This window comes from Haematobia irritans, chromosome 5 (assembly GCF_050003625.1).
Source record: "Haematobia irritans isolate KBUSLIRL chromosome 5, ASM5000362v1, whole genome shotgun sequence".
Taxonomy (NCBI): Eukaryota; Metazoa; Arthropoda; class Insecta; order Diptera; family Muscidae; genus Haematobia; species Haematobia irritans.
This window is the reverse complement of record NC_134401.1, coordinates 51504018-51576106: the sequence shown is the minus strand read 5'-3', so window position 1 is coordinate 51576106 and position 72089 is coordinate 51504018.

Genomic DNA, 72089 nt, shown 5'->3' with positions numbered 1-72089 from the left:
TTTGAGGGTGGTCACGAATTATCGTCCTTTTCGCTCTAGTTCATATAAACGCATATTTAAGGAGATATGGCCAAAAGAAGTTTTTTATATAAAAATTTAAATTTTTTTTTGTTTTGGGTGGATTGTTCAATTTTTTGAGGGTGGTCACGAATTATCGTCCTTTTCGCTCTAGGACGCATATTTAAGGAGATATGGTCAAAAGAAGTTTTTCATATAAAAATTTCAATTTTTTCAGGTTTTGGGTGGATTTTTCAATTTTTTGAGGGTGGTCACGAATTATCGTCCTTTTCGCTCTAGGACGCATATTTAAGGAGATATGGCCAAAAGATGTTTTTCATATAAAAATTTCAATTTTTTTAGGATTTGGGTGGATTTTTCAATTTTTTGAGGGTGGCCACGAATTATCGTCCTTTTCGCTCTAGGACGCATATTTAAGGAGATATGGCCAAAAGAAGTTTTTTATATAAAAATTTAAATTTTTTTTGGTTTTGGGTGGATTTTTCAATTTTTTGAGGGTGGTCACGAATTATCGTCCTTTTCGCTCTAGGACGCATATTTAAGGAGATATGGTCAAAAGAAGTTTTTCATATAAAAATTTCAATTTTTTCAGGTTTTGGGTGGATTTTTCAATTTTTTGAGGGTGGTCACGAATTATCGTCCTTTCGCTCTAGGACGCATATTTAAGGAGATATGGCCAAAAGATGTTTTTCATATAAAAATTTCAATTTTTTTAGGATTTGGGTGGATTTTTTAATTTTTTGAGGGTGGCCACGAATTATCGTCCTTTTCGCTCTAGGACGCATATTTAAGGAGATATGGCCAAAAGAAGTGTTTTATATAAAAATTTAAATTTTTTTTGGTTTTGGGTGGATTTTTCAATTTTTTGAATTATCGTCCTTTTCGCTCTAGGACGCTTAGTTTAGGAGATATGGCCAAAAGAAGTTTTTCATATAAAAATTTCAATTTTTTTTAGGTTTTGGGTGGATTTTTCAATTTTTTGAGGGTGGTCACGAATTATCGTCCTTTTCGCTCTAGGACGCTTAGTTTAGGAGATATGGCCAAAAGAAGTTTTTCATATAAAAATTTCAATTTTTTCAGGTTTTGGGTGGATTTTTCAATTTTTTGAGGGTGGTCACGAATTATCGTCCTTTTCGCTCTAGGACGCATATTTAAGGAGATATGGCCAAAAGAAGTTGTTCATATAAAAATTTAATTTTTTTTAGGTTTTGGGTGGATTTTTCAATTTTTTGAGGGTGGTCACGAATTATCGTCCTTTTCGCTCTAGGACGCATATTTAAGGAGATATGACCAAAAGAAGTTTTTTATATAAAAATTTAAATTTTTTTTGGTTTTGGGTGGATTGTTCAATTTTTTGAGGGTGGTCACGAATTATCGTCCTTTTCGCTCTAGGACGCATATTTAAGGAGATATGGTCAAAAGAAGTTTTTCATATAAAAATTTCAATTTTTTCAGGTTTTGGGTGGATTTTTCAATTTTTTGAGGGTGGTCACGAATTATCGTCCTTTTCGCTCTAGGACGCATATTTAAGGAGATATGGCCAAAAGAAGTTTTTCATATAAAAATTTAATTTTTTTTTAGGTTTTGGGTGGATTTTTCAATTTTTTGAGGGTGGTCACGAATTATCGTCCTTTTCGTTCTAGGACGCATATTTAAGGAGATATGGCCAAAAGAAGTTTTTCATATAAAAATTTAATTTTTTTTTAGGTTTTGGGTGGATTTTTCAATTTTTTGAGGGTGGTCACGAATTATCGTCCTTTTCGCTCTAGGACGCATATTTAAGGAGATATGGCCAAAATAAGTTTTTCATATGAAAATTTCAATTTTTTTAGGATTTGGGTGGATTTTTCAATTTTTTGAGGGTGGTCACGAATTATCGTCCTTTTCGCTCTAGGACGCTTAGTTTAGGAGATATGGCCAAAAGAAGTTTTTCATATAAAAATTTCAATTTTTTTAGGTTTTGGGTGGATTTTTCAATTTTTTGAGGGTGGTCACGAATTATCGTCCTTTTCGCTCTAGGGCGCTTAGTTTAGGAGATATGGCCAAAAGAAATTTTTCATATAAAAATTTCAAGTTGTTCAGGTTTTGGATGGATTTTTCAATTTTTTGAGGGTGGTCACGAATTATCGTCCTTTTCGCTCTAGGACGCATATTTAAGGAGATATGGCCAAAAGAAGTTTTTCATATAAAAATTTAATTTTTTTTTAGGTTTTGGGTGGATTTTTCAATTTTTTGAGGGTGGTCAGGAATTATCGTCCTTTTCGCTCTAGGACGCATATTTAAGGAGATATGGCCAAAATAAGTTTTTCATATGAAAATTTCAATTTTTTTAGGTTTTGGGTGGATTTTTCAATTTTTTGAGGGTGGTCACGAATTATCGTCCTTTTCGCTCTAGGACGCTTAGTTTAGGAGATATGGCCAAAAGAAGTTTTTCATATAAAAATTTCAATTTTTTCAGGTTTTGGGTGGATTTTTCAATTTTTTGAGGGTGGTCACGAATTATCGTCCTTTTCGCTCTATGACGCATATTTAAGGAGATATGGCCAAAAGAAGTTTTTCATATAAAAATTTAATTTTTTTTAGGTTTTGGGTGGATTTTTCATTTTTTTGATGGTGGTCACGAATTATCGTCCTTTTCGCTCTAGGACGCTTAGTTTAGGAGATATGGCCAAAAGAAGTTTTTCATATAAAAATTTCAATTTTTTTTAGGTTTTGGGTGGATTTTTCAATTTTTTGAGGGTGGTCACGAATTATCGTCCTTTTCGCTCTAGGACGCTTAGTTTAGGAGATATGGCCAAAAGAAGTTTTTCATATAAAAATTTAATTTTTTTTAGGTTTTGGGTGGATTTTTCAATTTTTTGAGGGTGGTCACGAATTATCGTCCTTTTCGCTCTAGGACGCATATTTAAGGAGATATGGCCAAAATAAGTTTTTCATATAAAAATTTCAATTTTTTTAGGATTTGGGTGGATTTTGCAATTTTTTGATGGTGGTCACGAATTATCGTCCTTTTCGCTCTAGGACGCTTAGTTTAGGAGATATGGCCAAAAGAAGTTTTTCATATAAAAATTTCAATTTTTTTAGGTTTTGGGTGGATTTTTCAATTTTTTGAGGGTGGTCACGAATTATCGTCCTTTTCGCTCTAGGACGCTTAGTTTAGGAGATATGGCCAAAAGAAGTTTTTCATATAAAAATTTCAATTTTTTCAGGTTTTGGGTGGATTTTTCAATTTTTTGAGGGTGGTCACGAATTATCGTCCTTTTCGCTCTAGGACGCATATTTAAGGAGATATGGCCAAAAGAAGTTTTTCATATAAAAATTTAATTTTTTTAGGTTTTGGGTGGATTTTTCAATTTTTTGAGGGTGGTCACGAATTATCGTCCTTTTCGCTCTAGGACGCTTAGTTTAGGAGATATGGCCAAAAGAAGTTTTTCATATAAAAATTTAATTTTTTTTAGGTTTTGGGTGGATTTTTCAATTTTTTGAGGGTGGTCACGAATTATCGTCCTTTTCGCTCTAGGACGCATATTTAAGGAGATATGGCCAAAAGAAGTTTTTCATATAAAAATTTAATTTTTATAATTTTTATTCACGAATTATCGTCCTTTTCGCTCTAGGACGCATATTTAAGGAGATATGGCCAAAAGAAGTTTTTCATATAAAAATTTCAATTTTTTTAGGTTTTGGGTGGATTTTTCAATTTTTTGAGGGTGGTCACGAATTATCGTCCTTTTCGCTCTAGGACGCTTAGTTTAGGAGATATGGCCAAAAGAAGTTTTTCATATAAAAATTTAATTTTTTTTAGGTTTTGGGTGGATTTTTCAATTTTTTGAGGGTGGTCACGAATTATCGTCCTTTTCGCTCTAGGACGCATATTTAAGGAGATATGGCCAAAAGAAGTTTTTCATATAAAAATTTAATTTTTTTAGGTTTTGGGTGGATTTTTCAATTTTTTGAGGGTGGTCACGAATTATCGTCCTTTTCGATCTAGGACGCATATTTAAGGAGATATGGCCAAAAGAAGTTTTTCATATAAAAATTTCAACTTTTTTAGGATTTGGGTGGATTTTTCAATTTTTTGAGGGTGGTCACGAATTATCGTCCTTTTCGCTCTAGGACGCATATTTAAGGAGATATGGTCAAAAGAAGTTTTTCATATAAAAATTTAATTTTTTTAGGTTTTGGGTGGATTTTTAAATTTTTTGAGGGTGGTCACGAATTATCGTCCTTTTCGCTCTAGGACGCTTAGTTTAGGAGATATGTCCAAAATAAGTTTTTCATATAAAAATTTCAACTTTTTTAGGATTTGGGTGGATTTTTCAATTTTTTGAGGGTGGTCACGAATTATCGTCCTTTTCGCTCTAGGACGCATATTTAAGGAGATATGGCCAAAAGAAGTTTTTCATATAAAAATTTAATTTTTTTTAGGTTTTGGGTGGATTTTTCAATTTTTTTAGGGTGGTCACGAATTATCGTCCTTTTCGCTCTAGGACGCATATTTAAGGAGATATGGCCAAAAGAAGTTTTTCATATAAAAATTTCAATTTTTTTAGGTTTTGGGTGGATTTTTCAATTTTTTGAGGGTGGTCACGAATTATCGTCCTTTTCGCTCTAGGACGCATATTTAAGGAGATATGGCCAAAAGAAGTTTTTCAATTTTTTTAGGATTTGGGTGGATTTTTCAATTTTTTGATGGTGGTCACGAATTATCGTCCTTTTCGCTCTAGGACGCTTAGTTTAGGAGATATGGCCAAAAGAAGTTTTTCATATAAAAATTTCAATTTTTTTAGGTTTTGGGTGGATTTTTCAATTTTTTGAGGGTGGTCACGAATTATCGTCCTTTTCGCTCTAGGACGCTTAGTTTAGGAGATATGGCCAAAAGAAGTTTTTCATATAAAAATTTCAATTTTTTTAGGTTTTGGGTGGATTTTTCAATTTTTTGAGGGTGGTCACGAATTATCGTCCTTTTCGCTCTAGGACGCATATTTAAGGAGATATGGCCAAAAGAAGTTTTTCAATTTTTTTAGGATTTGGGTGGATTTTTCAATTTTTTGATGGTGGTCACGAATTATCGTCCTTTTCGCTCTAGGACGCTTAGTTTAGGAGATTTGGCCAAAAGAAGTTGTTCATATAAAAATTTAATTTTTTTAGGTTTTGGGTGGATTTTTCAATTTTTTGAGGGTGGTCACGAATTATCGTCCTTTTCGCTCTAGGACGCTTAGTTTAGGAGATATGGCCAAAAGAAGGTTTTCATATAAAAATTTCAATTTTTTCAGGTTTTGGGTGGATTTTTCAATTTTTTGAGGGTGGTCACGAATTATCGTCCTTTTCGCTCTAGGACGCATATTTAAGGAGATATGGCCAAAAGAAGTTGTTCATATAAAAATTTCAATTTTTTTTAGGTTTTGGGTGGATTTTTCAATTTTTTGAGGGTGGTCATGAATTATCGTCCTTTTCGCTCTAGTTCATATAAACGCATATTTAAGTAGATATGGCCAAAAGAAGTTTTTTATATAAAAATTTAAATTTTTTTTGGTTTTGGGTGGATTGTTCAATTTTTTGAGGGTGGTCACGAATTATCGTCCTTTTCGCTCTAGGACGCATATTTAAGGAGATATGGTCAAAAGAAGTTTTTCATATAAAAATTTCAATTTTTTCAGGTTTTGGGTGGATTTTTCAATTTTTTGAGGGTGGTCACGAATTATCGTCCTTTTCGCTCTAGGACGCATATTTAAGGAGATATGGCCAAAAGATGTTTTTCATATAAAAATTTCAATTTTTTTAGGATTTGGGTGGATTTTTCAATTTTTTGAGGGTGGCCACGAATTATCGTCCTTTTCGCTCTAGGACGCATATTTAAGGAGATATGGCCAAAAGAAGTTTTTTATATAAAAATTTAAATTTTTTTTGGTTTTGGGTGGATTTTTCAATTTTTTGAGGGTGGTCACGAATTATCGTCCTTTTCGCTCTAGGACGCATATTTAAGGAGATATGGCCAAAAGATGTTTTTCATATAAAAATTTCAATTTTTTTAGGTTTTGGGTGGATTTTTAATTTTTTGAGGGTGGTCACGAATTATCGTCCTTTTCGCTCTAGGACGCTTAGTTTAGGAGATATGGCCAAAAGAAGTTTTTCATATAAAAATTTCAATTTTTTCAGGTTTTGGGTGGATTTTTCAATTTTTTGAATTATCGTCCTTTTCGCTCTAGGACGCTTAGTTTAGGAGATATGGCCAAAATAAGTTTTTCATATAAAAATTTCAATTTTTTTTAGGTTTTGGGTGGTTTTTCAATTTTTTGAGGGTGGTCACGAATTATCGTCCTTTTCGCTCTAGGACGCTTAGTTTAGGAGATATGGCCAAAAGAAGTTTTTCATATAAAAATTTCAATTTTTTCAGGTTTTGGGTGGATTTTTCAATTTTTTGAGGGTGGTCACGAATTATCGTCCTTTTCGCTCTAGGACGCATATTTAAGGAGATATGGCCAAAAGAAGTTTTTCATATAAAAATTTATTTTTTTTTAGGTTTTGGGTGGATTTTTCAATTTTTTGAGGGTGGTCACGAATTATCGTCCTTTTCGCTCTAGGACGCTTAGTTTAGGAGATATGGCCAAAATAAGTTTTTCATATAAAAATTTCAATTTTTTCAGGTTTTGGGTGGATTTTTCAATTTTTTGAGGGTGGTCACGAATTATCGTCCTTTTCGCTCTAGGACGCATATTTAAGGAGATATGGCCAAAAGAAGTTGTTCATATAAAAATTTAATTTTTTTAGGTTTTGGGGGGATTTTTCAATTTTTTGAGGGTGGTCACGAATTATCGTCCTTTTCGCTCTAGGACGCATATTTAAGGAGATATGGCCAAAAGAAGTTTTTTATATAAAAATTTAAATTTTTTTTGGTTTTGGGTGGATTGTTCAATTTTTTGGTCACGAATTATCGTCCTTTTCGCTCTAGGACGCATATTTAAGGAGATATGGTCAAAAGAAGTTTTTCATATAAAAATTTCAATTTTTTCAGGTTTTGGGTGGATTTTTCAATTTTTTGAGGGTGGTCACGAATTATCGTCCTTTTCGCTCTAGGACGCATATTTAAGGAGATATGGCCAAAAGAAGTTTTTCATATAAAAATTTAATTTTTTTTAGGTTTTGGGTGGATTTTTCAATTTTTTGAGGGTGGTCACGAATTATCGTCCTTTTCGCTCTAGGACGCATATTTAAGGAGATATGGCCAAAATAAGTTTTTCATATGAAAATTTCAATTTTTTTAGGATTTGGGTGGATTTTTCAATTTTTTGAGGGTGGTCACGAATTATCGTCCTTTTCGCTCTAGTTCATATAAACGCATATTTAAGGAGATATGGCCAAAAGAAGTTTTTTATATAAAAATTTAATTTTTTTTTGGTTTTGGGTGGATTGTTCAATTTTTTGAGGGTGGTCACGAATTATCGTCCTTTTCGCTCTAGGACGCATATTTAAGGAGATATGGTCAAAAGAAGTTTTTCATATAAAAATTTCAATTTTTTCAGGTTTTGGGTGGATTTTTCAATTTTTTGAGGGTGGTCACGAATTATCGTCGTTTTCGCTCTAGGACGCATATTTAAGGAGATATGGCCAAAAGAAGTTTTTCATATAAAAATTTAATTTTTTTTAGGTTTTGGGTGGATTTTTCAATTTTTTGAGGGTGGTCACGAATTATCGTCCTTTTCGCTCTAGGACGCATATTTAAGGAGATATGGCCAAAAGAAGTTTTTCATATAAAAATTTAATTTTTTTTTAGGTTTTGGGTGGATTTTTCAATTTTTTGAGGGTGGTCACGAATTATCGTCCTTTTCGCTCTAGGACGCATATTTAAGGAGATATGGCCAAAATAAGTTTTTCATATGAAAATTTCAATTTTTTTAGGATTTGGGTGGATTTTTCAATTTTTTGAGGGTGGTCACGAATTATCGTCCTTTTCGCTCTAGTTCATATAAACGCATATTTAAGGAGATATGGCCAAAAGAAGTTTTTTATATAAAAATTTAAATTTTTTTTTGTTTTGGGTGGATTGTTCAATTTTTTGAGGGTGGTCACGAATTATCGTCCTTTTCGCTCTAGGACGCATATTTAAGGAGATATGGTCAAAAGAAGTTTTTCATATAAAAATTTCAATTTTTTCAGGTTTTGGGTGGATTTTTCAATTTTTTGAGGGTGGTCACGAATTATCGTCCTTTTCGCTCTAGGACGCATATTTAAGGAGATATGGCCAAAAGATGTTTTTCATATAAAAATTTCAATTTTTTTAGGATTTGGGTGGATTTTTCAATTTTTTGAGGGTGGCCACGAATTATCGTCCTTTTCGCTCTAGGACGCATATTTAAGGAGATATGGCCAAAAGAAGTTTTTTATATAAAAATTTAAATTTTTTTTGGTTTTGGGTGGATTTTTCAATTTTTTGAGGGTGGTCACGAATTATCGTCCTTTTCGCTCTAGGACGCATATTTAAGGAGATATGGTCAAAAGAAGTTTTTCATATAAAAATTTCAATTTTTTCAGGTTTTGGGTGGATTTTTCAATTTTTTGAGGGTGGTCACGAATTATCGTCCTTTTCGCTCTAGGACGCATATTTAAGGAGATATGGCCAAAAGATGTTTTTCATATAAAAATTTCAATTTTTTTAGGATTTGGGTGGATTTTTTAATTTTTTGAGGGTGGCCACGAATTATCGTCCTTTTCGCTCTAGGACGCATATTTAAGGAGATATGGCCAAAAGAAGTTTTTTATATAAAAATTTAAATTTTTTTTGGTTTTGGGTGGATTTTTCAATTTTTTGAATTATCGTCCTTTTCGCTCTAGGACGCTTAGTTTAGGAGATATGGCCAAAAGAAGTTTTTCATATAAAAATTTCAATTTTTTTTAGGTTTTGGGTGGATTTTTCAATTTTTTGAGGGTGGTCACGAATTATCGTCCTTTTCGCTCTAGGACGCTTAGTTTAGGAGATATGGCCAAAAGAAGTTTTTCATATAAAAATTTCAATTTTTTCAGGTTTTGGGTGGATTTTTCAATTTTTTGAGGGTGGTCACGAATTATCGTCCTTTTCGCTCTAGGACGCATATTTAAGGAGATATGGCCAAAAGAAGTTGTTCATATAAAAATTTAATTTTTTTTAGGTTTTGGGTGGATTTTTCAATTTTTTGAGGGTGGTCACGAATTATCGTCCTTTTCGCTCTAGGACGCATATTTAAGGAGATATGGCCAAAAGAAGTTTTTTATATAAAAATTTAAATTTTTTTTGGTTTTGGGTGGATTGTTCAATTTTTTGAGGGTGGTCACGAATTATCGTCCTTTTCGCTCTAGGACGCATATTTAAGGAGATATGGTCAAAAGAAGTTTTTCATATAAAAATTTCAATTTTTTCAGGTTTTGGGTGGATTTTTCAATTTTTTGAGGGTGGTCACGAATTATCGTCCTTTTCGCTCTAGGACGCATATTTAAGGAGATATGGCCAAAAGAAGTTTTTCATATAAAAATTTAATTTTTTTTTAGGTTTTGGGTGGATTTTTCAATTTTTTGAGGGTGGTCACGAATTATCGTCCTTTTCGTTCTAGGACGCATATTTAAGGAGATATGGCCAAAAGAAGTTTTTCATATAAAAATTTAATTTTTTTTTAGGTTTTGGGTGGATTTTTCAATTTTTTGAGGGTGGTCACGAATTATCGTCCTTTTCGCTCTAGGACGCATATTTAAGGAGATATGGCCAAAATAAGTTTTTCATATGAAAATTTCAATTTTTTTAGGATTTGGGTGGATTTTTCAATTTTTTGAGGGTGGTCACGAATTATCGTCCTTTTCGCTCTAGGACGCTTAGTTTAGGAGATATGGCCAAAAGAAGTTTTTCATATAAAAATTTCAATTTTTTTAGGTTTTGGGTGGATTTTTCAATTTTTTGAGGGTGGTCACGAATTATCGTCCTTTTCGCTCTAGGACGCATATTTAAGGAGATATGGCCAAAAGAAGTTTTTCATATAAAAATTTCAATTTTTTCAGGTTTTGGGTGGATTTTTAAATTTTTTGAGGGTGGTCACGAATTATCGTCCTTTTCGCTCTAGGACGCATATTTAAGGAGATATGGCCAAAAGAAGTTTTTCATATAAAAATTTAATTTTTTTTAGGTTTTGGGTGGATTTTTCAATTTTTTGAGGGTGGTCACGAATTATCGTCCTTTTCGCTCTAGGACGCATATTTAAGGAGATATGGCCAAAAGAAGTTTTTCATATAAAAATTTAATTTTTTTTCAGGTTTTGGGTGGATTTTTCAATTTTTTGAGGGTGGTCACGAATTATCGTCCTTTTCGCTCTAGGACGCATATTTAAGGAGATATGGCCAAAATAAGTTTTTCATATGAAAATTTCAATTTTTTTAGGATTTGGGTGGATTTTTCAATTTTTTGAGGGTGGTCACGAATTATCGTCCTTTTCGCTCTAGTTCATATAAACGCATATTTAAGGAGATATGGCCAAAAGAAGTTTTTTATATAAAAATTTAAATTTTTTTTTGTTTTGGGTGGATTGTTCAATTTTTTGAGGGTGGTCACGAATTATCGTCCTTTTCGCTCTAGGACGCATATTTAAGGAGATATGGTCAAAAGAAGTTTTTCATATAAAAATTTCAATTTTTTCAGGTTTTGGGTGGATTTTTCAATTTTTTGAGGGTGGTCACGAATTATCGTCCTTTTCGCTCTAGGACGCATATTTAAGGAGATATGGCCAAAAGATGTTTTTCATATAAAAATTTCAATTTTTTTAGGATTTGGGTGGATTTTTCAATTTTTTGAGGGTGGCCACGAATTATCGTCCTTTTCGCTCTAGGACGCATATTTAAGGAGATATGGCCAAAAGAAGTTTTTTATATAAAAATTTAAATTTTTTTTGGTTTTGGGTGGATTTTTCAATTTTTTGAGGGTGGTCACGAATTATCGTCCTTTTCGCTCTAGGACGCATATTTAAGGAGATATGGTCAAAAGAAGTTTTTCATATAAAAATTTCAATTTTTTCAGGTTTTGGGTGGATTTTTCAATTTTTTGAGGGTGGTCACGAATTATCGTCCTTTTCGCTCTAGGACGCATATTTAAGGAGATATGGCCAAAAGATGTTTTTCATATAAAAATTTCAATTTTTTTAGGATTTGGGTGGATTTTTTAATTTTTTGAGGGTGGCCACGAATTATCGTCCTTTTCGCTCTAGGACGCATATTTAAGGAGATATGGCCAAAAGAAGTTTTTTATATAAAAATTTAAATTTTTTTTGGTTTTGGGTGGATTTTTCAATTTTTTGAATTATCGTCCTTTTCGCTCTAGGACGCTTAGTTTAGGAGATATGGCCAAAAGAAGTTTTTCATATAAAAATTTCAATTTTTTTTAGGTTTTGGGTGGATTTTTCAATTTTTTGAGGGTGGTCACGAATTATCGTCCTTTTCGCTCTAGGACGCTTAGTTTAGGAGATATGGCCAAAAGAAGTTTTTCATATAAAAATTTCAATTTTTTCAGGTTTTGGGTGGATTTTTCAATTTTTTGAGGGTGGTCACGAATTATCGTCCTTTTCGCTCTAGGACGCATATTTAAGGAGATATGGCCAAAAGAAGTTGTTCATATAAAAATTTAATTTTTTTTAGGTTTTGGGTGGATTTTTCAATTTTTTGAGGGTGGTCACGAATTATCGTCCTTTTCGCTCTAGGACGCATATTTAAGGAGATATGACCAAAAGAAGTTTTTTATATAAAAATTTAAATTTTTTTTGGTTTTGGGTGGATTGTTCAATTTTTTGAGGGTGGTCACGAATTATCGTCCTTTTCGCTCTAGGACGCATATTTAAGGAGATATGGTCAAAAGAAGTTTTTCATATAAAAATTTCAATTTTTTCAGGTTTTGGGTGGATTTTTCAATTTTTTGAGGGTGGTCACGAATTATCGTCCTTTTCGCTCTAGGACGCATATTTAAGGAGATATGGCCAAAAGAAGTTTTTCATATAAAAATTTAATTTTTTTTTAGGTTTTGGGTGGATTTTTCAATTTTTTGAGGGTGGTCACGAATTATCGTCCTTTTCGTTCTAGGACGCATATTTAAGGAGATATGGCCAAAAGAAGTTTTTCATATAAAAATTTAATTTTTTTTTAGGTTTTGGGTGGATTTTTCAATTTTTTGAGGGTGGTCACGAATTATCGTCCTTTTCGCTCTAGGACGCATATTTAAGGAGATATGGCCAAAATAAGTTTTTCATATGAAAATTTCAATTTTTTTAGGATTTGGGTGGATTTTTCAATTTTTTGAGGGTGGTCACGAATTATCGTCCTTTTCGCTCTAGGACGCTTAGTTTAGGAGATATGGCCAAAAGAAGTTTTTCATATAAAAATTTCAATTTTTTTAGGTTTTGGGTGGATTTTTCAATTTTTTGAGGGTGGTCACGAATTATCGTCCTTTTCGCTCTAGGGCGCTTAGTTTAGGAGATATGGCCAAAAGAAATTTTTCATATAAAAATTTCAAGTTGTTCAGGTTTTGGATGGATTTTTCAATTTTTTGAGGGTGGTCACGAATTATCGTCCTTTTCGCTCTAGGACGCATATTTAAGGAGATATGGCCAAAAGAAGTTTTTCATATAAAAATTTAATTTTTTTTTAGGTTTTGGGTGGATTTTTCAATTTTTTGAGGGTGGTCACGAATTATCGTCCTTTTCGCTCTAGGACGCATATTTAAGGAGATATGGCCAAAATAAGTTTTTCATATGAAAATTTCAATTTTTTTAGGTTTTGGGTGGATTTTTCAATTTTTTGAGGGTGGTCACGAATTATCGTCCTTTTCGCTCTAGGACGCTTAGTTTAGGAGATATGGCCAAAAGAAGTTTTTCATATAAAAATTTCAATTTTTTCAGGTTTTGGGTGGATTTTTCAATTTTTTGAGGGTGGTCACGAATTATCGTCCTTTTCGCTCTATGACGCATATTTAAGGAGATATGGCCAAAAGAAGTTTTTCATATAAAAATTTAATTTTTTTTAGGTTTTGGGTGGATTTTTCATTTTTTTGATGGTGGTCACGAATTATCGTCCTTTTCGCTCTAGGACGCTTAGTTTAGGAGATATGGCCAAAAGAAGTTTTTCATATAAAAATTTCAATTTTTTTTAGGTTTTGGGTGGATTTTTCAAGTTTTTGAGGGTGGTCACGAATTATCGTCCTTTTCGCTCTAGGACGCTTAGTTTAGGAGATATGGCCAAAAGAAGTTTTTCATATAAAAATTTAATTTTTTTTAGGTTTTGGGTGGATTTTTCAATTTTTTGAGGGTGGTCACGAATTATCGTCCTTTTCGCTCTAGGACGCATATTTAAGGAGATATGGCCAAAATAAGTTTTTCATATAAAAATTTCAATTTTTTTAGGATTTGGGTGGATTTTGCAATTTTTTGATGGTGGTCACGAATTATCGTCCTTTTCGCTCTAGGACGCTTAGTTTAGGAGATATGGCCAAAAGAAGTTTTTCATATAAAAATTTCAATTTTTTTAGGTTTTGGGTGGATTTTTCAATTTTTTGAGGGTGGTCACGAATTATCGTCCTTTTCGCTCTAGGACGCTTAGTTTAGGAGATATGGCCAAAAGAAGTTTTTCATATAAAAATTTCAATTTTTTCAGGTTTTGGGTGGATTTTTCAATTTTTTGAGGGTGGTCACGAATTATCGTCCTTTTCGCTCTAGGACGCATATTTAAGGAGATATGGCCAAAAGAAGTTTTTCATATAAAAATTTAATTTTTTTAGGTTTTGGGTGGATTTTTCAATTTTTTGAGGGTGGTCACGAATTATCGTCCTTTTCGCTCTAGGACGCTTAGTTTAGGAGATATGGCCAAAAGAAGTTTTTCATATAAAAATTTAATTTTTTTTAGGTTTTGGGTGGATTTTTCAATTTTTTGAGGGTGGTCACGAATTATCGTCCTTTTCGCTCTAGGACGCATATTTAAGGAGATATGGCCAAAAGAAGTTTTTCATATAAAAATTTAATTTTTATAATTTTTATTCACGAATTATCGTCCTTTTCGCTCTAGGACGCATATTTAAGGAGATATGGCCAAAAGAAGTTTTTCATATAAAAATTTCAATTTTTTTAGGTTTTGGGTGGATTTTTCAATTTTTTGAGGGTGGTCACGAATTATCGTCCTTTTCGCTCTAGGACGCTTAGTTTAGGAGATATGGCCAAAAGAAGTTTTTCATATAAAAATTTAATTTTTTTTAGGTTTTGGGTGGATTTTTCAATTTTTTGAGGGTGGTCACGAATTATCGTCCTTTTCGCTCTAGGACGCATATTTAAGGAGATATGGCCAAAAGAAGTTTTTCATATAAAAATTTAATTTTTTTAGGTTTTGGGTGGATTTTTCAATTTTTTGAGGGTGGTCACGAATTATCGTCCTTTTCGATCTAGGACGCATATTTAAGGAGATATGGCCAAAAGAAGTTTTTCATATAAAAATTTCAACTTTTTTAGGATTTGGGTGGATTTTTCAATTTTTTGAGGGTGGTCACGAATTATCGTCCTTTTCGCTCTAGGACGCATATTTAAGGAGATATGGTCAAAAGAAGTTTTTCATATAAAAATTTAATTTTTTTAAGTTTTGGGTGGATTTTTAAATTTTTTGAGGGTGGTCACGAATTATCGTCCTTTTCGCTCTAGGACGCTTAGTTTAGGAGATATGTCCAAAATAAGTTTTTCATATAAAAATTTCAACTTTTTTAGGATTTGGGTGGATTTTTCAATTTTTTGAGGGTGGTCACGAATTATCGTCCTTTTCGCTCTAGGACGCATATTTAAGGAGATATGGCCAAAAGAAGTTTTTCATATAAAAATTTAATTTTTTTTAGGTTTTGGGTGGATTTTTCAATTTTTTTAGGGTGGTCACGAATTATCGTCCTTTTCGCTCTAGGACGCATATTTAAGGAGATATGGCCAAAAGAAGTTTTTCATATAAAAATTTCAATTTTTTTAGGTTTTGGGTGGATTTTTCAATTTTTTGAGGGTGGTCACGAATTATCGTCCTTTTCGCTCTAGGACGCATATTTAAGGAGATATGGCCAAAAGAAGTTTTTCAATTTTTTTAGGATTTGGGTGGATTTTTCAATTTTTTGATGGTGGTCACGAATTATCGTCCTTTTCGCTCTAGGACGCTTAGTTTAGGAGATATGGCCAAAAGAAGTTTTTCATATAAAAATTTCAATTTTTTTAGGTTTTGGGTGGATTTTTCAATTTTTTGAGGGTGGTCACGAATTATCGTCCTTTTCGCTCTAGGACGCTTAGTTTAGGAGATATGGCCAAAAGAAGTTTTTCATATAAAAATTTCAATTTTTTCAGGTTTTGGGTGGATTTTTCAATTTTTTGAGGGTGGTCACGAATTATCGTCCTTTTCGCTCTAGGACGCATATTTAAGGAGATATGGCCAAAATAAGTTTTTCATATAAAAATTTCAATTTTTTTAGGATTTGGGTGGATTTTTCAATTTTTTGATGGTGGTCACGAATTATCGTCCTTTTCGCTCTAGGACGCTTAGTTTAGGAGATATGGCCAAGAGAAGTTTTTCATATAAAAATTTCAAATTATTTAGGTTTTGGGTGGATTTTTCAATTTTTTGAGGGTGGTCACGAATTATCGTCCTTTTCGCTCTAGGACGCTTAGTTTAGGAGATATGGCCAAAAGAAGTTTTTCATATAAAAATTTCAATTTTTTCAGGTTTTGGGTGGATTTTTCAATTTTTTGTGGGTGGTCACGAATTATCGTCCTTTTCGCTCTAGGACGCATATTTAAGGAGATATGGCCAAAAGAAGTTTTTCATATAAAAATTTAATTTTTTTTAGGTTTTGGGTGGATTTTTCAATTTTTTGAGGGTGGTCACGAATTATCGTCCTTTTCGCTCTAGGACGCATATTTAAGGATATATGGCCAAAAGACGTTTTTCATATAAAAATTTAATTTTTTTTAGGTTTTGGGTGGATTTTTCAATTTTTTGAGGGTGGTCACGAATTATCGTCCTTTTCGCTCTAGGACGCTTAGTTTAGGAGATATGGCCAAAAGAAGTTTTTCATATAAAAATTTCAATTTTTTTAGGTTTTGGGTGGATTTTTCAATTTTTTGAGGGTGGTCACGAATTATCGTCCTTTTCGCTCTAGGACGCTTAGTTTAGGAGATATGGCCAAAAGAAGTTTTTCATATAAAAATTTCAATTTTTTCAGGTTTTGGGTGGATTTTTCAATTTTTTGAGGGTGGTCACGAATTATCGTCCTTTTCGCTCTAGGACGCATATTTAAGGAGATATGGGCAAAAGAAGTTTTTCATATAAAAATTTAATTTTTTTTAGGTTTTGGGTGGATTTTTCAATTTTTTGAGGGTGGTCACGAATTATCGTCCTTTTCGCTCTAGGACGCATATTTAAGGAGATATGGCCAAAAGAAGTTTTTCATATAAAAATTTCAATTTTTTCAGGTTTTGGGTGGATTTTTCAATTTTTTGAGGGTGGTCACGAATTATCGTCCTTTTCGCTCTAGGACGCATATTTAAGGAGATATGGCCAAAAGAAGTTTTTCATATAAAAATTTAATTTTTTTTAGGTTTTGGGTGGATTTTTCAATTTTTTGAGGGTGGTCACGAATTATCGTCCTTTTCGCTCTAGGACGCATATTTAAGGAGATATGGCCAAAATAAGTTTTTCATATGAAAATTTCAATTTTTTTAGGATTTGGGTGGATTTTTCAATTTTTTGAGGGTGGTCACGAATTATCGTCCTTTTCGCTCTAGGACGCATATTTAAGGAGATATGGCCAAAATAAGTTTTTCATATGAAAATTTCAATTTTTTTAGGATTTGGGTGGATTTTCAATTTTTTGATGGTGGTCACGAATTATCGTCCTTTTCGCTCTAGGACGCTTAGTTTAGGAGATATGGCCAAAAGAAGTTTTTCATATAAAAATTTCAATTTTTTTAGGTTTTGGGTGGATTTTTCAATTTTTTTAGGGCGGTCACGAATTATCGTCCTTTTCGCTCTAGGGCGCTTAGTTTAGGAGATATGGCCAAAAGAAGTTTTTCATATAAAAATTTCAATTTTTTCAGGTTTTGGGTGGATTTTTCAATTTTTTGAGGGTGGTCACGAATCATCGTCCTTTTCGCTCTAGGACGCATATTTAAGGAGATATGGCCAAAAGAAGTTTTTCATATAAAAATTTAATTTTTTTTAGGTTTTGGGTGGATTTTTCAATTTTTTGAGGGTGGTCACGAATTATCGTCCTTTTCGCTCTAGGACGCATATTTAAGGAGATATGGCCAAAAGAAGTTTTTTTATATAAAAATTTCAATTTTTTTTGGTTTTGGGTGGATTTTTCAATTTTTTGAGGGTGGTCACGAATTATCGTCCTTTTCGCTCTAGGACGCATATTTAAGGAGATATGGCCAAAAGAAGTTTTTCATATAAAAATTTAATTTTTTTTAGGTTTTGGGTGGATTTTTCAAGTTTTTGAGGGTGGTCACGAATTATCGTCCTTTTCGCTCTAGGACGCATATTTAAGGAGATATGGCCAAAAGAAGTTTTTCATATAAAAATTTAATTTTTTTTAGGTTTTGGGTGGATTTTTCAATTTTTTGAGGGTGGTCACGAATTATCGTCCTTTTCGCTCTAGGACGCTTAGTTTAGGAGATATGGCCAAAAGAAGTTTTTCATATAAAAATTTCAATTTTTTCAGGTTTTGGGTGGATTTTTCAATTTTTTGAGGGTGGTCACGAATTATCGTCCTTTTCGCTCTAGGACGCATATTTAAGGAGATATGGCCAAAATAAGTTTTTCATATAAAAATTTCAATTTTTTTAGGATTTGGGTGGATTTTTAAATTTTTTGATGGTGGTCACGAATTATCGTCCTTTTCGCTCTAGGACGCTTAGTTTAGGAGATATGGCCAAAAGAAGTTTTTCATATAAAAATTTCAAATTATTTAGGTTTTGGGTGGATTTTTCAATTTTTTGAGGGTGGTCACGAATTATCGTCCTTTTCGCTCTAGGACGCTTAGTTTAGGAGATATGGCCAAAAGAAGTTTTTGATATAAACATTTCAATTTTTTCAGGTTTTGGGTGGATTTTTCAATTTTTTGTGGGTGGTCACGAATTATCGTCCTTTTCGCTCTAGGACGCATATTTAAGGAGATATGGCCAAAAGAAGTTTTTCATATAAAAATTTCAATTTTTTTAGGTTTTGGGTGGATTTTTCAATTTTTTGAGGGTGGTCACGAATTGTCGTCCTTTTCGCTCTAGGACGCATATTTAAGGAGATATGGCCAAAAGAAGTTTTTCATATAAAAATTTAATTTTTTTTAGGTTTTGGGTGGATTTTTCAATTTTTTGAGGGTGGTCACGAATTATCGTCCTTTTCGCTCTAGGACGCTTAGTTTAGGAGATATGGCCAAAAGAAGTTTTTCATATAAAAATTTCAATTTTTTTAGGTTTTGGGTGGATTTTTCAATATTTTGAGGGTGGTCACGAATTATCGTCCTTTTCGCTCTAGGACGCTTAGTTTAGGAGATATGGCCAAAAGAAGTTTTTCATATAAAAATTTCAATTTTTTTAGGTTTTGGGTGGATTTTTCAATTTTTTGAGGGTGGTCACGAATTATCGTCCTTTTCGCTCTAGGACGCATATTTAAGGAGATATGGCCAAAAGAAGTTTTTCATATAAAAATTTAATTTTTTTTAGGTTTTGGGTGGATTTTTCAATTTTTTGAGGGTGGTCACGAATTATCGTCCTTTTCGCTCTAGGACGCTTAGTTTAGGAGATATGGCCAAAAGAAGTTTTTCATATAAAAATTTCAATTTTTTCAGGTTTTGGGTGGATTTTTCAATTTTTTGAGGGTGGTCACGAATTGTCGTCCTTTTCGCTCTAGGACGCTTAGTTTAGGAGATATGGCCAAAAGAAGTTTTTCATATAAAAATTTCAATTTTTTCAGGTTTTGGGTGGATTTTTCAATTTTTTGAGGGTGGTCACGAATTATCGTCCTTTTCGCTCTAGGACGCATATTTAAGGAGATATGGCCAAAATAAGTTTTTCATATAAAAATTTCAATTTTTTTAGGATTTGGGTGGATTTTTCAATTTTTTGATGGTGGTCACGAATTATCGTCCTTTTCGCTCTAGGACGCTTAGTTTAGGAGATATGGCCAAAAGAAGTTTTTCATATAAAAATTTCAATTTTTTTAGGTTTTGGGTGGATTTTTCAATTTTTTGAGGGTGGTCACGAATTGTCGTTCTTTTCGCTCTAGGACGCTTAGTTTAGGAGATATGGCCAAAAGAAGTTTTTCATATAAAAATTTTAATTTTTTCAGGTTTTGGGTGGATTTTTCAATTTTTTGAGGGTGGTCACGAATTATCGTCCTTTTCGCTCTAGGACGCATATTTAAGGAGATATGGCCAAAAGAAGTTTTTTTATATAAAAATTTCATTTTTTTTTGGTTTTGGGTGGATTTTTCAATTTTTTGAGGGTGGTCACGAATTATCGTCCTTTTCGCTCTAGGACGCTTAGTTTAGGAGATATGGCCAAAAGAAGTTTTTCATATAAAAATTTCAATTTTTTCAGGTTTTGGGTGGATTTTTCAATTTTTTGAGGGTGGTCACGAATTATCGTCCTTTTCGCTCTAGGACGCATATTTAAGGAGATATGGCCAAAATAAGTTTTTCATATAAAAATTTAAATTTTTTTAGGATTTGGGTGGATTTTTCAATTTTTTGATGGTGGTCACGAATTATCGTCCTTTTCGCTCTAGGACGCTTAGTTTAGGAGATATGGCCAAAAGAAGTTTTTCATATAAAAATTTCAATTTTTTTAGGTTTTGGGTGGATTTTTCAATTTTTTGAGGGTGGTCACGAATTGTCGTCCTTTTCGCTCTAGGACGCTTAGTTTAGGAGATATGGCCAAAAGAAGTTTTTCATATAAAAATTTCAATTTTTTCAGGTTTTGGGTGGATTTTTCAATTTTTTGAGGGTGGTCACGAATTATCGTCCTTTTCGCTCTAGGACGCATATTTAAGGAGATATGGCCAAAAGAAGTTTTTCATATAAAAATTTAATTTTTTTTAGGTTTTGGGTGGATTTTTCAATTTTTTGAGGGTGGTCACGAATTATCGTCCTTTTCGCTCTAGGACGCTTAGTTTAGGAGATATGGCCAAAAGAAGTTTTTCATATAAAAATTTTAATTTTTTTAGGTTTTGGGTGGATTTTTCAATTTTTTGAGGGTGGTCACGAATTATTCCTTTTCGCTCTAGGACGCTTAGTTTAGGAGATATGGCCAAAAGAAGTTTTTCATATAAAAATTTCAATTTTTTCAGGTTTTGGGTGGATTTTTCAATTTTTTGAGGGTGGTCACGAATTATCGTCCTTTTCGCTCTAGGACGCATATTTAAGGAGATATGGCCAAAAGAAGTTTTTCATATAAAAATTTAATTTTTTTTAGGTTTTGGGTGGATTTTTCAATTTTTTGAGGGTGGTCACGAATTATCGTCCTTTTCGCTCTAGGACGCATATTTAAGGAGATATGGCCAAAAGAAGTTTTTTTATATAAAAATTTCATTTTTTTTTTGGTTTTGGGTGGATTTTTCAATTTTTTGAGGGTGGTCACGAATTATCGTCCTTTTCGCTCTAGGACGCATATTTAAGGAGATATGGCCAAAAGAAGTTTTTCATATAAAAATTTCAATTTTTTCAGGTTTTGGGTGGATTTTTCAATTTTTTGAGGGTGGTCACGAATTATCGTCCTTTTCGCTCTAGGACGCATATTTAAGGAGATATGGCCAAAATAAGTTTTTCATATAAAAATTTCAATTTTTTTAGGATTTGGGTGGATTTTTCAATTTTTTGATGGTGGTCACGAATTATAGTCCTTTTCGCTCTAGGACGCTTAGTTTAGGAGATATGGCCAAAAGAAGTTTTTCATATAAAAATTTCAAATTATTTAGGTTTTGGGTGGATTTTTCAATTTTTTGTGGGTGGTCACGAATTATCGTCCTTTTCGCTCTAGGACGCTTAGTTTAGGAGATATGGCCAAAAGAAGTTTTTGATATAAAAATTTCAATTTTTTCAGGTTTTGGGTGGATTTTTCAATTTTTTGTGGGTGGTCACGAATTATCGTCCTTTTCGCTCTAGGACGCATATTTAAGGAGATATGGCCAAAAGAAGTTTTTCATATAAAAATTTAATTTTTTTTAGGTTTTGGGTGGATTTTTAAATTTTAGAGGGTGGTCACGAATTATCGTCCTTTTCGCTCTAGGACGCATATTTAAGGAGATATGGCCAAAATAAGTTTTTCATATAAAAATTTCAATTTTTTTAGGATTTTTGTGGATTTTTCAATTTTTTGATGGTGGTCACGAATTATCGTCCTTTTCGCTCTAGGACGCTTAGTTTAGGAGATATGGCCAAAAGAAGTTTTTCATATAAAAATTTCAATTTTTTTAGGTTTTGGGTGGATTTTTCAATTTTTTGAGGGTGGTCACGAATTGTCGTTCTTTTCGCTCTAGGACGCTTAGTTTAGGAGATATGGCCAAAAGAAGTTTTTCATATAAAAATTTTAATTTTTTCAGGTTTTGGGTGGATTTTTCAATTTTTTGAGGGTGGTCACGAATTATCGTCCTTTTCGCTCTAGGACGCATATTTAAGGAGATATGGCCAAAAGAAGTTTTTCATATAAAAATTTAATTTTTTTTAGGTTTTGGGTGGATTTTTCAATTTTTTGAGGGTGGTCACGAATTATCGTCCTTTTCGCTCTAGGACGCATATTTAAGGAGATATGGCCAAAAGAAGTTTTTCATATAAAAATTTCAATTTTTTCAGGTTTTGGGTGGATTTTTCAATTTTTTGAGGGTGGTCACGAATTATCGTCCTTTTCGCTCTAGGACGCATATTTAAGGAGATATGGCCAAAATAAGTTTTTCATATAAAAATTTCAATTTTTTTAGGATTTGGGTGGATTTTTCAATTTTTTGATGGTGGTCACGAATTATAGTCCTTTTCGCTCTAGGACGCTTAGTTTAGGAGATATGGCCAAAAGAAGTTTTTCATATAAAAATTTCAAATTATTTAGGTTTTGGGTGGATTTTTCAATTTTTTGTGGGTGGTCACGAATTATCGTCCTTTTCGCTCTAGGACGCTTAGTTTAGGAGATATGGCCAAAAGAAGTTTTTGATATAAAAATTTCAATTTTTTCAGGTTTTGGGTGGATTTTTCAATTTTTTGTGGGTGGTCACGAATTATCGTCCTTTTCGCTCTAGGACGCATATTTAAGGAGATATGGCCAAAAGAAGTTTTTCATATAAAAATTTAATTTTTTTTAGGTTTTGGGTGGATTTTTAAATTTTAGAGGGTGGTCACGAATTATCGTCCTTTTCGCTCTAGGACGCATATTTAAGGAGATATGGCCAAAATAAGTTTTTCATATAAAAATTTCAATTTTTTTAGGATTTTTGTGGATTTTTCAATTTTTTGATGGTGGTCACGAATTATCGTCCTTTTCGCTCTAGGACGCTTAGTTTAGGAGATATGGCCAAAAGAAGTTTTTCATATAAAAATTTCAATTTTTTTAGGTTTTGGGTGGATTTTTCAATTTTTTGAGGGTGGTCACGAATTGTCGTTCTTTTCGCTCTAGGACGCTTAGTTTAGGAGATATGGCCAAAAGAAGTTTTTCATATAAAAATTTTAATTTTTTCAGGTTTTGGGTGGATTTTTCAATTTTTTGAGGGTGGTCACGAATTATCGTCCTTTTCGCTCTAGGACGCATATTTAAGGAGATATGGCCAAAAGAAGTTTTTCATATAAAAATTTAATTTTTTTTAGGTTTTTGGGTGGATTTTTCAATTTTTTGAGGGTGGTCACGAATTATCGTCCTTTTCGCTCTAGGACGCATATTTAAGGAGATATGGCCAAAAGAAGTTTTTCAATTTTTTTAGGATTTGGGTGGATTTTTCAATTTTTTGATGGTGGTCACGAATTATCGTCCTTTTCGCTCTAGGACGCTTAGTTTAGGAGATATGGCCAAAAGAAGTTTTTCATATAAAAATTTCAATTTTTTCAGGTTTTGGGTGGATTTTTCAATTTTTTGAGGGTGGTCACGAATTATCGTCCTTTTCGCTCTAGGACGCATATTTAAGGAGATATGGCCAAAAGAAGTTGTTCATATAAAAATTTAATTTTTTTTAGGTTTTGGGTGGATTTTTCAAGTTTTTGAGGGTGGTCACGAATTATCGTCCTTTTCGCTCTAGGACGCATATTTAAGGAGATATGGCCAAAAGAAGTTTTTCATATAAAAATTTCAATTTTTTCAGGTTTTGGGTGGATTTTTCAATTTTTTGAGGGTGGTCACGAATTATCGTCCTTTTCGCTCTAGGACGCATATTTAAGGAGATATGGACAAAATAAGTTTTTCATATAAAAATTTCAATTTTTTTAGGATTTGGGTGGATTTTTCAATTTTTTGATGGTGGTCACGAATTATCGTCCTTTTCGCTCTAGGACGCTTAGTTTAGGAGATATGGCCAAGAGAAGTTTTTCATATAAAAATTTCAAATTATTTAGGTTTTGGGTGGATTTTTCAATTTTTTGAGGGTGGTCACGAATTATCGTCCTTTTCGCTCTAGGACGCATATTTAAGGAGATATGGCCAAAAGAAGTTTTTCATATAAAAATTTCAATTTTTTCAGGTTTTGGGTGGATTTTTCAATTTTTTGATGGTGGTCACGAATTATCGTCCTTTTCGCTCTAGGACGCATATTTAAGGAGATATGGTCAAAAGAAGTTTTTCATATAAAAATTTCAATTTTTTCAGGTTTTGGGTGGATTTTTCAATTTTTTGAGGGTGGTCACGAATTATCGTCCTTTTCGCTCTAGGACGCATATTTAAGGAGATATGGCCAAAAGAAGTTTTTCATATAAAAATTTCAATTTTTTCAGGTTTTGGGTGGATTTTTCAATTTTTTGAGGGTGGTCACGAATTATCGTCCTTTTCGCTCTAGGACGCATATTTAAGGAGATATGGCCAAAAGAAGTTTTTCATATAAAAATTTAATTTTTTTTAGGTTTTGGGTGGATTTTTCAATTTTTTGAGGGTGGTCACGAATTATCGTCCTTTTCGCTCTAGGACGCTTAGTTTAGGAGATATGTCCAAAATAAGTTTTTCATATAAAAATTTCAACTTTTTTAGGATTTGGGTGGATTTTTCAATTTTTTGATGGTGGTCACGAATTATCGTCCTTTTCGCTCTAGGACGCATATTTAAGGAGATATGGCCAAAATAAGTTTTTCATATGAAAATTTCAATTTTTTTAGGATTTGGGTGGATTTTTCAATTTTTTGAGGGTGGTCACGAATTATCGTCCTTTTCGCTCTAGGACGCATATTTAAGGAGATATGGCCAAAATAAGTTTTTCATATGAAAATTTCAATTTTTTTAAGGATTTGGGTGGATTTTTCAATTTTTTGATGGTGGTCACGAATTATCGTCCTTTTCGCTCTAGGACGCTTAGTTTAGGAGATATGGCCAAAAGAAGTTTTTCATATAAAAATTTCAATTTTTTTAGGTTTTGGGTGGATTTTACAATTTTTTGAGGGTGGTCACGAATTATCGTCCTTTTCGCTCTAGGACGCTTAGTTTAGGAGATATGGCCAAAAGAAGTTTTTCATATAAAAATTTCAATTTTTTCAGGTTTTGGGTGGATTTTTCAATTTTTTGAGGGTGGTCACGAATTATCGTCCTTTTCGCTCTAGGACGCATATTTAAGGAGATATGGCCAAAAGAAGTTTTTCATATAAAAATTTAATTTTTTTTAGGTTTTGGGTGGATTTTTCAATTTTTTGAGGGTGGTCACGAATTATCGTCCTTTTCGCTCTAGGACGCATATTTAAGGAGATATGGCCAAAAGAAGTTTTTCAATTTTTTTAGGATTTGGGTGGATTTTTCAATTTTTTGATGGTGGTCACGAATTATCGTCCTTTTCGCTCTAGGACGCTTAGTTTAGGAGATATGGCCAAAAGAAGTTTTTCATATAAAAATTTCAATTTTTTCAGGTTTTGGGTGGATTTTTCAATTTTTTGAGGGTGGTCACGAATTATCGTCCTTTTCGCTCTAGGACGCATATTTAAGGAGATATGGCCAAAAGAAGTTGTTCATATAAAAATTTAATTTTTTTTAGGTTTTGGGTGGGTTTTTCAATTTTTTGAGGGTGGTCACGAATTATGGTCCTTTTCGCTCTAGGACGCTTAGTTTAGGAGATATGGCCAAAATAAGTTTTTCATATAAAAATTTCAATTTTTTTAGGTTTTGGGTGGATTTTTCAATTTTTTGAGGGTGGTCACGAATTATCGTCCTTTTCGCTCTAGGACGCATATTTAAGGAGATATGGCCAAAATAAGTTTTTCATATAAAAATTAAATTTTTTTTAGGATTTGGGTGGATTTTTCAATTTTTTGATGGTGGTCACGAATTATCGTCCTTTTCGCTCTAGGACGCTTAGTTTAGGAGATATGGCCAAAAGAAGTTTTTCATATAAAAATTTCATTTTTTTTAGGTTTTGGGTGGATTTTTCAAGTTTTTGAGGGTGGTCACGAATTATCGTCCTTTTCGCTCTAGGACGCATATTTAAGGAGATATGGCCAAAAGAAGTTTTTCATATAAAAATTTAATTTTTTTTAGGTTTTGGGTGGATTTTTCAATTTTTTGATGGTGGTCACGAATTATCGTCCTTTTCGCTCTAGGACGCTTAGTTTAGGAGATATGGCCAAAAGAAGTTTTTCATATAAAAATTTCAATTTTTTTAGGTTTTGGGTGGATTTTTCAATTTTTTGAGGGTGGTCACGAATTATCGTCCTTTTCGCTCTAGGACGCTTAGTTTAGGAGATATGGCCAAAAGAAGTTTTTCATATAAAAATTTCAATTTTTTCAGGTTTTGGGTGGATTTTTCAATTTTTTGAGGGTGGTCACGAATTATCGTCCTTTTCGCTCTAGGACGCATATTTAAGGAGATATGGACAAAATAAGTTTTTCATATAAAAATTTCAATTTTTTTAGGATTTGGGTGGATTTTTCAATTTTTTGATGGTGGTCACGAATTATCGTCCTTTTCGCTCTAGGACGCTTAGTTTAGGAGATATGGCCAAGAGAAGTTTTTCATATAAAAATTTCAAATTATTTAGGTTTTGGGTGGATTTTTCAATTTTTTGAGGGTGGTCACGAATTATCGTCCTTTTCGCTCTAGGACGCATATTTAAGGAGATATGGCCAAAAGAAGTTTTTCATATAAAAATTTCAATTTTTTCAGGTTTTGGGTGGATTTTTCAATTTTTTGAGGGTGGTCACGAATTATCGTCCTTTTCGCTCTAGGACGCATATTTAAGGAGATATGGTCAAAAGAAGTTTTTCATATAAAAATTTCAATTTTTTCAGGTTTTGGGTGGATTTTTCAATTTTTTGAGGGTGGTCACGAATTATCGTCCTTTTCGCTCTAGGACGCATATTTAAGGAGATATGGCCAAAAGAAGTTTTTCATATAAAAATTTCAATTTTTTCAGGTTTTGGGTGGATTTTTCAATTTTTTGAGGGTGGTCACGAATTATCGTCCTTTTCGCTCTAGGACGCATATTTAAGGAGATATGGCCAAAAGAAGTTTTTCATATAAAAATTTAATTTTTTTTAGGTTTTGGGTGGATTTTTCAATTTTTTGAGGGTGGTCACGAATTATCGTCCTTTTCGCTCTAGGACGCTTAGTTTAGGAGATATGTCCAAAATAAGTTTTTCATATAAAAATTTCAACTTTTTTAGGATTTGGGTGGATTTTTCAATTTTTTGATGGTGGTCACGAATTATCGTCCTTTTCGCTCTAGGACGCATATTTAAGGAGATATGGCCAAAATAAGTTTTTCATATGAAAATTTCAATTTTTTTAGGATTTGGGTGGATTTTTCAATTTTTTGAGGGTGGTCACGAATTATCGTCCTTTTCGCTCTAGGACGCATATTTAAGGAGATATGGCCAAAATAAGTTTTTCATATGAAAATTTCAATTTTTTTAAGGATTTGGGTGGATTTTTCAATTTTTTGATGGTGGTCACGAATTATCGTCCTTTTCGCTCTAGGACGCTTAGTTTAGGAGATATGGCCAAAAGAAGTTTTTCATATAAAAATTTCAATTTTTTTAGGTTTTGGGTGGATTTTACAATTTTTTGAGGGTGGTCACGAATTATCGTCCTTTTCGCTCTAGGACGCTTAGTTTAGGAGATATGGCCAAAAGAAGTTTTTCATATAAAAATTTCAATTTTTTCAGGTTTTGGGTGGATTTTTCAATTTTTTGAGGGTGGTCACGAATTATCGTCCTTTTCGCTCTAGGACGCATATTTAAGGAGATATGGCCAAAAGAAGTTTTTCATATAAAAATTTAATTTTTTTTAGGTTTTGGGTGGAATTTTCAATTTTTTGAGGGTGGTCACGAATTATCGTCCTTTTCGCTCTAGGACGCATATTTAAGGAGATATGGCCAAAAGAAGTTTTTTATATAAAAATTTCAATTTTTTTTGGTTTTGGGTGGATTTTTCAATTTTTTGAGGGTGGTCACGAATTATCGTCCTTTTCGCTCTAGGACGCATATTTAAGGAGATATGGCCAAAAGAAGTTTTTCATATAAAAATTTAATTTTTTTTAGGTTTTGGGTGGATTTTTCAAGTTTTTGAGGGTGGTCACGAATTATCGTCCTTTTCGCTCTAGGACGCTTAGTTTAGGAGATATGGCCAAAAGAAGTTTTTCATATAAAAATTTCAATTTTTTTAGGTTTTGGGTGGATTTTACAATTTTTTGAGGGTGGTCACGAATTATCGTCCTTTTCGCTCTAGGACGCTTAGTTTAGGAGATATGGCCAAAAGAAGTTTTTCATATAAAAATTTCAATTTTTTCAGGTTTTGGGTGGATTTTTCAATTTTTTGAGGGTGGTCACGAATTATCGTCCTTTTCGCTCTAGGACGCATATTTAAGGAGATATGGCCAAAAGAAGTTTTTCATATAAAAATTTAATTTTTTTTAGGTTTTGGGTGGAATTTTCAATTTTTTGAGGGTGGTCACGAATTATCGTCCTTTTCGCTCTAGGACGCATATTTAAGGAGATATGGCCAAAAGAAGTTTTTTATATAAAAATTTCAATTTTTTTTGGTTTTGGGTGGATTTTTCAATTTTTTGAGGGTGGTCACGAATTATCGTCCTTTCGCTCTAGGACGCATATTTAAGGAGATATGGCCAAAAGAAGTTTTTCATATAAAAATTTAATTTTTTTTAGGTTTTGGGTGGATTTTTCAAGTTTTTGAGGGTGGTCACGAATTATCGTCCTTTTCGCTCTAGGACGCATATTTAAGGAGATATGGCCAAAAGAAGTTTTTCATATAAAAATTTATTTTTTTTTAGGTTTTGGGTGGATTTTTCAATTTTTTGAGGGTGGTCACGAATTATCGTCCTTTTCGCTCTAGGACGCTTAGTTTAGGAGATATGGCCAAAAGAAGTTTTTCATATAAAAATTTCAATTTTTTTAGGTTTTGGGTGGATTTTTCAATTTTTTGAGGGTGGTCACGAATTATCGTCCTTTTCGCTCTAGGACGCTTAGTTTAGGAGATATGGCCAAAAGAAGTTTTTCATATAAAAATTTCAATTTTTTCAGGTTTTGGGTGGATTTTTCAATTTTTTGAGGGTGGTCACGAATTATCGTCCTTTTCGCTCTAGGACGCATATTTAAGGAGATATGGCCAAAATAAGTTTTTCATATAAAAATTTCAATTTTTTTAGGATTTGGGTGGATTTTTCAATTTTTTGATGGTGGTCACGAATTATCGTCCTTTTCGCTCTAGGACGCTTAGTTTAGGAGATATGGCCAAAAGAAGTTTTTCATATAAAAATTTCAAATTATTTAGGTTTTGGGTGGATTTTTCAATTTTTTGATGGTGGTCACGAATTATCGTCCTTTTCGCTCTAGGACGCTTAGTTTAGGAGATATGGCCAAAAGAAGTTTTTCATATAAAAATTTCAAATTATTTAGGTTTTGGGTGGATTTTTCAATTTTTTGAGGGTGGTCACGAATTATCGTCCTTTTCGCTCTAGGACGCTTAGTTTAGGAGATATGGCCAAAAGAAGTTTTTGATATAAACATTTCAATTTTTTCAGGTTTTGGGTGGATTTTTCAATTTTTTGTGGGTGGTCACGAATTATCGTCCTTTTCGCTCTAGGACGCATATTTAAGGAGATATGGCCAAAAGAAGTTTTTCATATAAAAATTTAATTTTTTTTAGGTTTTGGGTGGATTTTTCAATTTTTGAGGGTGGTCACGAATTATCGTCCTTTTCGCTCTAGGACGCATATTTAAGGAGATATGGCCAAAATAAGTTTTTCATATAAAAATTTCAATTTTTTTAGGATTTGGGTGGATTTTTCAATTTTTTGATGGTGGTCACGAATTATCGTCCTTTTCGCTCTAGGACGCTTAGTTTAGGAGATATGGCCAAAAGAAGTTTTTCATATAAAAATTTCAATTTTTTTAGGTTTTGGGTGGATTTTTCAATTTTTTGAGGGTGGTCACGAATTGTCGTCCTTTTCGCTCTAGGACGCTTAGTTTAGGAGATATGGCCAAAAGAAGTTTTTCATATAAAAATTTCAATTTTTTCAGGTTTTGGGTGGATTTTTCACTTTTTTGAGGGTGGTCACGAATTATCGTCCTTTTCGCTCTAGGACGCATATTTAAGGAGATATGGCCAAAAGAAGTTTTTCATATAAAAATTTAATTTTTTTTAGGTTTTGGGTGGATTTTTCAATTTTTTGAGGGTGGTCACGAATTATCGTCCTTTTCGCTCTAGGACGCTTAGTTTAGGAGATATGGCCAAAAGAAGTTTTTCATATAAAAATTTCAATTTTTTTAGGTTTTGGGTGGATTTTTCAATTTTTTGAGGGTGGTCACGAATTGTCGTTCTTTTCGCTCTAGGACGCTTAGTTTAGGAGATATGGCCAAAAGAAGTTTTTCATATAAAAATTTCAATTTTTTCAGGTTTTGGGTGGATTTTTCAATTTTTTGAGGGTGGTCACGAATTATCGTCCTTTTCGCTCTAGGACGCATATTTAAGGAGATATGGCCAAAAGAAGTTTTTCATATAAAAATTTAATTTTTTTTAGGTTTTGGGTGGATTTTTCAATTTTTTGAGGGTGGTCACGAATTATCGTCCTTTTCGCTCTAGGACGCTTAGTTTAGGAGATATGGCCAAAAGAAGTTTTTCATATAAAAATTTCAATTTTTTTAGGTTTTGGGTGGATTTTTCAATTTTGTGAGGGTAGTCACGAATTATTCCTTTTCGCTCTAGGACGCTTAGTTTAGGAGATATGGCCAAAAGAAGTTTTTCATATAAAAATTTAAATTTTTTTAGGTTTTGGGTGGATTTTTCAATTTTTTGAGGGTGGTCACGAATTATCGTCCTTTTCGCTCTAGGACGCATATTTAAGGAGATATGGCCAAAAGAAGTTTTTCATATAAAAATTTAATTTTTTTTAGGTTTTGGGTGGATTTTTCAATTTTTTGAGGGTGGTCACGAATTATCGTCCTTTTCGCTCTAGGACGCATATTTAAGGAGATATGGCCAAAAGAAGTTTTTCAATTTTTTTAGGATTTGGGTGGATTTTTCAATTTTTTGATGGTGGTCACGAATTATCGTCCTTTTCGCTCTAGGACGCTTAGTTTAGGAGATATGGCCAAAAGAAGTTTTTCATATAAAAATTTCAATTTTTTCAGGTTTTGGGTGGATTTTTCAATTTTTTGAGGGTGGTCACGAATTATCGTCCTTTTCGCTCTAGGACGCATATTTAAGGAGATATGGCCAAAAGAAGTTGTTCATATAAAAATTTAATTTTTTTTAGGTTTTGGGTGGGTTTTTCAATTTTTTGAGGGTGGTCACGAATTATGGTCCTTTTCGCTCTAGGACGCTTAGTTTAGGAGATATGGCCAAAATAAGTTTTTCATATAAAAATTTCAATTTTTTTAGGTTTTGGGTGGATTTTTCAATTTTTTGAGGGTGGTCACGAATTATCGTCCTTTTCGCTCTAGGACGCATATTTAAGGAGATATGGCCAAAATAAGTTTTTCATATAAAAATTAAATTTTTTTTAGGATTTGGGTGGATTTTTCAATTTTTTGATGGTGGTCACGAATTATCGTCCTTTTCGCTCTAGGACGCTTAGTTTAGGAGATATGGCCAAAAGAAGTTTTTCATATAAAAATTTCATTTTTTTTAGGTTTTGGGTGGATTTTTCAAGTTTTTGAGGGTGGTCACGAATTATCGTCCTTTTCGCTCTAGGACGCATATTTAAGGAGATATGGCCAAAAGAAGTTTTTCATATAAAAATTTAATTTTTTTTAGGTTTTGGGTGGATTTTTCAATTTTTTGATGGTGGTCACGAATTATCGTCCTTTTCGCTCTAGGACGCTTAGTTTAGGAGATATGGCCAAAAGAAGTTTTTCATATAAAAATTTCAATTTTTTTAGGTTTTGGGTGGATTTTTCAATTTTTTGAGGGTGGTCACGAATTATCGTCCTTTTCGCTCTAGGACGCTTAGTTTAGGAGATATGGCCAAAAGAAGTTTTTCATATAAAAATTTCAATTTTTTCAGGTTTTGGGTGGATTTTTCAATTTTTTGAGGGTGGTCACGAATTATCGTCCTTTTCGCTCTAGGACGCATATTTAAGGAGATATGGACAAAATAAGTTTTTCATATAAAAATTTCAATTTTTTTAGGATTTGGGTGGATTTTTCAATTTTTTGATGGTGGTCACGAATTATCGTCCTTTTCGCTCTAGGACGCTTAGTTTAGGAGATATGGCCAAGAGAAGTTTTTCATATAAAAATTTCAAATTATTTAGGTTTTGGGTGGATTTTTCAATTTTTTGAGGGTGGTCACGAATTATCGTCCTTTTCGCTCTAGGACGCATATTTAAGGAGATATGGCCAAAAGAAGTTTTTCATATAAAAATTTCAATTTTTTCAGGTTTTGGGTGGATTTTTCAATTTTTTGAGGGTGGTCACGAATTATCGTCCTTTTCGCTCTAGGACGCATATTTAAGGAGATATGGTCAAAAGAAGTTTTTCATATAAAAATTTCAATTTTTTCAGGTTTTGGGTGGATTTTTCAATTTTTTGAGGGTGGTCACGAATTATCGTCCTTTTCGCTCTAGGACGCATATTTAAGGAGATATGGCCAAAAGAAGTTTTTCATATAAAAATTTCAATTTTTTCAGGTTTTGGGTGGATTTTTCAATTTTTTGAGGGTGGTCACGAATTATCGTCCTTTTCGCTCTAGGACGCATATTTAAGGAGATATGGCCAAAAGAAGTTTCTCATATAAAAATTTAATTTTTTTTAGGTTTTGGGTGGATTTTTCAATTTTTTGAGGGTGGTCACGAATTATCGTCCTTTTCGCTCTAGGACGCTTAGTTTAGGAGATATGGCCAAAAGAAGTTTTTCATATAAAAATTTCAATTTTTTTAGGTTTTGGGTGGATTTTTCAATTTTGTGAGGGTAGTCACGAATTATTCCTTTTCGCTCTAGGACGCTTAGTTTAGGAGATATGGCCAAAAGAAGTTTTTCATATAAAAATTTAAATTTTTTCAGGTTTTGGGTGGATTTTTCAATTTTTTGAGGGTGGTCACGAATTATCGTCCTTTTCGCTCTAGGACGCTTAGTTTAGGAGATATGGCCAAGAGAAATTTTTCATATAAAAATTTCAAATTATTTAGGTTTTGGGTGGATTTTTCAATTTTTTGAGGGTGGTCACGAATTATCGTCCTTTTCGCTCTAGGACGCTTAGTTTAGGAGATATGGCCAAAAGAAGTTTTTCATATAAAAATTTCAATTTTTTTAGGTTTTGGGTGGATTTTTCAATTTTGTGAGGGTAGTCACGAATTATTCCTTTTCGCTCTAGGACGCTTAGTTTAGGAGATATGGCCAAAAGAAGTTTTTCATATAAAAATTTCAATTTTTTCAGGTTTTGGGTGGATTTTTCACTTTTTTGAGGGTGGTCACGAATTGTCGTTCTTTTCGCTCTAGGACGCTTAGTTTAGGAGATATGGCCAAAAGAAGTTTTTCATATAAAAATTTTAATTTTTTCAGGTTTTGGGTGGATTTTTCAATTTTTTGAGGGTGGTCACGAATTATCGTCCTTTTCGCTCTAGGACGCATATTTAAGGAGATATGGCCAAAAGAAGTTTTTCATATAAAAATTTAATTTTTTTTAGGTTTTGGGTGGATTTTTCAATTTTTTGAGGGTGGTCACGAATTATCGTCCTTTTCGCTCTAGGACGCATATTTAAGGAGATATGGCCAAAAGAAGTTTTTCAATTTTTTTAGGATTTGGGTGGATTTTTCAATTTTTTGATGGTGGTCACGAATTATCGTCCTTTTCGCTCTAGGACGCTTAGTTTAGGAGATATGGCCAAAAGAAGTTTTTCATATAAAAATTTCAATTTTTTCAGGTTTTGGGGTGGATTTTTCAATTTTTTGAGGGTGGTCACGAATTATCGTCCTTTTCGCTCTAGGACGCATATTTAAGGAGATATGGCCAAAAGAAGTTGTTCATATAAAAATTTAATTTTTTTTAGGTTTTGGGTGGGTTTTTCAATTTTTTGAGGGTGGTCACGAATTATGGTCCTTTTCGCTCTAGGACGCTTAGTTTAGGAGATATGGCCAAAATAAGTTTTTCATATAAAAATTTCAATTTTTTTAGGTTTTGGGTGGATTTTTCAATTTTTTGAGGGTGGTCACGAATTATCGTCCTTTTCGCTCTAGGACGCATATTTAAGGAGATATGGCCAAAATAAGTTTTTCATATAAAAATTAAATTTTTTTTAGGATTTGGGTGGATTTTTCAATTTTTTGATGGTGGTCACGAATTATCGTCCTTTTCGCTCTAGGACGCTTAGTTTAGGAGATATGGCCAAAAGAAGTTTTTCATATAAAAATTTCATTTTTTTTAGGTTTTGGGTGGATTTTTCAAGTTTTTGAGGGTGGTCACGAATTATCGTCCTTTTCGCTCTAGGACGCATATTTAAGGAGATATGGCCAAAAGAAGTTTTTCATATAAAAATTTAATTTTTTTTAGGTTTTGGGTGGATTTTTCAATTTTTTGATGGTGGTCACGAATTATCGTCCTTTTCGCTCTAGGACGCTTAGTTTAGGAGATATGGCCAAAAGAAGTTTTTCATATAAAAATTTCAATTTTTTTAGGTTTTGGGTGGATTTTTCAATTTTTTGAGGGTGGTCACGAATTATCGTCCTTTTCGCTCTAGGACGCTTAGTTTAGGAGATATGGCCAAAAGAAGTTTTTCATATAAAAATTTCAATTTTTTCAGGTTTTGGGTGGATTTTTCAATTTTTTGAGGGTGGTCACGAATTATCGTCCTTTTCGCTCTAGGACGCATATTTAAGGAGATATGGACAAAATAAGTTTTTCATATAAAAATTTCAATTTTTTTAGGATTTGGGTGGATTTTTCAATTTTTTGATGGTGGTCACGAATTATCGTCCTTTTCGCTCTAGGACGCTTAGTTTAGGAGATATGGCCAAGAGAAGTTTTTCATATAAAAATTTCAAATTATTTAGGTTTTGGGTGGATTTTTCAATTTTTTGAGGGTGGTCACGAATTATCGTCCTTTTCGCTCTAGGACGCATATTTAAGGAGATATGGCCAAAAGAAGTTTTTCATATAAAAATTTCAATTTTTTCAGGTTTTGGGTGGATTTTTCAATTTTTTGAGGGTGGTCACGAATTATCGTCCTTTTCGCTCTAGGACGCATATTTAAGGAGATATGGTCAAAAGAAGTTTTTCATATAAAAATTTCAATTTTTTCAGGTTTTGGGTGGATTTTTCAATTTTTTGAGGGTGGTCACGAATTATCGTCCTTTTCGCTCTAGGACGCATATTTAAGGAGATATGCCCAAAAGAAGTTTTTCATATAAAAATTTCAATTTTTTCAGGTTTTGGGTGGATTTTTCAATTTTTTGAGGGTGGTCACGAATTATCGTCCTTTTCGCTCTAGGACGCATATTTAAGGAGATATGGCCAAAAGAAGTTTTTCATATAAAAATTTAATTTTTTTTAGGTTTTGGGTGGATTTTTCAATTTTTTGAGGGTGGTCACGAATTATCGTCCTTTTCGCTCTAGGACGCTTAGTTTAGGAGATATGTCCAAAATAAGTTTTTCATATAAAAATTTCAACTTTTTTAGGATTTGGGTGGATTTTTCAATTTTTTGATGGTGGTCACGAATTATCGTCCTTTTCGCTCTAGGACGCATATTTAAGGAGATATGGCCAAAATAAGTTTTTCATATGAAAATTTCAATTTTTTTAGGATTTGGGTGGATTTTTCAATTTTTTGAGGGTGGTCACGAATTATCGTCCTTTTCGCTCTAGGACGCATATTTAAGGAGATATGGCCAAAATAAGTTTTTCATATGAAAATTTCAATTTTTTTAAGGATTTGGGTGGATTTTTCAATTTTTTGATGGTGGTCACGAATTATCGTCCTTTTCGCTCTAGGACGCTTAGTTTAGGAGATATGGCCAAAAGAAGTTTTTCATATAAAAATTTCAATTTTTTTAGGTTTTGGGTGGATTTTACAATTTTTTGAGGGTGGTCACGAATTATCGTCCTTTTCGCTCTAGGACGCTTAGTTTAGGAGATATGGCCAAAAGAAGTTTTTCATATAAAAATTTCAATTTTTTCAGGTTTTGGGTGGATTTTTCAATTTTTTGAGGGTGGTCACGAATTATCGTCCTTTTCGCTCTAGGACGCATATTTAAGGAGATATGGCCAAAAGAAGTTTTTCATATAAAAATTTAATTTTTTTTAGGTTTTGGGTGGAATTTTCAATTTTTTGAGGGTGGTCACGAATTATCGTCCTTTTCGCTCTAGGACGCATATTTAAGGAGATATGGCCAAAAGAAGTTTTTTATATAAAAATTTCAATTTTTTTTGGTTTTGGGTGGATTTTTCAATTTTTTGAGGGTGGTCACGAATTATCGTCCTTTTCGCTCTAGGACGCATATTTAAGGAGATATGGCCAAAAGAAGTTTTTCATATAAAAATTTAATTTTTTTTAGGTTTTGGGTGGATTTTTCAAGTTTTTGAGGGTGGTCACGAATTATCGTCCTTTTCGCTCTAGGACGCTTAGTTTAGGAGATATGGCCAAAAGAAGTTTTTCATATAAAAATTTCAATTTTTTTAGGTTTTGGGTGGATTTTACAATTTTTTGAGGGTGGTCACGAATTATCGTCCTTTTCGCTCTAGGACGCTTAGTTTAGGAGATATGGCCAAAAGAAGTTTTTCATATAAAAATTTCAATTTTTTCAGGTTTTGGGTGGATTTTTCAATTTTTTGAGGGTGGTCACGAATTATCGTCCTTTTCGCTCTAGGACGCATATTTAAGGAGATATGGCCAAAAGAAGTTTTTCATATAAAAATTTAATTTTTTTTAGGTTTTGGGTGGAATTTTCAATTTTTTGAGGGTGGTCACGAATTATCGTCCTTTTCGCTCTAGGACGCATATTTAAGGAGATATGGCCAAAAGAAGTTTTTTATATAAAAATTTCAATTTTTTTTGGTTTTGGGTGGATTTTTCAATTTTTTGAGGGTGGTCACGAATTATCGTCCTTTTCGCTCTAGGACGCATATTTAAGGAGATATGGCCAAAAGAAGTTTTTCATATAAAAATTTAATTTTTTTTAGGTTTTGGGTGGATTTTTCAAGTTTTTGAGGGTGGTCACGAATTATCGTCCTTTTCGCTCTAGGACGCATATTTAAGGAGATATGGCCAAAAGAAGTTTTTCATATAAAAATTTATTTTTTTTTAGGTTTTGGGTGGATTTTTCAATTTTTTGAGGGTGGTCACGAATTATCGTCCTTTTCGCTCTAGGACGCTTAGTTTAGGAGATATGGCCAAAAGAAGTTTTTCATATAAAAATTTCAATTTTTTTAGGTTTTGGGTGGATTTTTCAATTTTTTGAGGGTGGTCACGAATTATCGTCCTTTTCGCTCTAGGACGCTTAGTTTAGGAGATATGGCCAAAAGAAGTTTTTCATATAAAAATTTCAATTTTTTCAGGTTTTGGGTGGATTTTTCAATTTTTTGAGGGTGGTCACGAATTATCGTCCTTTTCGCTCTAGGACGCATATTTAAGGAGATATGGCCAAAATAAGTTTTTCATATAAAAATTTCAATTTTTTTAGGATTTGGGTGGATTTTTCAATTTTTTGATGGTGGTCACGAATTATCGTCCTTTTCGCTCTAGGACGCTTAGTTTAGGAGATATGGCCAAAAGAAGTTTTTCATATAAAAATTTCAAATTATTTAGGTTTTGGGTGGATTTTTCAATTTTTTGATGGTGGTCACGAATTATCGTCCTTTTCGCTCTAGGACGCTTAGTTTAGGAGATATGGCCAAAAGAAGTTTTTCATATAAAAATTTCAAATTATTTAGGTTTTGGGTGGATTTTTCAATTTTTTGAGGGTGGTCACGAATTATCGTCCTTTTCGCTCTAGGACGCTTAGTTTAGGAGATATGGCCAAAAGAAGTTTTTGATATAAACATTTCAATTTTTTCAGGTTTTGGGTGGATTTTTCAATTTTTTGTGGGTGGTCACGAATTATCGTCCTTTTCGCTCTAGGACGCATATTTAAGGAGATATGGCCAAAAGAAGTTTTTCATATAAAAATTTAATTTTTTTTAGGTTTTGGGTGGATTTTTCAATTTTTGAGGGTGGTCACGAATTATCGTCCTTTTCGCTCTAGGACGCATATTTAAGGAGATATGGCCAAAATAAGTTTTTCATATAAAAATTTCAATTTTTTTAGGATTTGGGTGGATTTTTCAATTTTTTGATGGTGGTCACGAATTATCGTCCTTTTCGCTCTAGGACGCTTAGTTTAGGAGATATGGCCAAAAGAAGTTTTTCATATAAAAATTTCAATTTTTTTAGGTTTTGGGTGGATTTTTCAATTTTTTGAGGGTGGTCACGAATTGTCGTCCTTTTCGCTCTAGGACGCTTAGTTTAGGAGATATGGCCAAAAGAAGTTTTTCATATAAAAATTTCAATTTTTTCAGGTTTTGGGTGGATTTTTCACTTTTTTGAGGGTGGTCACGAATTATCGTCCTTTTCGCTCTAGGACGCATATTTAAGGAGATATGGCCAAAAGAAGTTTTTCATATAAAAATTTAATTTTTTTTAGGTTTTGGGTGGATTTTTCAATTTTTTGAGGGTGGTCACGAATTATCGTCCTTTTCGCTCTAGGACGCTTAGTTTAGGAGATATGGCCAAAAGAAGTTTTTCATATAAAAATTTAAATTTTTTTAGGTTTTGGGTGGATTTTTCAATTTTTTGAGGGTGGTCACGAATTGTCGTTCTTTTCGCTCTAGGACGCTTAGTTTAGGAGATATGGCCAAAAGAAGTTTTTCATATAAAAATTTCAATTTTTTCAGGTTTTGGGTGGATTTTTCAATTTTTTGAGGGTGGTCACGAATTATCGTCCTTTTCGCTCTAGGACGCATATTTAAGGAGATATGGCCAAAAGAAGTTTTTCATATAAAAATTTAATTTTTTTTAGGTTTTGGGTGGATTTTTCAATTTTTTGAGGGTGGTCACGAATTATCGTCCTTTTCGCTCTAGGACGCTTAGTTTAGGAGATATGGCCAAAAGAAGTTTTTCATATAAAAATTTCAATTTTTTTAGGTTTTGGGTGGATTTTTCAATTTTGTGAGGGTAGTCACGAATTATTCCTTTTCGCTCTAGGACGCTTAGTTTAGGAGATATGGCCAAAAGAAGTTTTTCATATAAAAATTTAAATTTTTTCAGGTTTTGGGTGGATTTTTCAATTTTTTGAGGGTGGTCACGAATTATCGTCCTTTTCGCTCTAGGACGCTTAGTTTAGGAGATATGGCCAAGAGAAATTTTTCATATAAAAATTTCAAATTATTTAGGTTTTGGGTGGATTTTTCAATTTTTTGAGGGTGGTCACGAATTATCGTCCTTTTCGCTCTAGGACGCATATTTAAGGAGATATGGCCAAAAGAAGTTTTTCATATAAAAATTTAATTTTTTTTAGGTTTTGGGTGGATTTTTCAAGTTTTTGAGGGTGGTCACGAATTATCGTCCTTTTCGCTCTAGGACGCATATTTAAGGAGATATGGCCAAAAGAAGTTTTTCATATAAAAATTTAATTTTTTTTAGGTTTTGGGTGGATTTTTCAATTTTTTGAAGGTGGTCACGAATTATCGTCCTTTTCGCTCTAGGACGCTTAGTTTAGGAGATATGGCCAAAAGAAGTTTTTCATATAAAAATTTCAATTTTTTTAGGTTTTGGGTGGATTTTTCAATTTTTTGAGGGTGGTCACGAATTATCGTCCTTTTCGCTCTAGGACGCTTAGTTTAGGAGATATGGCCAAAAGAAGTTTTTCACATAAAAAATTTCAATTTTTTCAGGTTTTGGGTGGATTTTTCAATTTTTTGAGGGTGGTCACGAATTATCGTCCTTTTCGCTCTAGGACGCATATTTAAGGAGATATGGCCAAAATAAGTTTTTCATATAAAAATTTAAATTTTTTTAGGATTTGGGTGGATTTTTCAATTTTTTGATGGTGGTCACGAATTATAGTCCTTTTCGCTCTAGGACGCTTAGTTTAGGAGATATGGCCAAAAGAAGTTTTTCATATAAAAATTTCAAATTATTTAGGTTTTGGGTGGATTTTTCAATTTTTTGAGGGTGGTCACGAATTATCGTCCTTTTCGCTCTAGGACGCTTAGTTTAGGAGATATGGCCAAAAGAAGTTTTTGATATAAAAATTTCAATTTTTTCAGGTTTTGGGTGGATTTTTCAATTTTTTGAGGGTGGTCACGAATTATCGTCCTTTTCGCTCTAGGACGCATATTTAAGGAGATATGGCCAAAAGAAGTTTTTCATATAAAAATTTATTTTTTTTTAGGTTTTGGGTGGATTTTTCAATTTTTTGAGGGTGGTCACGAATTATCGTCCTTTTCGCTCTAGGACGCTTAGTTTAGGAGATATGGCCAAAAGAAGTTTTTCATATAAAAATTTCAATTTTTTTAGGTTTTGGGTGGATTTTTCAATTTTTTGAGGGTGGTCACGAATTATTCCTTTTCGCTCTAGGACGCTTAGTTTAGGAGATATGGCCAAAAGAAGTTTTGCATATAAAAATTTCAATTTTTTCAGGTTTTGGGTGGATTTTTCAATTTTTTGAGGGTGGTCACGAATTATCGTCCTTTTCCCTCTAGGACGCATATTTAAGGAGATATGGCCAAAAGAAGTTTTTCATATAAAAATTTAATTTTTTTTAGGTTTTGGGTGGATTTTTTGAGGGTGGTCACGAATTATCGTCCTTTTCGCTCTAGGACGCATATTTAAGGAGATATGGCCAAAAGAAGTTTTTTATATAAAAATTTAAATTTTTTTTGGTTTTGGGTGGATTTTTCAATTTTTTGAGGGTGGTCACGAATTATCGTCCTTTTCGCTCTAGGACGCGTATTTAAGGAGATATGGTCAAAAGAAGTTTTTCATATAAAAATTTAAATTTTTTCAGGTTTTGGGTGGATTTTTCAATTTTTTGAGGGTGGTCACGAATTATCGTCCTTTTCGCTCTAGGACGCATATTTAAGGAGATATGGCCAAAGGATGTTTTTCATATAAAAATTTCAATTTTTTTGTGATTTGGGTGGATTTTTAAATTTTTTGAGGGTGGCCACGAATTATCGTCCTTTTCGCTCTAGGACGCATATTTAAGGAGATATGGCCAAAAGAAGTTTTTCATATAAAAATTTCAATTTTTTTGTGATTTGGGTGGATTTTTCAATTTTTTGAGGGTGGTCACGAATTATTCCTTTTCGCTCTAGGACGCTTAGTTTAGGAGATATGGCCAAAAGAAGTTTTGCATATAAAAATTTCAATTTTTTCAGGTTTTGGGTGGATTTTTCAATTTTTTGAGGGTGGTCACGAATTATCGTCCTTTTCCCTCTAGGACGCATATTTAAGGAGATATGGCCAAAAGAAGTTTTTCATATAAAAATTTAATTTTTTTTAGGTTTTGGGTGGATTTTTTGAGGGTGGTCACGAATTATCGTCCTTTTCGCTCTAGGACGCATATTTAAGGAGATATGGCCAAAAGAAGTTTTTTATATAAAAATTTAAATTTTTTTTGGTTTTGGGTGGATTTTTCAATTTTTTGAGGGTGGTCACGAATTATCGTCCTTTTCGCTCTAGGACGCGTATTTAAGGAGATATGGTCAAAAGAAGTTTTTCATATAAAAATTTAAATTTTTTCAGGTTTTGGGTGGATTTTTCAATTTTTTGAGGGTGGTCACGAATTATCGTCCTTTTCGCTCTAGGACGCATATTTAAGGAGATATGGCCAAAAGATGTTTTTCATATAAAAATTTCAATTTTTTTGTGATTTGGGTGGATTTTTAAATTTTTTGAGGGTGGCCACGAATTATCGTCCTTTTCGCTCTAGGACGCATATTTAAGGAGATATGGCCAAAAGAAGTTTTTTATATAAAAATTTAAATTTTTTTTGGTTTTGGGTGGATTTTTCAATTTTGTGAGGGTGGTCACGAATTATCGTCCTTTTCGCTCTAGGACGCATATTTAAGGAGATATGGTCAAAAGAACTTTTTCATATAAAAATTTCAATTTTTTTAGGTTTTGGGTGGATTTTTCAATTTTTTGAGGGTGGTCACGAATTATCGTCCTTTTCGCTCTAGGACGCTTAGTTTAGGAGATATGGTCAAAAGAAATTTTTCATATAAAAATTTCAATTTTTTTAGGTTTTGGGTGGATTTTTCAATTTTTTGAGGGTGGCCACGAATTATCGTCCTTTTCGCTCTAGGACGCATATTTAAGGAGATATGGCCAAAAGAAGTTTTTTATATAAAAATTTAAATTTTTTTTTGGTTTTGGGTGGATTTTTCAATTTTGTGAGGGTGGTCACGAATTATCGTCCTTTTCGCTCTAGGACGCATATTTAAGGAGATATGGTCAAAAGAAATTTTTCATATAAAAATTTCAATTTTTTTAGGTTTTGGGTGGATTTTTCAATTTTTTGAGGGTGGTCACGAATTATCGTCCTTTTCGCTCTAGGACGCTTAGTTTAGGAGATATGGCCAAAAGAAGTTTTTCACATAAAAATGTCAATTTTTTTAGGATTTGGGTGGATTTTTCAATTTTTTGATGGTGGTCACGAATTATCGTCCTTTTCGCTCTAGGACGCATATTTAAGGAGATATGGCCAAAAGAAGTTTTTCATATAAAAATTTCAATTTTTTCAGGTTTTGGATGGATTTTTCAATTTTTTGAGGGTGGTCACGAATTATCGTCCTTTTCGCTCTAGGACGCTTAGTTTAGGAGATATGGCCAAAATAAGTTTTTCATATAAAAATTTCAATTTTTTTAGGATTTGGGTGGATTTTTCAATTTTTTGAGGGTGATCACGAATTATCATCCTTTTCGCTCTAGGACGCTTAGTTTAGGAGATATGGCCAAAAGAAGTTTTTCATATAAAAATTTAATTTTTTTTAGGTTTTAGGTGGATTTTTCAATTTTTTGAGGGTGGTCACGAATTATCGTCCTTTTCGCTCTAGGACGCTTAGTTTAGGAGATATGGCCAAAAGAAGTTTTTCATATAAAAATTTCAATTTTTTTAGGTTTTGGGTGGATTTTTCAATTTTTTGAGGGTGGTCACGAATTATCGTCCTTTTCGCTCTAGGACGCTTAGTTTAGGACATATGGCCAAAAGAAGTTTTTGATATAAAAATTTCAATTTTTTCAGGTTTTGGGTGGATTTTTCAATTTTTTGTGGTTGGTCACGAATTATCGTCCTTTTCGCTCTAGGACGCATATTTAAGGAGATATGGCCAAAAGAAGTTTTTCATATAAAAATTTAATTTTTTTTAGGTTTTGGGTGGATTTTTCAATTTTTGAGGGTGGTCACGAATTATCGTCCTTTTCGCTCTGAGACGCATATTTAAGGAGATATGGCCAAAATAAGTTTTTCATATAAAAATTTCAATTTTTTTAGGATTTTTGTGGATTTTTCAATTTTTTGATGGTGGTCACGAATTATCGTCCTTTTCGTTCGAGGACGCTTAGTTTAGGAGATATGGCCAAAAGAAGTTTTTCATATAAAAATTTCAATTTTATTAGGTTTTGGGTGGATTTTTCAATTTTTTGAGGGTGGTCACGAATTGTCGTTCTTTTCGCTCTAGGACGCTTAGTTTAGGAGATATGGCCAAAAGAAGTTTTTCATATAAAAATTTCAATTTTTTCAGATTTTGGGTGGATTTTTCAATTTTTTGAGGGTGGTCACGAATTATCGTCCTTTTCGCTCTAGGACGCATATTTAAGGAGATATGGCCAAAAGAAGTTTTTCATATAAAAATTTATTTTTTTTAGGTTTTGGGTGGATTTTTCAATTTTTTGAGGGTGGTCACGAATTATCGTCCTTTTCGCTCTAGGACGCTTAGTTTAGGAGATATGGCCAAAAGAAGTTTTTCATATAAAAATTTCAATTTTTTTAGGTTTTGGGTGGATTTTTCAATTTTTTGAGGGTGGTCACGAATTATTCCTTTTCGCTCTAGGACGCTTAGTTTAGGAGATATGGCCAAAAGAAGTTTTGCATATAAAAATTTCAATTTTTTCAGGTTTTGGGTGGATTTTTCAATTTTTTGAGGGTGGTCACGAATTATCGTCCTTTTCGCTCTAGGACGCATATTTAAGGAGATATGGCCAAAAGAAGTTTTTCATATAAAAATTTAATTTTTTTTAGGTTTTGGGTGGATTTTTCAATTTTTTTAGGGTGGTCACGAATTATCGTCCTTTTCGATCTAGGACGCATATTTAAGGAGATATGGCCAAAAGAAGTTTTTCATATAAAAATTTCAATTTTTTTAGGTTTTGGGTGGATTTTTTGAGGGTGGTCACGAATTATCGTCCTTTTCGCTCTAGGACGCATATTTAAGGAGATATGGCCAAAAGAAGTTTTTTATATAAAAATTTAAATTTTTTTTGGTTTTGGGTGGATTTTTCAATTTTTTGAGGGTGGTCACGAATTATCGTCCTTTTCGCTCTAGGACGCGTATTTAAGGAGATATGGTCAAAAGAAGTTTTTCATATAAAAATTTCAATTTTTTCAGGTTTTGGGTGGATTTTTCAATTTTTTGAGGGTGGTCACGAATTATCGTCCTTTTCGCTCTAGGACGCATATTTAAGGAGATATGGCCAAAAGATGTTTTTCATATAAAAATTTCAATTTTTTTTGTGATTTGGGTGGATTTTTAAATTTTTTGAGGGTGGCCACGAATTATCGTCCTTTTCGCTCTAGGACGCATATTTAAGGAGATATGGCCAAAAGAAGTTTTTTATATAAAAATTTAAATTTTTTTTGGTTTTGGGTGGATTTTTCAATTTTGTGAGGGTGGTCACGAATTATCGTCCTTTTCGCTCTAGGACGCATATTTAAGGAGATATGGTCAAAAGAAATTTTTCATATAAAAATTTCAATTTTTTAGGTTTTGGGTGGATTTTTCAATTTTTTGAGGGTGGTCACGAATTATCGTCCTTTTCGCTCTAGGACGCTTAGTTTAGGAGATATGGTCAAAAGAAATTTTTCATATAAAAATTTCAATTTTTTTAGGTTTTGGGTGGATTTTTCAATTTTTTGAGGGTGGCCACGAATTATCGTCCTTTTCGCTCTAGGACGCATATTTAAGGAGATATGGCCAAAAGAAGTTTTTTATATAAAAATTTAAATTTTTTTTGGTTTTGGGTGGATTTTTCAATTTTGTGAGGGTGGTCACGAATTATCGTCCTTTTCGCTCTAGGACGCATATTTAAGGAGATATGGTCAAAAGAAATTTTTCATATAAAAATTTCAATTTTTTTAGGTTTTGGGTGGATTTGTCAATTTTTTGAGGGTGGTCACGAATTATCGTCCTTTTCGCTCTAGGACGCTTAGTTTAGGAGATATGGCCAAAAGAAGTTTTTCACATAAAAATGTCAATTTTTTTAGGATTTGGGTGGATTTTTCAATTTTTTGATGGTGGTCACGAATTATCGTCCTTTTCGCTCTAGGAGGCATATTTAAGGAGATATGGCCAAAAGAAGTTTTTCATATAAAAATTTCAATTTTTTCAGGTTTTGGATGGATTTTTCAATTTTTTGAGGGTGGTCACGAATTATCGTCCTTTTCGCTCTAGGACGCTTAGTTTAGGAGATATGGCCAAAATAAGTTTTTCATATAAAAATTTCAATTTTTTTAGGATTTGGGTGGATTTTTCAATTTTTTGAGGGTGATCACGAATTATCGTCCTTTTCGCTCTAGGACGCTTAGTTTAGGAGATATGGCCAAAAGAAGTTTTTCATATAAAAATTTAATTTTTTTTAGGTTTTAGCTGGATTTTTCAATTTTTTGAGGGTGGTCACGAATTATCGTCCTTTTCGCTCTAGGACGCTTAGTTTAGGAGATATGGCCAAAAGAAGTTTTTCATATAAAAATTTCAATTTTTTTAGGTTTTGGGTGGATTTTTCAATTTTTTTGAGGGTGGTCACGAATTATCGTCCTTTTCGCTCTAGGACGCTTAGTTTAGGAGATATGGCCAAAAGAAGTTTTTCATATAAAAATTTCAATTTTTTTAGGTTTTGGGTGGATTTTTCAATTTTTTTGAGGGTGGTCACGAATTATCGTCCTTTTCGCTCTAGGACGCTTAGTTTAGGAGATGTGGCCAAAAGAAGATTTTCATATAAAAATTTCAATTTTTTCAGGTTTTGGGTGGATTTTTCAATTTTTTGAGGGTGGTCACGAATTATCGTCCTTTTCGCTCTAGGACGCATATTTAAGGAGATATGGCCAAAATAAGTTTTTCATATAAAAATTTCAATTTTTTTAGGATTTGGGTGGATTTTTCAATTTTTTGATGGTGGTCACGAATTACCGTCCTTTTCGCTCTAGGACGCTTAGTTTAGGAGATATGGCCAAAAGAAGTTTTTCATATAAAAATTTCAAATTATTTAGGTTTTGGGTGGATTTTTCAATTTTTTGAGGGTGGTCACGAATTATCGTCCTTTTCGCTCTAGGACGCTTAGTTTAGGACATATGGCCAAAAGAAGTTTTTGATATAAAAATTTCAATTTTTTCAGGTTTTGGGTGGATTTTTCAATTTTTTGTGGTTGGTCACGAATTATCGTCCTTTTCGCTCTAGGACGCATATTTAAGGAGATATGGCCAAAAGAAGTTTTTCATATAAAAATTTAATTTTTTTTAGGTTTTGGGTGGATTTTTCAATTTTTGAGGGTGGTCACGAATTATCGTCCTTTTCGCTCTGAGACGCATATTTAAGGAGATATGGTCAAAAGAAGTTTTTCATATAAAAATTTCAATTTTTTCAGGTTTTGGGTGGATTTTTCAATTTTTTGAGGGTGGTCACGAATTATCGTCCTTTTCGCTCTAGGACCCATATTTAAGGAGATATGGCCAAAAGATGTTTTTCATATAAAAATTTCAATTTTTTTGTGATTTGGGTGGATTTTTAAATTTTTTGAGGGTGGCCACGAATTATCGTCCTTTTCGCTCTAGGACGCATATTTAAGGAGATATGGCCAAAAGAAGTTTTTTATATAAAAATTTAAATTTTTTTTGGTTTTGGGTGGATTTTTCAATTTTGTGAGGGTGGTCACGAATCATCGTCCTTTTCGCTCTAGGACGCATATTTAAGGAGATATGGTCAAAAGAAATTTTTCATATAAAAATTTCAATTTTTTTAGGTTTTGGGTGGATTTTTCAATTTTTTGAGGGTGGTCACGAATTATCGTCCTTTTCGCTCTAGGACGCTTAGTTTAGGAGATATGGTCAAAAGAAATTTTTCATATAAAAATTTCAATTTTTTTAGGTTTTGGGTGGATTTTTCAATTTTTTGAGGGTGGCCACGAATTATCGTCCTTTTCGCTCTAGGACGCATATTTAAGGAGATATGGCCAAAAGAAGTTTTTTATATAAAAATTTAAATTTTTTTTGGTTTTGGGTGGATTTTTCAATTTTGTGAGGGTGGTCACGAATTATCGTCCTTTTCGCTCTAGGACGCATATTTAAGGAGATATGGTCAAAAGAAATTTTTCATATAAAAATTTCAATTTTTTTAGGTTTTGGGTGGATTTTTCAATTTTTTGAGGGTGGTCACGAATTATCGTCCTTTTCGCTCTAGGACGCTTAGTTTAGGAGATATGGCCAAAATAAGTTTTTCATATAAAAATTTCAATTTTTTTAGGATTTGGGTGGATTTTTCAATTTTTTGAGGGTGATCACGAATTATCGTCCTTTTCGCTCTAGGACGCTTAGTTTAGGAGATATGGCCAAAAGAAGTTTTTCATATAAAAATTTAATTTTTTTAGGATTTGGGTGGATTTTTCAATTTTTTGAGGGTGATCACGAATTATCGTCCTTTTCGCTCTAGGACGCTTAGTTTAGGAGATATGGCCAAAAGAAGTTTTTCATATAAAAATTTAATTTTTTTAGGATTTGGGTGGATTTTTCAATTTTTTGAGGGTGGTCACGAATTATCGTCCTTTTCGCTCTAGGACGCATATTTAAGGAGATATGGCCAAAAGAAGTTTTTCACATAAAAATGTCAATTTTTTTAGGATTTGGGTGGATTTTTCAATTTTTTGATGGTGGTCACGAATTATCGTCCTTTTCGCTCTAGAACGCATATTTAAGGAGATATGGCCAAAAGAAGTTTTTCATATAAAAATTTCAATTTTTTCAGGTTTTGGATGGATTTTTCAATTTTTTGAGGGTGGTCACGAATTATCGTCCTTTTCGCTCTAGGACGCTTAGTTTAGGAGATATGGCCAAAATAAGTTTTTCATATAAAAATTTCAATTTTTTTAGGATTTGGGTGGATTTTTCAATTTTTTGAGGGTGATCACGAATTATCGTCCTTTTCGCTCTAGGACGCTTAGTTTAGGAGATATGGCCAAAAGAAGTTTTTCATATAAAAATTTAATTTTTTTTAGGTTTTAGGTGGATTTTTCAATTTTTTGAGGGTGGTCACGAATTATCGTCCTTTTCGCTCTAGGACGCTTAGTTTAGGAGATATGGCCAAAAGAAGTTTTTCATATAAAAATTTCAATTTTTTTAGGATTTGGGTGGATTTTTCAATTTTTTGAGGGTGGTCACGAATTATCGTCCTTTTCGCTCTAGGACGCTTAGTTTAGGAGATATGGCCAAAAGAAGTTTTTCATATAAAAATTTCAATTTTTTCAGGTTTTGGGTGGATTTTTCAATTTTTTGAGGGTGGTCACGAATTATCGTCCTTTTCGCTCTAGGACGCATATTTAAGGAGATATGGCCAAAATAAGTTTTTCATATAAAAATTTCAATTTTTTTAGGATTTGGGTGGATTTTTCAATTTTTTGAGGGTGGTCACGAATTATTCCTTTTCGCTCTAGGACGCTTAGTTTAGGAGATATGGCCAAAAGAAGTTTTTCATATAAAAATTTCAATTTTTTCAGGTTTTGGGTGGATTTTTCAATTTTTTGAGGGTGGTCACGAATTATCGTCCTTTTCGCTCTAGGACGCATATTTAAGGAGATATGGCCAAAAGAAGTTTTTCATATAAAAATTTAATTTTTTTTAGGTTTTGGGTTGATTTTTCAATTTTTTGAGGGTGGTCACGAATTATCGTCCTTTTCGCTCTAGGACGCATATTTAAGGAGATATGGCCAAAAGAAGTTTTTTTATATAAAAATTTCAATTTTTTTTGGTTTTGGGTGGATTTTTCAATTTTTTGAGGGTGGTCACGAATTATCGTCCTTTTCGCTCTAGGACGCATATTTAAGGAGATATGGTCAAAAGAAGTTTTTCATATAAAAATTTCAATTTTTTCAGGTTTTGGGTGGATTTTTCAATTTTTTGAGGGTGGTCATGAATTATCGTCCTTTTCGCTCTAGGACGCTTAGTTTAGGAGATATGTCCAAAATAAGTTTTTCATATAAAAATTTCAATTTTTTAGGATTTGGGTGGATTTTTCAATTTTTTGATGGTGGTCACGAATTATCGTCCTTTTCGCTCTAGGACGCTTAGTTTAGGAGATATGACCAAAAGAAGTTTTTCATATAAAAATCTAGGACGCATATTTAAGGAGATATGGCCAAAAGAAGTTTTTCATATAAAAATTTCAATTTTTTTAGGTTTTGGGTGGATTTTTCAATTTTTTGAGGGTGGTCACGAATTATCGTCCTTTTCGCTCTAGGACGCATATTTAAGGAGATATGGCCAAAAGAAGTTTTTTATATAAAAATTTAAATTTTTTTTGGTTTTGGGTGGATTTTCCAATTTTTTGAGGGTGGTCACGAATTATCGTCCTTTTCGCTCTAGGACGCATATTTAAGGAGATATGGTCAAAAGAAGTTTTTCATATAAAAATTTCAATTTTTTCAGGTTTTGGGTGGATTTTTCAATTTTTTGAGGGTGGTCACGAATTATCGTCCTTTTCGCTCTAGGACGCATATTTAAGGAGATATGGCCAAAAGAAGTTTTTTATATAAAAATTTAAATTTTTTTTGGTTTTGGGTGGATTTTTCAATTTTTTGAGGGTGGTCACGAATTATCGTCCTTTTCGCTCTAGGACGCATATTTAAGGAGATATGGCCAAAAGAAGTTTTTCATATCAAAATTTAATTTTTTTTTAGGTTTTGGGTGGATTTTTCAATTTTTGAGGGTGGTTACGAATTATCGTCCTTTTCGCTCTGAAACGCATATTTAAGGAGATATGGCCAAAATAAGTTTTTCATATAAAAATTTCAATTTTTTTAGGATTTGGGTGGATTTTTCAATTTTTTGATGGTGGTCACGAATTATCGTCCTTTTCGCTCTAGGACGCTTAGTTTAGGAGATATGGCCAAAAGAAGTTTTTCATATAAAAATTTCAAATTATTTAGGTTTTGGGTGGATTTTTCAATTTTTTGTGGTTGGTCACGAATTATCGTCCTTTTCGCTCTAGGACGCATATTTAAGGAGATATGGCCAAAAGAAGTTTTTCATATAAAAATTTAATTTTTTTTAGGTTTTGGGTGGATTTTTCAATTTTTGAGGGTGGTCACGAATTATCGTCCTTTTCGCTCTGAGACGCATATTTAAGGAGATATGGTCAAAAGAAGTTTTTCATATAAAAATTTCAATTTTTTCAGGTTTTGGGTGGATTTTTCAATTTTTTGAGGGTGGTCACGAATTATCGTCCTTTTCGCTCTAGGACCCATATTTAAGGAGATATGGCCAAAAGATGTTTTTCATATAAAAATTTCAATTTTTTTGTGATTTGGGTGGATTTTTAAATTTTTTGAGGGTGGCCACGAATTATCGCCCTTTTCGCTCTAGGACGCATATTTAAGGAGATATGGCCAAAAGAAGTTTTTTATATAAAAATTTAAATTTTTTTTGGTTTTGGGTGGATTTTTCAATTTTGTGAGGGTGGTCACGAATTATCGTCCTTTTCGCTCTAGGACGCATATTTAAGGAGATATGGTCAAAAGAAATTTTTCATATAAAAATTTCAATTTTTTTAGGTTTTGGGTGGATTTTTCAATTTTTTGAGGGTGGTCACGAATTATCGTCCTTTTCGCTCTAGGACGCTTAGTTTAGGAGATATGGTCAAAAGAAATTTTTCATATAAAAATTTCAATTTTTTTAGGTTTTGGGTGGATTTTTCAATTTTTTGAGGGTGGCCACGAATTATCGTCCTTTTCGCTCTAGGACGCATATTTAAGGAGATATGGCCAAAAGAAGTTTTTTATATAAAAATTTAAATTTTTTTTGGTTTTGGGTGGATTTTTCAATTTTGTGAGGGTGGTCACGAATTATCGTCCTTTTCGCTCTAGGACGCATATTTAAGGAGATATGGTCAAAAGAAATTTTTCATATAAAAATTTCAATTTTTTTAGGTTTTGGGTGGATTTTTCAATTTTTTGAGGGTGGTCACGAATTATCGTCCTTTTCGCTCTAGGACGCTTAGTTTAGGAGATATGGCCAAAAGAAGTTTTTTTATATAAAAATTTCAATTTTTTTTGGTTTTGGGTGGATTTTTCAATTTTTTGAGGGTGGTCACGAATTATCGTCCTTTTCGCTCTAGGACGCATATTTAAGGAGATATGGTCAAAAGAAGTTTTTCATATAAAAATTTCAATTTTTTCAGGTTTTGGGTGGATTTTTCAATTTTTTGAGGGTGGTCACGAATTATCGTCCTTTTCGCTCTAGGACGCTTAGTTTAGGAGATATGTCCAAAATAAGTTTTTCATATAAAAATTTCAATTTTTTAGGATTTGGGTGGATTTTTCAATTTTTTGATGGTGGTCACGAATTATCGTCCTTTTCGCTCTAGGACGCTTAGTTTAGGAGATATGGCCAAAAGAAGTTTTTCACATAAAAATGTCAATTTTTTTAGGATTTGGGTGGATTTTTCAATTTTTTGATGGTGGTCACGAATTATCGTCCTTTTCGCTCTAGAACGCATATTTAAGGAGATATGGCCAAAAGAAGTTTTTGATATAAAAATTTCATTTTTTTCAGGTTTTGGGTGGATTTTTCAATTTTTTGTGGTTGGTCACGAATTATCGTCCTTTTCGCTCTAGGACGCATATTTAAGGAGATATGGCCAAAAGAAGTTTTTCATATAAAAATTTAATTTTTTTTAGGTTTTGGGTGGATTTTTCAATTTTTGAGGGTGGTTACGAATTATCGTCCTTTTCGCTCTGAAACGCATATTTAAGGAGATATGGCCAAAATAAGTTTTTCATATAAAAATTTCAATTTTTTTAGGATTTGGGTGGATTTTTCAATTTTTTGATGGTGGTCACGAATTATCGTCCTTTTCGCTCTAGGACGCTTAGTTTAGGAGATATGGCCAAAAGAAGTTTTTCATATAAAAATTTCAATTTTTTTAGGTTTTGGGTGGATTTTTCAATTTTTTGAGGGTGGTCACGAATTGTCGTCCTTTTCGCTCTAGGACGCTTAGTTTAGGAGATATGGCCAAAAGAAGTTTTTCATATAAAAATTTCAATTTTTTCAGGTTTTGGGTGGATTTTTCAATTTTTTGAGGGTGGTCACGAATTATCGTCCTTTTCGCTCTAGGACGCATATTTAAGGAGATATGGCCAAAAGAAGTTTTTCATATAAAAATTTAATTTTTTTTAGGTTTTGGGTGGATTTTTCAATTTTTTGAGGGTGGTCACGAATTATCGTCCTTTTCGCTCTAGGACGCTTAGTTTAGGAGATATGGCCAAAAGAAGTTTTTCATATAAAAATTTCAATTTTTTTAGGTTTTGGGTGGATTTTTCAATTTTTTGAGGGTGGTCACGAATTATTCCTTTTCGCTCTAGGACGCTTAGTTTAGGAGATATGGCCAAAAGAAGTTTTTCATATAAAAATTTCAATTTTTTCAGGTTTTGGGTGGATTTTTCAATTTTTTGAGGGTGGTCACGAATTATCGTCCTTTTCGCTCTAGGACGCATATTTAAGGAGATATGGCCAAAAGAAGTTTTTCATATAAAAATTTAATTTTTTTTAGGTTTTGGGTGGATTTTTCAATTTTTTGAGGGTGGTCACGAATTATCGTCCTTTTCGCTCTAGGACGCATATTTAAGGAGATATGGCCAAAAGAAGTTTTTTTATATAAAAATTTCAATTTTTTTTGGTTTTGGGTGGATTTTTCAATTTTTTGAGGGTGGTCACGAATTATCGTCCTTTTCGCTCTATGACGCATATTTAAGGAGATATGGCCAAAAGAAGTTTTTCATATAAAAATTTCAATTTTTTCAGGTTTTGGGTGGATTTTTCAATTTTTTGAGGGTGGTCACGAATTATCGTCCTTTTCGCTCTAGGACGCATATTTAAGGAGATATGGTCAAAAGAAGTTTTTCATATAAAAATTTAATTTTTTTTAGGTTTTGGGTGGATTTTTCAATTTTTTGAGGGTGGTCACGAATTATCGTCCTTTTCGCTCTAGGACGCTTAGTTTAGGAGATATGGCCAAAAGAAGTTTTTCATATAAAAATTTCAATTTTTTTAGGTTTTGGGTGGATTTTTCAATTTTTTGAGGGTGGTCACGAATTATTCCTTTTCGCTCTAGGACGCTTAGTTTAGGAGATATGTCCAAAATAAGTTTTTCATATAAAAATTTCAATTTTTTAGGATTTGGGTGGATTTTTCAATTTTTTGATGGTGGTCACGAATTATCGTCCTTTTCGCTCTAGGACGCTTAGTTTAGGAGATATGACCAAAAGAAGTTTTTCATATAAAAATTTAATTTTTTTTAGGTTTTGGGTGGATTTTTCAATTTTTTGAGGGTGGTCACGAATTATCGTCCTTTTCGATCTAGGACGCATATTTAAGGAGATATGGCCAAAAGAAGTTTTTCATATAAAAATTTCAATTTTTTTAGGTTTTGGGTGGATTTTTAAATTTTTTGAGGGTGGTCACGAATTATCGTCCTTTTCGCTCTAGGACGCATATTTAAGGAGATATGGCCAAAAGAAGTTTTTTATATAAAAATTTAAATTTTTTTTGGTTTTGGGTGGATTTTCCAATTTTTTGAGGGTGGTCACGAATTATCGTCCTTTTCGCTCTAGGACGCATATTTAAGGAGATATGGTCAAAAGAAGTTTTTCATATAAAAATTTCAATTTTTTCAGGTTTTGGGTGGATTTTTCAATTTTTTGAGGGTGGTCACGAATTATCGTCCTTTTCGCTCTAGGACGCATATTTAAGGAGATATGGCCAAAAGAAGTTTTTTATATAAAAATTTAAATTTTTTTTGGTTTTGGGTGGATTTTTCAATTTTTTGAGGGTGGTCACGAATTATCGTCCTTTTCGCTCTAGGACGCATATTTAAGGAGATATGGCCAAAAGAAGTTTTTCATATAAAAATTTAATTTTTTTTTAGGTTTTGGGTGGATTTTTCAATTTTTTGAGGGTGGTCCCGAATTATCGTCCTTTTCGCTCTAGGACGCATATTTAAGGAGATATGGCCAAAAGAAGTTTTTTATATAAAAATTTAAATTTTTTTTGGTTTTGGGTGGCTTTTTCAATTTTTTGAGGGTGGTCACGAATTATCGTCCTTTTCGCTCTAGGACGCATATTTAAGGAGATATGGCCAAAAGAAGTTTTTCATATAAAAATTTAATTTTTTTTTAGGTTTTGGGTGGATTTTTCAATTTTTTGAGGGTGGTCACGAATTATCGTCCTTTTCGCTCTAGGACGCTTAGTTTAGGAGATATGGCCAAAAGAAGTTTTTCATATAAAAATTTCAATTTTTTTAGGTTTTGGGTGGTTTTTTCAATTTTTTGAGGGTGGTCACGAATTATTCCTTTTCGCTCTAGGAAGCTTAGTTTAGGAGATATGGCCAAAAGAAGTTTTTCATATAAAAATTTCAATTTTTTCAGGTTTTGGGTGGATTTTTCAATTTTTTGAGGGTGGTCACGAATTATCGTCCTTTTCGCTCTAGGACGCATATTTAAGGAGATATGGCCAAAAGAAGTTTTTTTTATATAAAAATTTCAATTTTTTTTGGTTTTGGGTGGATTTTTCAATTTTTTGAGGGTGGTCACGAATTATCGTCCCTTTCGCTCTAGGACGCATATTTAAGGAGATATGGTCAAAAGAAGTTTTTCATATAAAAATTTCAATTTTTTCAGGTTTTGGGTGGATTTTTCAATTTTTTGAGGGTGGTCACGAATTATCGTCCTTTTCGCTCTAGGACGCTTAGTTTAGGAGATATGTCCAAAATAAGTTTTTCATATAAAAATTTCAACTTTTTTAGGATTTGGGTGGATTTTTCAATTTTTTGAGGGTGGTCACGAATTATCGTCCTTTTCGATCTAGGACGCATATTTAAGGAGATATGGCCAAAAGAAGTTTTTCATATAAAAATTTCAATTTTTTTAGGTTTTGGGTGGATTTTTAAATTTTTTGAGGGTGGTCACGAATTATCGTCCTTTTCGCTCTAGGACGCATATTTAAGGAGATATGGCCAAAAGAAGTTTTTTATATAAAAATTTAAATTTTTTTTGGTTTTGGGTGGATTTTCCAATTTTTTGAGGGTGGTCACGAATTATCGTCCTTTTCGCTCTAGGACGCATATTTAAGGAGATATGGTCAAAAGAAGTTTTTCATATAAAAATTTCAATTTTTTCAGGTTTTGGGTGGATTTTTCAATTTTTTGAGGGTGGTCACGAATTATCGTCCTTTTCGCTCTAGGACGCATATTTAAGGAGATATGGCCAAAAGAAGTTTTTTATATAAAAATTTAAATTTTTTTTGGTTTTGGGTGGATTTTTCAATTTTTTGAGGGTGGTCACGAATTATCGTCCTTTTCGCTCTAGGACGCATATTTAAGGAGATATGGCCAAAAGAAGTTTTTCATATAAAAATTTAATTTTTTTTTAGGTTTTGGGTGGATTTTTCAATTTTTTGAGGGTGGTCCCGAATTATCGTCCTTTTCGCTCTAGGACGCATATTTAAGGAGATATGGCCAAAAGAAGTTTTTTATATAAAAATTTAAATTTTTTTTGGTTTTGGGTGGCTTTTTCAATTTTTTGAGGGTGGTCACGAATTATCGTCCTTTTCGCTCTAGGACGCATATTTAAGGAGATATGGCCAAAAGAAGTTTTTCATATAAAAATTTAATTTTTTTTTAGGTTTTGGGTGGATTTTTCAATTTTTTGAGGGTGGTCACGAATTATCGTCCTTTTCGCTCTAGGACGCTTAGTTTAGGAGATATGGCCAAAAGAAGTTTTTCATATAAAAATTTCAATTTTTTTAGGTTTTGGGTGGTTTTTTCAATTTTTTGAGGGTGGTCACGAATTATTCCTTTTCGCTCTAGGAAGCTTAGTTTAGGAGATATGGCCAAAAGAAGTTTTTCATATAAAAATTTCAATTTTTTCAGGTTTTGGGTGGATTTTTAAATTTTTTGAGGGTGGTCACGAATTATCGTCCTTTTCGCTCTAGGACGCATATTTAAGGAGATATGGCCAAAAGAAGTTTTTTTTATATAAAAATTTCAATTTTTTTTGGTTTTGGGTGGATTTTTCAATTTTTTGAGGGTGGTCACGAATTATCGTCCCTTTCGCTCTAGGACGCATATTTAAGGAGATATGGTCAAAAGAAGTTTTTCATATAAAAATTTCAATTTTTTCAGGTTTTGGGTGGATTTTTCAATTTTTTGAGGGTGGTCACGAATTATCGTCCTTTTCGCTCTAGGACGCTTAGTTTAGGAGATATGTCCAAAATAAGTTTTTCATATAAAAATTTCAACTTTTTTAGGATTTGGGTGGATTTTTCAATTTTTTGAGGGTGGTCACGAATTATCGTCCTTTTCGCTCTAGGACGCATATTTAAGGAGATATGGTCAAAAGAAGTTTTTCATATAAAAATTTCAATTTTTTTAGGTTTTGGGTGGATTTTTCAATTTTTTGAGGGTGGTCACGAATTATCGTCCTTTTCGCTCTATGACGCATATTTAAGGAGATATGGCCAAAAGAAGTTTTTCATATAAAAATTTAATTTTTTTTAGGTTTTGGGTGGATTTTTCAATTTTTTGAGGGTGGTCACGAATTATCGTCCTTTTCGATCTAGGACGCATATTTAAGGAGATATGGCCAAAAGAAGTTTTTCATATAAAAATTTCAATTTTTTTAGGTTTAGGGTGGATTTTTTAATTTTTTGAGGGTGGTCACGAATTATCGTCCTTTTCGCTCTAGGACGCATATTTAAGGAGATATGGCCAAAAGAAGTTTTTCACATAAAAATTTCAATTTTTTTAGGATTTGGGTGGATTTTTCAATTTTTTGATGGTGGTCACGAATTATCGTCCTTTTCGCTCTAGGACGCATATTTAAGGAGATATGGTCAAAAGAAGTTTTTCATATAAAAATTTAAATTTTTTCAGGTTTTGGGTGGATTTTTCAATTTTTTGAGGGTGGTCACGAATTATCGTCCTTTTCGCTCTAGGACGCTTAGTTTAGGAGATATGGCCAAAAGAAGTTTTTCATATAAAAATTTAATTTTTTTTTAGGTTTTGGGTGGATTTTTCAATTTTTTGAGGGTGGTCACGAATTATCGTCCTTTTCGCTCTAGGACGCATATTTAAGGAGATATGGCCAAAAGAAGTTTTTCATATAAAAATTTAATTTTTTTAGGTTTTGGGTGGATTTTTCAATTTTTTGAGGGTGGTCACGAATTATCGTCCTTTTCGCTCTAGGACGCATATTTAAGGAGATATGGTCAAAAGAAGTTTTTCATATAAAAATTTCAATTTTTTCTGGTTTTGGGTGGATTTTTCAATTTTTTGATGGTGGTCACGAATTATCGTCCTTTTCGCTCTAGGACGCTTAGTTTAGGCGATATGGCCAAAAGAAGTTTTTCATATAAAAATTTCAATTTTTTTAGGTTTTGGGTGGATTTTTCAATTTTTTGAGGGTGGTCACGAATTATCGTCCTTTTCGCTCTAGGACGCTTAGTTTAGGAGATATGGCCAAAAGAAGTTTTTCATATAAAAATTTAAATTTTTTTAGGATTTGGGTGGATTTTTCAATTTTTTGAGGGTGATCACGAATTATCGTCCTTTTCGCTCTAGGACGCTTAGTTTAGGAGATATGGCCAAAAGAAGTTTTTCATATAAAAATTTATTTTTTTTTAGGTTTTGGGTGGATTTTTCAATTTTTTGAGGGTGGTCACGAATTATCGTCCTTTTCGCTCTAGGACGCATATTTAAGGAGATATGGCCAAAAGAAGTTTTTCATATAAAAATTTCAATTTTTTTAGGTTTTGGGTGGATTTTTCAATTTTTTGAGGGTGGTCACGAATTATCGTCCTTTTCGCTCTAGGACGCTTAGTTTAGGAGATATGGCCAAAAGAAGTTTTTCATATAAAAATTTCAATTTCTTTAGGTTTTGGGTGGATTTTTCAATTTTTTGAGGGTGGTCACGAATTATCGTCCTTTTCGCTCTAGGACGCTTAGTTTAGGAGATATGGCCAAAAGAAGTTTTTCATATAAAAATTTCAATTTTTTTAGGTTTTGGGTGGATTTTTCAATTTTTTGATGGTGGTCACGAATTATCGTCCTTTTCGCTCTAGGACGCTTAGTTTAGGAGATATGGCCAAAAGAAGTTTTTCATATAAAAATTTCAATTTTTTTAGGTTTTGGGTGGATTTTTCAATTTTTTGAGGGTGGTCACGAATTATCGTCCTTTTCGCTCTAGGACGCATATTTAAGGAAATATGGCCAAAAGAAGTTTTTCATATAAAAATTTCAATTTTTTTAGGTTTTGGGTGGATTTTTCAATTTTTTGATGGTGGTCACGAATTATCGTCCTTTTCGCTCTAGGACGCTTAGTTTAGGAGATATGGCCAAAAGAAGTTTTTCATATAAAAATTTCAATTTTTTTAGGTTTTGGGTGGATTTTTCAATTTTTTGAGGGTGGTCACGAATTATCGTCCTTTTCGCTCTAGGACGCTTATTTTAGGAGATATGGCCAAAAGAAGTTTTTCATATAAAAATTTCAATTTTTTTAGGTTTTGGGTGGATTTTTCAATTTTTTGATGGTGGTCACGAATTATCGTCCTTTTCGCTCTATGACGCATATTTAAGGAGATATGGCCAAAAGAAGTTTTTCATATAAAAATTTAATTTTTTTTAGGTTTTGGGTGGATTTTTCAATTTTTTGAGGGTGGTCACGAATTATCGTCCTTTTCGATCTAGGACGCATATTTAAGGAGATATGGCCAAAAGAAGTTTTTCATATAAAAATTTCAATTTTTTTAGGTTTAGGGTGGATTTTTTAATTTTTTGAGGGTGGTCACGAATTATCGTCCTTTTCGCTCTAGGACGCATATTTAAGGAGATATGGCCAAAAGAAGTTTTTCACATAAAAATTTCAATTTTTTTAGGATTTGGGTGGATTTTTCAATTTTTTGATGGTGGTCACGAATTATCGTCCTTTTCGCTCTAGGACGCATATTTAAGGAGATATGGTCAAAAGAAGTTTTTCATATAAAAATTTAAATTTTTTCAGGTTTTGGGTGGATTTTTCGATTTTTTGAGGGTGGTCACGAATTATCGTCCTTTTCGCTCTAGGACGCTTAGTTTAGGAGATATGGCCAAAAGAAGTTTTTCATATAAAAATTTAATTTTTTTTTAGGTTTTGGGTGGATTTTTCAATTTTTTGAGGGTGGTCACGAATTATCGTCCTTTTCGCTCTAGGACGCATGTTTAAGGAGATATGGCCAAAAGAAGTTTTTCATATAAAAATTTAATTTTTTTAGGTTTTGGGTGGATTTTTCAATTTTTTGAGGGTGGTCACGAATTATCGTCCTTTTCGCTCTAGGACGCATATTTAAGGAGATATGGTCAAAAGAAGTTTTTCATATAAAAATTTCAATTTTTTCTGGTTTTGGGTGGATTTTTCAATTTTTTGATGGTGGTCACGAATTATCGTCCTTTTCGCTCTAGGACGCTTAGTTTAGGCGATATGGCCAAAAGAAGTTTTTCATATAAAAATTTCAATTTTTTTAGGTTTTGGGTGGATTTTTCAATTTTTTGAGGGTGGTCACGAATTATCGTCCTTTTCGCTCTAGGACGCTTAGTTTAGGAGATATGGCCAAAAGAAGTTTTTCATATAAAAATTTAAATTTTTTTAGGATTTGGGTGGATTTTTCAATTTTTTGAGGGTGATCACGAATTATCGTCCTTTTCGCTCTAGGACGCTTAGTTTAGGAGATATGGCCAAAAGAAGTTTTTCATATAAAAATTTATTTTTTTTTAGGTTTTGGGTGGATTTTTCAATCTTTTGAGGGTGGTCACGAATTATCGTCCTTTTCGCTCTAGGACGCATATTTAAGGAGATATGGCCAAAAGAAGTTTTTCATATAAAAATTTCAATTTTTTTAGGTTTTGGGTGGATTTTTCAATTTTTTGAGGGTGGTCACGAATTATCGTCCTTTTCGCTCTAGGACGCTTAGTTTAGGAGATATGGCCAAAAGAAGTTTTTCATATAAAAATTTCAATTTCTTTAGGTTTTGGGTGGATTTTTCAATTTTTTGAGGGTGGTCACGAATTATCGTCCTTTTCGCTCTAGGACGCTTAGTTTAGGAGATATGGCCAAAAGAAGTTTTTCATATAAAAATTTCAATTTTTTTAGGTTTTGGGTGGATTTTTCAATTTTTTGATGGTGGTCACGAATTATCGTCCTTTTCGCTCTAGGACGCTTAGTTTAGGAGATATGGCCAAAAGAAGTTTTTCATATAAAAATTTCAATTTTTTTAGGTTTTGGGTGGATTTTTCAATTTTTTGAGGGTGGTCACGAATTATCGTCCTTTTCGCTCTAGGACGCTTAGTTTAGGAGATATGGCCAAAAGAAGTTTTTCATAAAAAAATTTCAATTTTTTCAGGTTTTCATATAAAAATTTCAAATTTTTTAGGTTTTGGGTGGATTTTTCAATTTTTTGAGGGTGGTCACGAATTATCGTCCTTTTCGCTCTAGGACGCTTAGTTTAGGAGATATGGCCAAAAGAAGTTTTTCATATAAAAATTTCAATTTCTTTAGGTTTTGGGTGGATTTTTCAATTTTTTGAGGGTGGTCACGAATTATCGTCCTTTTCGCTCTAGGGCGCTTAGTTTAGGAGATATGGCCAAAAGAAGTTTTTCATATAAAAATTTCAATTTTTTTAGGATTTGGGTGGATTTTTCAATTTTTTGAGGGTGATCACGAATTATCGTCCTTTTCGCTCTAGGACGCATATTTAAGGAGATATGGCCAAAAGAAGTTTTTCATATAAAAATTTCAATTTTTTTAGGTTTTGGGTGGATTTTTCAATTTTTTGATGGTGGTCACGAATTATCGTCCTTTTCGCTCTAGGACGCTTAGTTTAGGAGATATGGCCAAAAGAAGTTTTTCATATAAAAATTTCAATTTCTTTAGGTTTTGGGTGGATTTTTCAATTTTTTGAGGGTGGTCACGAATTATCGTCCTTTTCGCTCTAGGGCGCTTAGTTTAGGAGATATGGCCAAAAGAAGTTTTTCATATAAAAATTTCAATTTTTTTAGGATTTGGGTGGATTTTTCAATTTTTTGAGGGTGATCACGAATTATCGTCCTTTTCGCTCTAGGACGCATATTTAAGGAGATATGGCCAAAAGAAGTTTTTTATATAAAAATTTAATTTTTTTTGGGTTTTGGGTGGATTTTTCAATTTTTTGAGGGTGGTCACGAATTATCGTCCTTTTCGCTCTAGGACGCATATTTAAGGAGATATGGCCAAAAGAAGTTTTTCATAAAAAAATTTCAATTTTTTCAGGTTTTGGGTGGATTTTTCAATTTTTTGGGGGTGGTCACGAATTATCGTCCTTTTCGCTCTAGGACGCATATTTAAGGAGATATGGCCAAAAGAAGTTTTTTATATAAAAATTTCATTTTTTTTTAGGTTTTGGGTGGATTTTTCAATTTTTTGAGGGTGGTCACGAATTATCGTCCTTTTCGCTCTAGGACGCATATTTAAGGAGATATGGTCAAAAGAAGTTTTTCATATAAAAATTTCAATTTTTTCAGGTTTTGGGTGGATTTTTCAATTTTTTGAGGGTGGTCACGAATTATCGTCCTTTTCGCTCTAGGACGCTTAGTTTAGGAGATATGGCCAAAAGAAGTTTTTCATAAAAAAATTTCAATTTTTTCAGGTTTTCATATAAAAATTTCAATTTTTTTAGGATTTGGGTGGATTTTTCAATTTTTTGAGGGTGATCACGAATTATCGTCCTTTTCGCTCTAGGACGCATATTTAAGGAGATATGGCCAAAAGAAGTTTTTCATATAAAAATTTCAATTTTTTTAGGTTTTGGGTGGATTTTTCAATTTTTTGATGGTGGTCACGAATTATCGTCCTTTTCGCTCTAGGACGCTTAGTTTAGGAGATATGGCCAAAAGAAGTTTTTCATATAAAAATTTCAATTTCTTTAGGTTTTGGGTGGATTTTTCAATTTTTTGAGGGTGGTCACGAATTATCGTCCTTTTCGCTCTAGGGCGCTTAGTTTAGGAGATATGGCCAAAAGAAGTTTTTCATATAAAAATTTCAATTTTTTTAGGATTTGGGTGGATTTTTCAATTTTTTGAGGGTGATCACGAATTATCGTCCTTTTCGCTCTAGGACGCATATTTAAGGAGATATGGCCAAAAGAAGTTTTTTATATAAAAATTTAATTTTTTTTGGGTTTTGGGTGGATTTTTCAATTTTTTGAGGGTGGTCACGAATTATCGTCCTTTTCGCTCTAGGACGCATATTTAAGGAGATATGGCCAAAAGAAGTTTTTCATAAAAAAATTTCAATTTTTTCAGGTTTTGGGTGGATTTTTCAATTTTTTGGGGGTGGTCACGAATTATCGTCCTTTTCGCTCTAGGACGCATATTTAAGGAGATATGGCCAAAAGAAGTTTTTTATATAAAAATTTCATTTTTTTTTTGGTTTTGGGTGGATTTTTCAATTTTTTGAGGGTGGTCACGAATTATCGTCCTTTTCGCTCTAGGACGCATATTTAAGGAGATATGGTCAAAAGAAGTTTTTCATATAAAAATTTCAATTTTTTCAGGTTTTGGGTGGATTTTTCAATTTTTTGAGGGTGGTCACGAATTATCGTCCTTTTCGCTCTAGGACGCTTAGTTTAGGAGATATGGCCAAAAGAAGTTTTTCATAAAAAAATTTCAATTTTTTCAGGTTTTCATATAAAAATTTCAATTTTTTTAGGATTTGGGTGGATTTTTCAATTTTTTGAGGGTGGTCACGAATTATCGTCCTTTTCGCTCTAGGACGCTTAGTTTAGGAGATATGGCCAAAAGAAGTTTTTCATATAAAAATTTCAATTTTTTTAGGATTTGGGTGGATTTTTCAATTTGTTGAGGGTGATCACGAATTATCGTCCTTTTCGCTCTAGGACGCTTAGTTTAGGAGATATGGCCAAAAGAAGTTTTTTATATAAAAATTTAATTTTTTTTTAGGTTTTGGGTGGATTTTTCAATTTTTTGAGGGTGGTCACGAATTATCGTCCTTTTCGCTCTAGGTCGCATATTTAAGGAGATATGGCCAAAAGAAGTTTTTCATATAAAAATTTCAATTTTTTTAGGTTTTGGGTGGATTTTTCAATTTTTTGATGGTGGTCACGAATTATCGTCCTTTTCGCTCTAGGACGCTTAGTTTAGGAGATATGGCCAAAAGAAGTTTTTCATATAAAAATTTCAATTTTTTTAGGTTTTGGGTGGATTTTTCAATTTTTTGAGGGTGGTCACGAATTATCGTCCTTTTCGCTCTAGGACGCTTAGTTTAGGAGATATGGCCAAAAGAAGTTTTTCATAAAAAAATTTCAATTTTTTCAGGTTTTGGGTGGATTTTTCAATTTTGTGGGGGTGGTCACGAATTATCGTCCTTTTCGCTCTAGGACGCATATTTAAGGAGATATGGCCAAAAGAAGTTTTTCATATAAAAATTTAATTTTTTTTAGGTTTTGGGTGGATTTTTCAATTTTTTGAGGGTGGTCACGAATTATCGTCCTTTTCGCTCTAGGACGCATATTTAAGGAGATATGGTCAAAAGAAGTTTTTCATATAAAAATTTCAATTTTTTCAGGTTTTGGGTGGATTTTTCAATTTTTTGAGGGTGGTCACGAATTATCGTCCTTTTCGCTCTAGGACGCTTAGTTTAGGAGATATGTCCAAAATAAGTTTTTCATATAAAAATTTCAACTTTTTTAGGATTTGGGTGGATTTTTCAATTTTTTGATGGTGATCACGAATTATCGTCCTTTTCGCTCTAGGACGCTTAGTTTAGGAGATATGGCCAAAAGAAGTTTTTCATATAAAAATTTCAATTTTTTTAGGTTTTGGGTGGATTTTTAAATTTTTTGAGGGTGGTCACGAATTATCGTCCTTTTCGCTCTAGGACGCATATTTAAGGAGATATGGCCAAAAGAAGTTTTTCATATAAAAATTTCAATTTTTTTAGGATTTGGGTGGATTTTTCAATTTTTTGAGGGTGGCCACGAATTATCGTCCTTTTCGCTCTAGGACGCATATTTAAGGAGATATGGCCAAAAGAAGTTTTTTATATAAAAATTTAAATTTTTTTTGGTTTTGGGTGGATTTTTCAATTTTTTGAGGGTGGTCACGAATTATCGTCCTTTTCGCTCTAGGACGCATATTTAAGGAGATATGGTCAAAAAGAAGTGGATTTTTCAAATTTTTGAGGGTGATCACGAATTATCGTCCTTTTCGCTCTAGGACGCTTAGTTTAGGAGATATGGCCAAAAGAAGTTTTTCATATAAAAATTTAATTTTTTTTAGGTTTTGGGTGGATTTTTCAATTTTTTGAGGGTGGTCACGAATTATCGTCCTTTTCGCTCTAGGACGCATATTTAAGGAGATATGGCCAAAAGAAGTTTTTCATATAAAAATTTATTTTTTTTTAGGTTTTGGGTGGATTTTTCAAGTTTTTGAGGGTGGTCACGAATTATCGTCCTTTTCGCTCTAGGACGCATATTTAAGGAGATATGGCCAAAATAAGTTTTTCATATGAAAATTTCAATTTTTTTAGGATTTGGGTGGATTTTTCAATTTTTTGATGGTGGTCACGAATTATCGTCCTTTTCGCTCTAGGACGCTTAGTTTAGGAGATATGGCCAAAAGAAGTTTTTCATATAAAAATTTCAATTTTTTTAGGTTTTGGGTGGATTTTTCAATTTTTTGAGGGTGGTCACGAATTATCGTCCTTTTCCCTCTAGGGCGCTTAGTTTAGGAGATATGGCCAAAAGAAGTTTTTCATATAAAAATTTCAATTTTTCAGGTTTTGGGTGGATTTTTCAATTTTTTGAGGGTGGTCACGAATTATCGTCCTTTTCGCTCTAGGACGCATATTTAAGGAGATATGGCCAAAAGAAGTTATTCATAAAAAATTTTATTTTTTTTAGGTTTTGGGTGGATTTTTCAATTTTTTGAGGGTGGTCACGAATTATCGTCCTTTTCGCTCTAGGACGCTTAGTTTAGGAGATATGCCCAAAAGAAGTTTTTCATATAAAAATATCAATTTTTTTAGGATTTGGGTGAATTTTTCAATTTTTTGAGGGTGATCACGAATTATCGTCCTTTTCGCTCTAGGACGATATGGCCAAAAGAAGTTTTTCATAAAAAAATTTCAATTTTTTCAGGTTGTGGGTGGATTTTTCAATTTTGTGGGGGTGGTCACGAATTATCGTCCTTTTCGCTCTAGGACGCATATTTAAGGAGATATGGCCAAAAGAAGTTTTTCATATAAAAATTTAATTTTTTTTAGGTTTTGGGTGGATTTTTCAATTTTTTGAGGGTGGTCACGAATTATCGTCCTTTTCGCTCTAGGACGCATATTTAAGGAGATATGGTCAAAAGAAGTTTTTCATATAAAAATTTCAATTTTTTCAGGTTTTGGGTGGATTTTTCAATTTTTTGAGGGTGGTCACGAATTATCGTCCTTTTCGCTCTAGGACGCTTAGTTTAGGAGATATGTCCAAAATAAGTTTTTCATATAAAAATTTCAACTTTTTTAGGATTTGGGTGGATTTTTCAATTTTTTGATGGTGATCACGAATTATCGTCCTTTTCGCTCTAGGACGCTTAGTTTAGGAGATATGGCCAAAAGAAGTTTTTCATATAAAAATTTCAATTTTTTTAGGTTTTGGGTGGATTTTTAAATTTTTTGAGGGTGGTCACGAATTATCGTCCTTTTCGCTCTAGGACGCATATTTAAGGAGATATGGCCAAAAGAAGTTTTTCATATAAAAATTTCAATTTTTTTAGGATTTGGGTGGATTTTTCAATTTTTTGAGGGTGGCCACGAATTATCGTCCTTTTCGCTCTAGGACGCATATTTAAGGAGATATGGCCAAAAGAAGTTTTTTATATAAAAATTTAAATTTTTTTTGGTTTTGGGTGGATTTTTCAATTTTTTGAGGGTGGTCACGAATTATCGTCCTTTTCGCTCTAGGACGCATATTTAAGGAGATATGGTCAAAAAGAAGTGGATTTTTCAAATTTTTGAGGGTGATCACGAATTATCGTCCTTTTCGCTCTAGGACGCTTAGTTTAGGAGATATGGCCAAAAGAAGTTTTTCATATAAAAATTTAATTTTTTTTAGGTTTTGGGTGGATTTTTCAATTTTTTGAGGGTGGTCACGAATTATCGTCCTTTTCGCTCTAGGACGCATATTTAAGGAGATATGGCCAAAAGAAGTTTTTCATATAAAAATTTAATTTTTTTTAGGTTTTGGGTGGATTTTTCAAGTTTTTGAGGGTGGTCACGAATTATCGTCCTTTTCGCTCTAGGACGCATATTTAAGGAGATATGGCCAAAATAAGTTTTTCATATGAAAATTTCAATTTTTTTAGGATTTGGGTGGATTTTTCAATTTTTTGATGGTGGTCACGAATTATCGTCCTTTTCGCTCTAGGACGCTTAGTTTAGGAGATATGGCCAAAAGAAGTTTTTCATATAAAAATTTCAATTTTTTTAGGTTTTGGGTGGATTTTTCAATTTTTTGAGGGTGGTCACGAATTATCGTCCTTTTCCCTCTAGGGCGCTTAGTTTAGGAGATATGGCCAAAAGAAGTTTTTCATATAAAAATTTCAATTTTTCAGGTTTTGGGTGGATTTTTCAATTTTTTGAGGGTGGTCACGAATTATCGTCCTTTTCGCTCTAGGACGCATATTTAAGGAGATATGGCCAAAAGAAGTTATTCATAAAAAATTTTATTTTTTTTAGGTTTTGGGTGGATTTTTCAATTTTTTGAGGGTGGTCACGAATTATCGTCCTTTTCGCTCTAGGACGCTTAGTTTAGGAGATATGCCCAAAAGAAGTTTTTCATATAAAAATATCAATTTTTTTAGGATTTGGGTGGATTTTTCAATTTTTTGAGGGTGATCACGAATTATCGTCCTTTTCGCTCTAGGACGATATGGCCAAAAGAAGTTTTTCATATAAAAATTTCAATTTTTTTAGGATTTGGGTGGATTTTTCAATTTTTTGATGGTGGTCACGAATTATCGTCCTTTTCGCTCTAGGACGCTTAGTTTAGGAGATATGGCCAAAAGAAGTTTTTCATATAAAAATTTAATTTTTTTAGGTTTTGGGTGGATTTTTCAATTTTTTGAGGGTGGTCACGAATTATCGTCCTTTTCGATCTAGGACGCATATTTAAGGAGATATGGCCAAAAGAAGTTTTTTATATAAAAATTTCAATTTTTTTTGGTTTTGGGTGGATTTTTCAATTTTTTGAGGGTGGTCACGAATTATCGTCCTTTTCGCTCTAGGACGCATATTTAAGGAGATATGGTCAAAAGAAGTTTTTCATATAAAAATTTAAATTTTTTCAGGTTTTGGGTGGATTTTTCAATTTTTTGAGGGTGGTCACGAATTATCGTCCTTTTCGCTCTAGGACGCTTAGTTTAGGAGATATGTCCAAAATAAGTTTTTCATATAAAAATTTCAACTTTTTTAGGATTTGGGTGGATTTTTCAATTTTTTGATGGTGGTCACGAATTATCGTCCTTTTCGCTCTAGGACGCTTAGTTTAGGAGATATGGCCAAAAGAAGTTTTGCATATAAAAATTTCAATTTTTTTAGGTTTTGGGTGGATTTTTCAATTTTTTGAGGGTGGTCACGAATTATCGTCCTTTTCGCTCTAGGACGCATATTTAAGGAGATATGGCCAAAAGAAGTTTTTCATATAAAAATTTAATTTTTTTTAGGTTTTGGGTGGATTTTTCAATTTTTTTAGGGTGGTCACGAATTATCTTCTTTTTCGCTCTAGGACGCATATTTAAGGAGATATGGCCAAAATAAGTTTTTCATATAAAAATTTCAATTTTTTTAGGATTTGGGTGGATTTTTCAATTTTTTGAGGGTGATCACGAATTATCGTCCTTTTCGCTCTAGGACGCTTAGTTTAGGAGATATGGCCAAAAGAAGTTTTTCATATAAAAATTTAATTTTTTTTAGGTTTTGGGTGGATTTTTCAATTTTTTGAGGGTGGTCACGAATTATCGTCCTTTTCGCTCTAGGACGCTTAGTTTAGGAGATATGGCCAAAATAAGTTTTTCATATAAAAATTTCAATTTTTTTAGGATTTGGGTGGATTTTTCAATTTTTTGAGGGTGATCACGAATTATCGTCCTTTTCGCTCTAGGACGCTTAGTTTAGGAAATATGGCGAAAATAAGTTTTTCACATAAAAATTTCAATTTTTTTAGGATTTGGGTGGATTTTTCAGTTTTTTGATGGTGGTCACGAATTATCGTCCTTTTCGCTCTAGGACGCATTTTTAAGAAGATATGGCCAAAAGAAGTTTTTCAATTTTTTTAGGATTTGGGTGGATTTTTCAATTTTTTGATGGTGGTCACGAATTATCGTCCTTTTCGCTCTAGGACGCTTAGTTTAGGAGATATGGCCAAAAGAAGTTTTTCATATAATAATTTCAATTTTTTTAGGTTTTGGGTGGATTTTTCAATTTTTTGAGGGTGGTCACGAATTATCGTCCTTTTCGCTCTAGGACGCTTAGTTTAGGAGATATGGCCAAAAGAAGTTTTTCATATAAAAATTTCAATTTTTTCAGGTTTTGGGTGGATTTTTCAATTTTTTTGAGGGTGGTCACGAATTATCGTCCTTTTCGCTCTAGGACGCATATTTAAGGAGATATGGCCAAAAGAAGTTGTTCATATAAAATTTTAATTTTTTTTAGGTTTTGGGTGGATTTTTCAATTTTTTGAGGGTGGTCACGAATTATCGACCTTTTCGCTCTAGGACGCTTAGTTTAGGAGATATGGCCAAAATAAGTTTTTCATATAAAAATTTCAATTTTTTTAGGATTTGGTTGGATTTTTCAATTTTTTGAGGGTGATCACGAATTATCGTCCTTTTCGCTCTAGGACGCATATTTAAGAAGATATGGCCAAAAGAAGTTTTTCATATAAAAATTTCAATTTTTTCAGGTTTTGGATGGATTTTTCAATTTTTGGAGGGTGGTCACGAATTATCGTCCTTTTCGCTCTAGGACGCATATTTAAGGAGATATGGCCAAAAGAAGTTTTTTATATAAAAATTTAAATTTTTTTTGGTTTTGGGTGGATTGTTCAATTTTTTGAGGGTGGTCACGAATTATCGTCCTTTTCGCTCTAGGACGCATATTTAAGGAGATATGGTCAAAAGAAGTTGTTCATATAAAAATTTCAATTTTTTCAGGTTTTGGGTGGATTTTTCAATTTTTTGATGGTGGTCACGAATTATCGTCCTTTTCGCTCTAGGACGCTTAGTTTAGGAGATATGGCCAAAATAAGTTTTTCATATAAAAATTTCAATTTTTTTAGGTTTTGGGTGGATTTTTCAATTTTTTGAGGGTGGTCACGAATTATCGTCTTTTTCGCTCTAGGACGCTTAGTTTAGGAGATATGGCGAAAATAAGTTTTTCACATAAAAATTTCAATTTTTTTAGGATTTGGGTGGATTTTTCAATTTTTTGATGGTGGTCACGAATTATCGTCCTTTTCGCTCTAGGACGCATATTTAAGAAGATATGGCCAAAAGAAGTTTTTCATATAAAAATTTCAATTTTTTCAGGTTTTGGATGGATTTTTCAATTTTTGGAGGGTGGTCACGAATTATCGACCTTTTCGCTCTAGGACGCTTAGTTTAGGAGATATGGCCAAAATAAGTTTTTCATATAAAAATTTCAATTTTTTTGGATTTGGGTGGATTTTTCAAATTTTTGAGGGTGGTCACGAATTATCGTCCTTTTCGCTCTAGGACGCATATTTAAGATGATATGGCCAAAAGAAGTTTTTCATATAAAAATTTCAATTTTTTCAGGTTTTGGATGGATTTTTCAATTTTTGGAGGGTGGTCACGAATTATCGTCCTTTTCGCTCTAGGACGCATATTTAAGGAGATATGGCCAAAAGAAGTTTTTTATATAAAAATTTAAATTTTTTTTGGTTTTGGGTGGATTGTTCAATTTTTTGAGGGTGGTCACGAATTATCGTCCTTTTCGCTCTAGGACGCATATTTAAGGAGATATGGCCAAAAGAAGTTGTTCATATAAAATTTTAATTTTTTTTAGGTTTTGGGTGGATTTTTCAATTTTTTGAGAATGGTCACGAATTATCGACCTTTTCGCTCTAGGACGCTTAGTTTAGGAGATATGGCCAAAATAAGTTTTTCATATAAAAATTTCAATTTTTTTAGGATTTGGTTGGATTTTTCAATTTTTTGAGGGTGATCACGAATTATCGTCCTTTTCGCTCTAGGACGCATATTTAAGAAGATATGGCCAAAAGAAGTTTTTCATATAAAAATTTCAATTTTTTCAGGTTTTGGATGGATTTTTCAATTTTTGGAGGGTGGTCACGAATTATCGTCCTTTTCGCTCTAGGACGCATATTTAAGGAGATATGGCCAAAAGAAGTTTTTTATATAAAAATTTAAATTTTTTTTGGTTTTGGGTGGATTGTTCAATTTTTTGAGGGTGGTCACGAATTATCGTCCTTTTCGCTCTAGGACGCATATTTAAGGAGATATGGTCAAAAGAAGTTGTTCATATAAAAATTTCAATTTTTTCAGGTTTTGGGTGGATTTTTCAATTTTTTGATGGTGGTCACGAATTATCGTCCTTTTCGCTCTAGGACGCTTAGTTTAGGAGATATGGCCAAAAGAAGTTTTTCATATAAAAATTTCAATTTTTTTAGGTTTTGGGTGGATTTTTCAATTTTTTGAGGGTGGTCACGAATTATCGTCTTTTTCGCTCTAGGACGCTTAGTTTAGGAGATATGGCGAAAATAAGTTTTTCACATAAAAATTTCAATTTTTTTAGGATTTGGGTGGATTTTTCAATTTTTTGATGGTGGTCACGAATTATCGTCCTTTTCGCTCTAGGACGCATATTTAAGAAGATATGGCCAAAAGAAGTTTTTCATATAAAAATTTCAATTTTTTCAGGTTTTGGATGGATTTTTCAATTTTTGGAGGGTGGTCACGAATTATCGACCTTTTCGCTCTAGGACGCTTAGTTTAGGAGATATGGCCAAAATAAGTTTTTCATATAAAAATTTAAATTTTTTTGGATTTGGGTGGATTTTTCAAATTTTTGAGGGTGGTCACGAATTATCGTCCTTTTCGCTCTAGGACGCATATTTAAGGAGATATGGCCAAAAGAAGTTTTTCAATTTTTTTAGGATTTGGGTGGATTTTTCAATTTTTTGATGGTGGTCACGAATTATCGTCCTTTTCACTCTAGGACGCTTAGTTTAGGAGATATGGCCAAAAGAAGTTTTTCATATAATAATTTCAATTTTTTTAGGTTTTGGGTGGATTTTTCAATTTTTTGAGGGTGGTCACGAATTATCGTCCTTTTCGCTCTAGGACGCTTAGTTTAGGAGATATGGCCAAAAGAAGTTTTTCATATAAAAATTTCAATTTTTTCAGGTTTTGGGTGGATTTTTCAATTTTTTGAGGGTGGTCACGAATTATCGTCCTTTTCGCTCTAGGACGCATATTTAAGGAGATATGGCCAAAAGAAGTTGTTCATATAAAATTTTAATTTTTTTTAGGTTTTGGGTGGATTTTTCAATTTTTTGAGGGTGGTCACGAATTATCGACCTTTTCGCTCTAGGACGCTTAGTTTAGGAGATATGGCCAAAATAAGTTTTTCATATAAAAATTTCAATTTTTTTAGGATTTGGTTGGATTTTTCAATTTTTTGAGGGTGAGCACGAATTATCGTCCTTTTCGCTCTAGGACGCATATTTAAGAAGATATGGCCAAAAGAAGTTTTTCATATAAAAATTTCAATTTTTTCAGGTTTTGGATGGATTTTTCAATTTTTGGAGGGTGGTCACGAATTAT